Below are 72,089 nucleotides of genomic sequence, written 5' to 3' on the forward strand. Positions count from 1 at the left end.
AATACAGAAAGAGGGATCTTCGACCATTCCTCTTTGCACAACCTCTCTAAATCATCCAGAGTCTTGGGTCTTCTCCTATTCACTCTCCTCTTCAGCTCACTCCACAGGTTTTCTATTGGGTTGAGGTCTAGGGAATGAGATGGCTATGAGCTTGTGCCTTGTGAACCATTTTTGAGTAGATTTGACCACATGTTTAGGGTCATTATCTTGCTGAAAGACCCAGTGACGACCCATCTTCAGCTTTCGGGCAGACCAGATTCTGATTCAAAATGTCCTGATATTTCAAAGACTTCATGATCCTATGTATCCTTACAAGGTTCCCAGGTCCTTTGGAGGAAAAACAGGCCCACAGCATCACCGATCTTCCCCCATACTTAACAGTGGGCAAGTGAGGTGTTTTTCTGCGTCCTCATGCTTGCTGTTATGCCAGACCCACTGAGTGTTAGTTGCCAAAAAGCTCTAACTTGGTCTCATCTGACCAAAACACACTGTCCCAGTTAAAATCCCAGTACCGCTTGGCAAACTCCATCCATTTATGCTTATGAGTATAACTCAGAAAAGGCTTTCTCTGCACATGCCTGCCAAACAGCTTGTTGACATGTAGATAGCGCCTGATGGTTGTTTGAGAGACCTCGTAACCCCAAGATGCTACCATTTGATTCAATCCTCTTACAGTGAGCTTTGGATAACTTTTTAAATGACACCTTAACTCATCTCACACTCAATTTAAAGTAAGAGAAAATCTACTTAAAACACACAAAACATTTGAATTGCACGAAACATAGGCATTATATAACTAGATACTGAAATAAGTGGATTAAGGTGTTGTCTGTTGACAATTGGAAAATATAATACACTTTTCAGTCCAAATATTACGGAGGTGTACAATGCATTCTCTCAAAATGGTGTTTTCCAAAGAGAGCAAGAGGTGGGTAAACAGCCTACTTCCTACAAGGAAAGATAATATATGTCCCCAATTGACAGCTATATCTATTAAACTTATTTTATTTTTTAAAGCTCTAAAATAACCATTACTCAAAATACCTCTGCCTCTGACTGTTCTCAGTGGAATACTGTGTTATTTATTAACCTTTAATGGTTTCAAAATAAAATTCCTTAATAGTACTGTGTATCCACATGTCACTGCCACACTTACATAGGAAGTCTTCTTTACTCAAAGAGTAAAAACAGGAGAACATCACTTGTCATTTATTTGTAATTAATGAATACATTTAATAAATCCCAGCATGCCTCATTATTTTATGATTAAAGAAAAAAATATATATAATGTAATACAGTGAAACTGTGAGTACCAGGCAATACACTGTCTAATGTGAGAAGTTGCAACTCTAAAATGTGGGAAACAAAATTTTAAAATGCTGGAAATTACACAGCAAGGTACACCCTAAAATGTAGGAGGGCACAGTGTAAGCACCATGTAAGTACACTTTAAAAAATGGGCTGTATTATAAAAATTTGCCACATTTTGTTGTTCATACCAAACTACAAAACGTATGCACTGTAATGAAATGCTATTTAAACGACTTGTTTACAGCAGAAAATTTATGATCATTACAGAAACTGACATAAGTAGATATTATCTTTGATGTTTTTTTTAAGGTTACTAAAACAAACACAACATTTTATGAACCAGAAGTAGCCTAATACTTGAAAAAGGATGAGGGCATCACTGGAAACCAGATATTTATGTATAAGTACTTACGTTTGATATAAAGTCTGACTGATAAAACTGTGCTGTAGGTATGTAATTCATGGCCCCGTTCCTTGTTCTCTGATGTTCTGAATTTAATAATCCAGAGATTTCACCTGTTTTAAGTTACAGTAAAACAAAAAGCTTTGCTGATGTTATTCTCTCATCAAAAAGTCAGTAAAGGTCAGACATGTCTGTGTATTTGTGTCATTGTAGAGCAAGACGAGATTAATTTTAGACATTTTACAAAATATGGAGCAGTACACGAAATATCTGTGGGTCACAGAATTGCCCCCAAACATGAAAAAGAGATTATGATAAATTGCCTTAACAACTTTTAGCATATATCTGGGGCACAGTAAAACTGAGTAATGTAGGGTCCAGTTCGGCTGAAAATCACTGAAAGCAAACACATGAAGGCAAGCAAAGTGTGTCCCAATTCTGCGCTCATCTCTCTGTCATAAAATTGCACACTTCAAAGAAGGGAACCAAAAACTGGGGAAAGCATCCATCCATCCATTATCTGTAACCGCTTATCCAATTTTAGGGTCGCAGGGGGTCCAGAGCCTACTTGGAATCATCGGGTTCACAGGGCCTGGGGAAAGCATATAGACAGCAAAATTTTGGCAGTTAAGAAATCCAGGCTGGTTGCATTTATAAGGTCCCAAAAATGTTTAATGAAAAGAGGATGTATGGTCACCCTAGTTTATTTATTATATTTCTTTGTATATTAGTTTGTATCTAATCTCTTAGAACTTTGTATCTAATATCTATATAATCTTATATTGGGTAAATTACTTTGGGATATTTAGTATACGTTTCATTTTCTGTGGAATAATTTAATAATTGTTTGGAATAATTGATATATATTATTTTGAAGTATTTGAAATAGATGTTTTGTATATTTAATATAATTTAGTACATTATTCATTATATATATATATATATATATATATATATATATATATATATATATATATATATATATATATATATATATATATATATATATATAATTTTTTAAAGAAATATTTAAGATATATTTTAAGGTATATTTGGTGTATTTTTGTTGCAGTTAGTAGAATTAATGTTTTAATATATTTAGAAAAATATAAGTGCAAAAGAATAATGTTTATTTTGTGATTACACTAAATGATCTCATGCAAATAAAGGATATACATGTAAGAGGATAATTGTTGTTTGGATGACATATTTTCATATTTTTGCATATAATTACTGCTGGAGTGGTATGGTAGAGTGTGGTAGGAACATATGGTGCCAAAAAGTAATAAATTAACAGATGAAGGCCAAAACCTTAAAACCTCTGTCCACTCACTCATGTTCATGTTTTTGTTTGTTTTTTTTTCTCATAGATTTTTAAAATATTTTCCTGCAGCTTCCTTCTTTTGGATTTTATATGGTGGGTTTAAATTTGATTTACATGAGTTCTGCTGAAGAAAGACACAGAGTTAGTGATATCTTTGTCATGGTTTAAACTGACATGTGTAACACACTGTTTAAGGCATCCAGGTCCTTATAGCTTTAAGAATAATCCTAAGTGTAATTGGCTGACTGAATACCAAATTGGCTTCCAATAGTGTGCTTGAGATTTCCCCATCTAGCAGGGAAGTGGAGTGGAGGGTGCCTCGTTTTCCAGTGTAAACTATTGTGTTGTTACTTAAGTCAGCCACTAGATAACACATTTTATCTATTTTGTTTCATGGTTGCAATAGCAACCATGTAGAATATGATGGGGAAAATTTATAAAATATATAAAAATTTATATTTTGAAAGGACAGAGGATTGTGTAACGTTATTCAGTTATCAGTGTGCCCCTCTAAAAAGTGTTTCTAAGGCAGCCAAAATTTATAGAAGGAAAGTAGTAAGAATATGACTGAAACGTGTAAGATTATGAACATATATATATATATATATATATATATTTTTTTTTTTTTTGGTTAGTTTTTTGTTGTTAGTATTGTACAGCATTGTCTGTTTTGGAAATTCTGCCTATATACCTGTGAAGATTTTCATGCAGAAAGACAAGAAACCATGTCAGTTGACCATGTCATTTGCCTAAACGTTTGCATATGAATGTACATGCCATCAGTGGAATTTTAAACTCCCAGGTATTGTAGATTGCCTTTCATTTATTCATTCATTATTACATTTCTGTAAGCTCTTCATCCAGATCAGACTCACAGTGGGTCTAGAGTCTACCCGGACTCATCAGGCACAAGTCTAGTGAGCCTTCTGAAGGACAGGAATATTTCTTAATTCATTATCTGTAACCGCTTATCCAGTTCAGGGTTGCGGTGGGTCCAGAGCCTACCTGGAATTATTGGGCGCAAGGTGGGAATACACCCAGACCTTCGCAGGGCATTACACACACTCATGCATTCACTCCTACAGACACTTTTTGAGTCGCCAATCCACCTACCAACATGTGTTTTTGGACTTTGGGAGGAAACCGGAGCACCCAGAGAAAACCCACGCAGACACAGGGAGAACACACCAACCCCTCACAGACAGTCACTCAGAGAGGGAATCGAACCCACAACCTCCAGGTTACTGGAGCTGTGTGACTGCAACACTACCTGCTGTGCCACCATGCCGCCCGGACAGGAACATGACGGGTTTAAATTAAGTTTTAAACCCATGGATGTTTGCTGAGATTCTGCCTTCGATTAAATAGAAACAACACAGCAGACCAATTTCTGGTTGGCTAAGTCATATAATCCATACTCTCAAATGTGACTATACCATGACTAGTATCAGTACTTTATTTAAATTAAATAAATATATTAAATTAACACAAAGTTAATAAGCAGCATGTTATTTACTTTCATATGTATTTTATAGAAATTGTCTGTGTATAAACACCCAGTGTGAGGAAATTAAACCATTTGTTGTTTACAAAGATCCAGGTAAACACATTAACTGAAATGAGACACTCCTTGCCATGTATACTGTATATGTGAAGGTACCATTGATGCTGAGGCTTTTTTGAAGCTACATAAAATCATTTGCAACACATTCCCCATCAGTCCATATAACGTGTAATACAATGGAGCGTAGTTTAAGGTGGATAATGTAACATTTTGTCACCTTAAGCAAAACTCTACACAAAGGTGTCAGTCATCTGTAAACACAAACAGTGTAGATGCAAACTCCATGACCACAACATTTGACTGAGTCAGACGCCAGCCCAGAGCACCTACAGTTGAGAGGCTGGACCAAAGCAATGTTCCAAGTAGTTAAATGTACTTAATGTGCTGATAACTTCAAGACTGTTTATATTCTCTGAAATGGATGCTATTTTATATCTGTTCTCTTGTTTCACTCTGACTACCTTGAGGAAAAATGACTAGCGTCCGGCCATGTGAGTGTTCCTTTTTTTTTCATCATTTCAACATGCATGTAAAGATGCCTCACTTTGTAGATTTATTAGGGCTGGCTCAGTATGGTCAGGTTTAAGCCTGTTGCTGTCCAAAAACATCTGACCTAACTGCTGAGTGTTAGGAAATGCTTTTCTGAGAGGAGATTCGTGTGCATCCTAAACAATTCATCCATGGATTTAGATGCAGACTATGTGTCCTGTAGTTTGTAATATGGTCATCCATCATTTCTTCTGAAAGGAAGTTATCATCATAAGTTTGTTCCCATTTGCTGCAACCACAGACTCTGCTCCTGGAAAGGCTTTACCTAGGATGCTGGAACATTGCCATTAAATCCTCACAGATTTAGTCATTAATTCCTAGAAAGTTCAATAGAATTTGATGCTTTGGATCAGCTGCACATGAGCCTTATGTCATCATGCCCAGTGAGGATTAGAAGCTAGAGGCAAATAACCTCCACACAGCACAGAACTGTGTTCTCTGGAGATTTCTTTGTAAAGAGGTGGAGTGGTTGTTTGTGGACTAGACCAGTACCTGACCTCACTAATGTTAATGTGCCTGAATGCTTTCCATTTCTTCTTTTTCTGCATTTCCAGTTCACTCTCTGGGAGCTTGACCCACAACAGCTGCATCAATAACCTCTGCATTTCTTGGAAGGCTGTACAGTCCATGTTGGAATGTTTTTGATGATGATTTGTTAGCAATCAGCCACAAAAATATTTTGGTACATGAGGTCAGGTGCTGATGTTGGAGGATTTAATTCTGGATCACAAATGCCACTCTTGAAGGTGTTTGATGGAGCACCACTGGATGGATGCTCTCTCCCCTCCTTTCATTATGATATGTATATGTTAGAGTAGTGGCCCTGGGACTGAATTGTCACTGTTTTGATTCCAGTTTGTGAAACTATACACAAGTTTGAGTGACTGAGTGAGTGAGTATGAGTGTGGAACTGTCCCCAGATGAGTGTGACTGAGTGACAGGGTAACATTGTCCATAGACGTGTGAGTGGCTTGGTGATTGCAGACAGACGCCCAGTAACTGCATGAATAGACTGGCTGCTTCATTTATTAATTCTTGCATTTTCTATAAGTGTTTCATCCTGATCAGGTTGGCTGATTAGGGTGCTGATGTTGGGTGATTAATACTGGATCACAAACAAAATTGAAACTCATCCCAAAGTTCCTGAACTGTCATCAGACACTGTAAATATCTACCGCCCAATGCAGGAGGATTTTTACCACTCTAGCCCATACAAAACATGGTTGTGTTGATTCTTTTCTCTCTCTCTCTCCACTAGGGATCACTGTACTCTTAATAACTACAGTCTCCAATGGTGCTACTGCACAGAACTGTAAGTAAGTAAGTGTACTGATATTCATATTTGACCTAATAATATGGGGAAACACCTAGATACTGCACATTAGCAGTTGTCTCCAGTGACAGAAAAAAGAAGTTCACTGCAAGTATTTATGTTGTTACAAACAGAAAAGTTGGGACATTTTCTAAAATGCAATAAAACACGAATTAGACTTGAAGCTTTATTTAAATGACAAAAGTAAAAAAAAAAAAAAGATTTCAAATGCTTTTTACTGAAAACTTGATTGTGGTTTGTAAAATGATATAATATATTGTGGCTACAAAGTAATATCTAGGGAATATTTTTAAATGGTTCCTTTTCTCTGTAGGTTCAAGTCAAGTTAACAATTACAGATTTCAATTTTAATTGCATTATTAAAAATGTTCCAACTTTTCTGGAAATTGCGGGTTTGTAGAGTTCATATTAAATCACAGAAGTCAAAATTAACATCTGATTTTTCAGTTCTTCATGAATACAAAGCTTCCTTCTTGTCAGTGGGATATTACCCTTTACATGGTGTCCTGATGCCAGACATGTTCAGGCAGTTGAAAGCTTTCTGGGAGAACTTTTAAACTGTCAATCTGTGTATCAACACGTCTTTGTTTGCAGATCTCTCTGTAAAGGGTCATTTTTCCTGTTTCTTTTATTTGTTTGTACAATCCTTTATTTGATCACCACAATAGCCGTATCAGTGGGGCTGGTGTTCCAGAGCTTGGCTCTACTGAAATGTGTCTTTGGTCGCCAAAACATGACAGTGATCAACACAGCTCTAATCAACCTGTGTCTCAGTCTTTGCCTGGCTCAGCTCCTCTTTCTGCTCAGTCAGAAATTGCTACTTTACATATTGTCTCCGGTGAGTCAGGCTACCTATATTTCAAAATGTGTGTCTCCTAATTGGTAAATTGGTAAAAAAAGGCAAGGACCCAATTTCTAGACTGTACAAAATACCTGCTAATACCCCTGTAGATGCCACAGTGATAAAATGCACAAGTGCTTTGTATGATTCATTCTCTCTTTCTCTCTCTCTCTCTCTCTCTCTCTCTTTCTCTCTCTCTCTCTCTCTCTCTCTCTCTCTCTCTCTCTCTCTCTCTCTCTCTCTCCTCCACTCTCTCTTTCTCTCTCCTCCTCCTCTCTCCTCCCTCTCTCTTGCTCTCTAGACATGGTGTGCAGTGATTGCCGGTGTTCTTTAGTTCCTTTTCCTCTCTGTTTTTATGTGGATGTTTATTGAAACTCTGCTGCTCTTCATCTGTGTAAAGAACCTCACAAAGATCAGTTCCAAACAGGAGGAGGTGTTAAACTGGAAATATCTGATGATCATTGGATATGTTATTCCTCTGGTTGTGGTGGGCACTTCTGCAGGAGTGTTTCCTAAAAGATACGCCAGTGACAAGTGAATGTGGGTAGTGGGCAATTCAATTTCATTACATTTGCAAAACCACAACACAGATTTCCCGAATTTACAGCCAAAAATTCTCAGCTCAGGCACAAGTAACTCCAGTATCTTATACAGAGAAAGTTTAGAGGACAAGCCAAGTCAACTCCACCACTACAGTTAGAAAGTCCCTAGCAAAATGTGTGGTGTCACTGTAGAGATAACATTAACAGTAAAGGCCAAGTCAACTCCACCACCATGGTGAAAGAATTCCTAGCACAGGCCCAGTCACTTCTAACATTGCAGTGAGAACATACACTACATGACTGTAGTGAAGAACAGTCAACTATGTCCCTGTGGAATCATCTTAGGCTACATTCACACAGCAGGTTAAAGTGTCACAAAAATGATTTTGTGACTAAATCAGATTTTTTGTTCTGCTGTTCACACTCTCTATATATAATTGAACTATATCTGATATTCTGACAGTCTGAACAGATCACACTCCTGAACTGACCCGCATGCACTTCGCATGATGCTTCAGGTGCTGACCAGAAGGAAATGTCTGTCTGAGCATACAAAGCACTTTTGTTTTGAAATGAAGGAATGAAACCGGATGGTGGAGCACTGTATCAAAAAAACTCCCTTTTCTTTATTTCATATGAGTGCTGTGTTAAAAACAGTATTAATTAAAGACTGTAAAGAAGATTAAAACATGAATGATATTTTTTTCAGTCTAAGTACAAATTTCCCAGGTTGCTGACTAACACGTCATCCCCAGAAATAGAGGAGCGCCAACATGAGTTTAATACATCCATGATCCATATTATGCAGCTTCATACCAACTTGAACAATATGAAATTGACTTAAAATAAGAAATTTTCTCTTGTTTGTTTAAAAAAAAATACATTTATACAAATGTCCATGTGTTTTATCTTGTCGTAAATGAGAAATATTAAATGAAAGTGGCTGATTTGGAAAAAGTCAGACTCAGTGTGATTTTTGCTGTTCACACAGCCATACAAAAGACACATTTGTGTCACATATGACAAAACAGATCTTATTTGGGCCACTTTTACCTGCTGTGTGAAAGTAGCCCCCAGATTACCTACTGCAAAGACTCTTACCCACCATCTAGTCCCTGCCTCAGTCTTGGTAGATAAGAAAACACAATACAACCTAAAAGCTAAACTTACCATTCTGCTCATATGTCACTGTTAATAACATGTACATATTTATATCTTCACAGATGCTGGCTTAAGGCTACTAACGTCTTTCTGTGGAGTTTTCTGGGTCCTGTTTGCTTTATCTTTGGGGTACATGCTACATTTTATGGTTTTAATGCTGAAAAGCAAAAAATTCCACAACACTAATGTACAGTTGTGCAGAGTTATAAAGTTGCATATTGCGTCACTGTAAATCAAAAGAAACAAGAGGTACTACTTTAAAAAAATGAATTGGAACAATTGTTTTTTTCTGCCTCACCCCTGTTGACACCAGTATGTGACAATGTGAATGTGCATGAAACAACAAAGAATGAGAGTGGGTCTTTACACATGAACTTACACAGGGATTTTGCAGTAGCAGCCTGGTCCTGTTTTGCTGATTAATTTTAGCAATATCTGCTGGTAAAGTCACATCCATTTACTAATGGTGCACTCTGGTCCATATTCAACAGATGTGACCCATGTTGTTCACTAAAAATTTGAATTCAGAGTTGACCCTGGGGGATTGTATTTGTTTCACTGCTAAATTTTGCAGACTGTGGAACGGCAGTTTTCTGATTGTTCTGAGATCTCTTTTAATCCCTTCCCAGACTCATCTGCACCTACAACCTTCTTTCTGACTGCCTCAGAGAGTATATTAGACCCTTTTGTAGTGTGATATGATGAATGTGTATTAATTTCTAATAAGAAATTTGACTTTCTGAGATGTGATTTTAAATACCCAATGTTTCGCTAGTTTTCAGAGACATCTGCAAGCCACACAAGCCCAGATGGGAATTTCAGATAACACAGAGCAGGCTCGTAAACCACTCTCCAGGGACCTTTTTATGACCCAAGGTCACGCAGAGTCAAGATAAGAATCTTTTGGGAGAGACTCCCGAGGATCAGTTTATGCTCTGTATAAAACTGCTTAATGAAGAACGACTTAATGAAGCACAACTGTTTGAAATGAATTCCATTTGGACAATCAAAATGGGTGGGATTAATTTACATGTGTTTAAAGTCATTTTTGTTTTATATGAATTCATGTAGAACCAATGTAGCCACATATTATGTGTGTAGTTGGTTAATAATTATGAAACATGGTTGTCTTAATGATATTTTTTTGTGTTAACATATAATCTTTTATATTGCAAAGTATGAGTCAGAATCCTGGGACATTTATTCAAAAAGGGATGGTCTTCAAGTCTTTGTCTTGTCAAGGGTCGTACATTTTATGTGATGTCACTACCAAGGTACAGGAAGCAGCCAATCAGGAGCAAGAGAGGCTCCAATCCTATTCAATTCTCACTCTCTGACAACCAATTGGTATTCAAGGTGGATTTTCTAAACTCTGGTTAAAACCCAGTGGCACCAAATGACACACGCTTCTCTTCTTGTCTTCTTGGTTTTCTCCTTGGCTCTCTTTAATTCACATTTTACTCTCTTTTAAGCCTTTTTCAAGGCTTACAGGGAGAAATGACTCGGGTTTTGAAATGACTCTGCAGGCGTCAGACTCATGGCTTTCTTAAACAGTCTTGGGCCCCTCAAGTGTGGTCCAGATAGAACAGAAGTTCTAGTTTAATTTTATCTCTTGTAGAAAACTATAGATTAAGAAAAGCTATATTTTAACTCTAGCAAAAATTCAATGCCACACCCAGAGCATGAAGGAAACCTTAGACATCTGACCCTCAAAAGGACAACAAAACTTCTGGACCAGCAACGAAGGAGACAGCCACACGCACCCTCAGAATGACCTTCTGAGATAAGGAGAAACCTGCCAGGACAGACCGGCAGGGACGTGTCTCCCACAAGGTGGCAGATCAGCGATGACAGAGAATCCCCACAGAGAACAGAAGGGTCCCCACGACAGAGGGGTCGCTGTGTCTGAAAAGGAAGAGAAAAGGAACGCCTGCAAGTGCAACGCTATAAGGCCCACAGCGGAAAAAACGCGCCGGAAAGCACAGCACGTCAGCGACGTGATCCCAGCTATCTCCAGCCTCCAGCATCTCTCAGGATAAGTAAGGTCACATGGTTTCATTTCTTTCATTACTCAGGAGGTTGGTGCTGAATGCTTGCTGGGATAAACATAGCCTTTCTAGAATTTAAATAATTATCATAGAGAAATTCCCTCATATATTAATCTCCCTGTTCCCTCATGTATCCATTCAATTATATGTAATCCATTTAATTATATGAATTATAATCAATATTCATTATTACATATTATTATTAATAAACCAGTTGTGTGAAAAAAACAATCCTTGGTTATTTGTGTGTGCACCTTTCTTGTACAGAATTATTGCTTCTAGCTCTGATTCAATTTCAGAGTCAAGAACCTATGGCGGGTCAAAGAGCATAATTCATTAATAATAATAAATTCTAACTAATTATGCTGTATAATATGTGAAGATGGCCTACTTGTCCAAGCTAAAATTGGACAGGTAAAGACACTACATATTATTTAATGACTTGCAAACATGGAGCTTATCAAAATGAATTGAATAATTAAGTAATTAAGTAATACAGTGACATATGAAAAGCACCTTCGAAACGTTAAAAGGCCAAGAAGAATTGCAGTAAATTTTGAAAATGTTGAAAATTCATCTTTTCATTATCATTTCCTTCTAATTGATTTCAATTGGAAACTGGAGTTAGAACATCATAGTTTTGTATGATTCGACTCGACTTGCTTGAATCTTACGTTTGGTATGTCTTATCTTATGTCCTATGTCTGGTATTGGATGCTCACCACAATTTAGAAGGGTGTCTGCCTTGGCCTCTATGTCTTGCTACACACCAAGCCCGAACTGCTGCTCATTGCCTTGCTTCCTTTTGATTTATGAACTTTTAAGGGTTTAATATAGGTTGATTAAAATTTAGTAGTGGTCTGTTCTAGTTTCCCACTTGTGGTAATGTAACAATATGTTATGTTAGTTTTCTTGTTTCCTGTTGTTAATGTTTTCCAGTGTACCATTTCTCTCCCTTCAGAAAAGGAGTGGAATTAAAGTAAAATTTCTGTCTTTTTGTTGGCAAGCAAGATTTAATAATGAAGGTCAGTGTAAAGCAGAGAACCAGGAGATCAATGTCGTCTTCGCTGTCTCTGGGTACATTTCCCACTCAATACTGCAAACACAGGAGTGGAGTGCATGCTATACTCTGATTATTTTCAGTGGTTCATTACGTCTACTTCTGATGTACTGTGCAGAGATATTAGAATTGCCCCGCCTGTCCCATCACAGCGCTGGATGTGCTGTGGAATTATGTTTAGAAAGGGGAAGAACTGCTGTGGGATTTGATCCTTGTGGTAGGAACTATGTTCCCTGTGGAAAAGTGGAGGATCTATATATATTTTTTTTACATATGTTTATTTATGCTTTATCACAGAAGGAAGTGCCTCACGCCTTCTGAAATAATTTGTTTATGGAACAAAATGTAAATCATTGGCTCATAGAAAATGGCATATGATACATTTCTGCACATTAGAATATCAACACAATATGCTGGATATAAACTGAAAAATAATGTGTCTTTACATACCAATATATGGTCACACAGCTCCAGAGTTCTGGGGTTGTGGGTTCAATCCCTGCCACAGATGACTGTCTGTGAGGAGGTTGGTTTGTTCCCCCTCTGGATTCTTCACTCTAGGTACTGCAGTTTCCAGCTATTCAAAAGTGTCCATAAGTGTGAGTGACTGGGTGACTGTGTCAAGTCCTGTGATGGACTGGTGCCCTGTCCAGTGATTTGGGGTAGGTTCCAGACCCTCTGACCCTGAACCTGTTTAAACTGTTACTGAAAATGAATGAACGAACGAATTTATGTTTAACCTCTTGAAAAAAAAAAAACATGTAAATTATATTTATTATTAGGTAAAGAATAACTGTTTATAAAAAAGGATGTTCTCTGTAGCAGATCTGTCACCTATTTTCATCTAGAAATGTAATTAAATATGTTACTGATCCAGGGGTAATTAATTTTGCATAAGGCTGTATGTATTTCTAATAATTTTTCAAATATTTAAGATATTTTTAATATATATTAGTCTGTTTTACTGCTATGTAGTGATTTTTTTATGTTTAATATGCATGTGATTAAATGAATACACATGTGGCATATGTTCACATGTCTATGATATTCTAGTCCTCAATAGACATTTAATACTGGAAAGAAAGAAATTACTCTTCAGAATTTTTGTTATAGTACAGCCTGAATTTATTCTCAATTAATGATTAGAGAGGTAATCATTCATCACAGAACTATGTCCTCTGAATAAATGTGTGTCAAACCAGCAGTAAATGTATATTTTCAAAACCACATTTTTTGTTTATGGTGCACCGGATGGTTGCCTGTTAAAGATAACATCCCGAGCTTCCAGCAGAATACAATGCAATACTACAAGATTTATGAGTGGAAATAGCTGGGTTTCTTCATATTGATGCCTTTGTCTATCAGCAATTACATAAAATCCTTGATGGTTATGGTCTTGGTTCTCACACGCACAATTTTGACCTTTGTCATTAGAATGTGTGATGTTACTATCTTTAGTACAGTGGCCCTGAAGGGCTATAGAGAGAGATTAGTCTCAAAATTCTTGACAAATGTGTAAATATCAATCCACCAATTAAACATAATTAGTATATAATTAGAATAATTAGTGAAGTACCCGAGACTCCTGATAAAGAGAGTTTTCAAATGTTTTCTTTAGTGTCAAAGGACAGTTAAGGCTAGTGTGATGAACCCTGATTGATTGTTTTAATTGTTGGATGGTCAAGCTAAACATGGTTCCATTATAATTCTCAAACACACCATATGACTGATTAAATGTGAAGGTCAGTGGGACATGGTAAATTAAGGTTCACAGGACCGTTCTGTATTATATATTTCTGGAATAAGAGTTTCATTGTCTATTCAGAGCTGTATTTGTGATTACTCAGCAGTTCTTTAATCTTTCAGCCAGGGGTCCTTCTGCTCCTGCTGACTCCCATGACAAACATCAGCACTGTAAATTTAAATCAGTAAAGCTTAAGACTACCCTGAGGAATAAAAGTAAGTGATTAAAGCAATTTTATATTCACAGATAAAGAGTGAATACTTACTGTACATGCATTTGATTAATCCATTACCGAATATCAAATCAGAGAAAAGGATTTAGTCAAGAAACAGCAGCAAACAATCAGATTAATTTTATACAGCGGAGCAGGTGTTGGGTCAGCTTTTGTCATTTATTCTGTACATATTTATGTAACTGCTGTTACTGGTCTGTGTCAATTCAAGGAAACTGAACTGGACTCACAATTCAATTGCCCAGGAAAGTATTACGTCTATAAGTGTGTCAATCTGTAATGTAGCTTACTGTGCAGGTACTGTGTTTTCAATCAGCAGCCTTTAAAGATTTTTGAATGTTTCCGTTTGTTTTATATGTTTAATATTTCCCTTTCTCAGATGTGAACACCACTGCTCCAAACACTGACAACAGCACAGTTTCATTTACAAACACTGGTAGGTTTCCAATGACACTGTCTACATTGTAGTTCTCGTTATAACGATTTCCATGTTTAAAAATCTTTGTAAAGGATCATGTGATATTATAACCATTATTAACCATTAATAACTGGTTTCCATGGCATCCTTAGAGGCAAACCCCCTGCACTTCTTTCCCCAGTCAGCCTCACCATAACAGACTCCTACACTATCACCTTCAGTGTGAAGTGTGGTCAGTTCCTATGTGGCTGGTTATTGAGTGTGTCTGCTGTGTCTGTGTGTTTTATTGAACTCTGATTTTGGATCTTGCTCTTCTGAACTTTTTATTTATTTAATATTTATCTATTTATTTATTGTATTTTGCACACACACACACACACATACATAGCAGTGGCGATGCTTCGCCTAAAATGTCAAAAAAGAAGTGATCAAATATATTCTGTTGTGTGTACATGTCATTGAATAAATGTGCACTACAAACGCGGTCAACTTTTGTTCAAATTCAGCTTCTTATCACTGGTAAAGACGCGGCTTTCCTCTCAATCATTCCCTTCGCGGTGCTTTAAACAGAGTTCAATAGCGAAGCAGCGAAGTGCAGGGAAACGAGACGAGTCATTGGATAAATGCTGGGCTTTGCCCCGCCCATCGGACGCTCAGCGTCTCTGGGGGTCTATGGGGCAGTGGGCTGGCCTCGGCTGGCCCGGACGCTCAGCTTCTGCATGATGATTGGATGATCTGTCTGAGGCTGAATCTCTTTTTGATTGACAGCGAAATGAGCGAATCAGCGATCCTTTGGTGTAACAATCCGTGGGAGCTTTCTTACTTTCTAAGTTCTCTTGGCAGCATTTTCTTTGTTAAAAACGACTAGCGACAAATCGAGCTTCTATTTCTGGTGGGTTTTTTGTAGCTGCTTGTGTTTGGAGACTCACTTCTATCACTCTTTCTGACTTCACACGTTGGTAGGTGGATTGGCGACTCAAAAGTGTCCGCAGGTGTGAGTGTGTGAGTGAGTGAATGTGTGTGTGTGTGTCTGTGTGTGTTGCCCTGTGAAGAACTGGCGCCCCCTCCAGGGTGTATTCCTGCCCTGCGCCCAATGATTCCAGGTAGGCTCTGGACCCACCGCGACCCTGAACTGGATAAGTGAGAATTCTTCCACATCCAAGTGAAATTTACTGACGCTAAATCACAGCTTAGGAATTACTCTATTAAAGAAACTGGTAGGATATCACATGTAGTTCCAGCTGAAAACATTATAGAACGACTGTTTAATGCAAAGGATGGGTTGTTAACAGTACAGGGAGGGTTTTAAATGTCCAAATACTCGTTAAATACATAAAGAAATATCTTTCCTCTACTTCGTGGAAATTTGTTTTTCGTGGGTGGTCTTGGAACGCATCCCCTGCGGAAAACGAGGGGAGGGGTGGGTGGCATAACAGAGAGAAGAAACCGGATCAACCCCTCCAAGCTGAGACACTTAATGGTCACCTCTTTCTCACACTTGGTTTTCCCGAATGCCAATCTGCCTTCTAAAAAATAGTTGAAGAAAATGTTAAATCAGTTAAATGTTTGTTGACAGTTGTGGTTGTTTTAATCACTACCGTTGAATGCTGCTGTTTGGCATTTTGCAGAGTATTTGTTTATTTTATCACCCAGAAATGGATGATTATTTAATTTAATAAGCTATTTTGTAATACCTACCTTTTGGGTTCCATCCATCCATCCATCCATCCATTATCTGTAACCGCTTATCCAATTTAGGGTTGCGGGCTTTTGGGTTCCATTGGCTATATTTCAGAGTTTACAAGTGATTTTTTTTTATTAAGGTGTTTAAATAAAAATCCAGTTATTTATACAATTGAATGTGTGAGTGCAATCAGTGAGTTATTACAATGGCCATAAATACAATTAGCCATTGCAACACTATGTATTATTTTTAGTATTGAACAATAATATTTTGTCCATATAGTCATGTAAAATGTAGGTAATATTGTTCTGTGCCAGTGGAAATAAGTGGTAAAACAAAGAGCCATTTAGGAGTCGAAAGAGCCAGCTCCCCAAAAAGAGCCTTGTGCTCACTACATCACATTGTGCGTCGTTATAATTTGTTTGCCTGGAACTCTGGAGAAACTTTCCATGGTGCAAAGTGCGATTAAAATGCGTTAAATTTTTTATTTCGTTATTTTACCCGGAATTATTTAATCGAAATTAACGCGTTAAAGTCCCACCCCTAATATATATACACTGTCTACCCGACGCAAAGCTCACACAGGTTGCCAGGTTCAGGAAAACTGACTCTACACTAATGAGTGGAAGACAAGTTCGAGAATTTTGGACCTTTCACTAAAGTGTTTCACACAGTTTTTCACTAAAACAATCTGATGTTATCTTCCTTATTGATTTGTTCCCTTCCACATTTTAGGAGGCTTCTTATTCAGAAATACTGCAATTAGATTTTTTGTTCAATTTATTAGAATTAGAACCTCAATTTTCTGTTCCACCTTAATTAGGCAACTATGTGAGGCTGATTTTAGTGATTGAAACAATTTTGTTCCAATCACTAAAACAAAAAAAAATTCTTTGTTTCAAACACAGAAACCACAGAGTTTACACCTTTTAATACTGCAGTAATTCCTCACTTTCTAAATTTAAAACACACTAAGGAATTTTCTATCTTCTATACTTTTATAGTTTTTCAGAATTTATTTGCTTACATGTTCAGGAGAAAATTAGCCAGCTGGGTACCTGCATTATAGTCCTGCTTGGCTCTAAGTTGTTTCCATATTTCAAATACATCACTAGTATTTCCTCTGGTCAGAGATTTTTAGAAGGATGCCGAGGCTTTTTAGTCCAGTAAAATTTAACATTATTTCTGTTTGCTTGCCCACTTCATCTATGAGTTTGTCATTACAAGTACCTGCAATGCAGCTTACTGTGCAGGTACTGTATTTGTTCTTTTGTTTTGTGTTTCCCAGCAGCAGTGTTTAAAGATGTTTGAATTCCCAACTTTGTTTAACATGTTTAATACTTTCCTTTCACAGATGTGAACACCATCACTCCAAACACTGCTGACATCACTGTGCCATCTACAAACACCAGTAAGTTAGTAATGACTAATGTTCAAAACAGTTCTGGCTTAAAACATTGTTTTTAAAAGGATATATGATTTTATAACTTTAATTTCAAGTAATTTAATTTTAATATTATTGTAAAAAGCCCAAAAGTACAAAGGTACTCTGCCTGTGTTTCTCATTGTGGCCAACAAGAGTCTCTCCTTTGGCTGAGTAATAACTCAATTTCCATTACAATTTTACTGGTCTTACATGAATCATAAAGACGACTCCTACAGGTCATGCCAAAATAGCAGACTTGGGATTGGTTCTTGTCTGTATCACTTTAAATGGCGAAAGTCACCAGACTCCCCCTAGAGACTCTGGCCGTGTGTAGCCCATGATGTTTATTAACTAGCACTTTATCATAATATCTCTATTGTTATGTAAATTAAAGAAAGTTGCTGGCATTTTATAAAGTTGCCTAAAACTAGGTTGTGTATTTACACTTTAATATTTCACAAACAGTCATATGGGGTTCATATGGATATATAAAGAATGCTATGAAGGACTTGAGTTTGGAAAATTTTTACTGACTTTTAACTGGTTTTATGCAACTTACTGCAAGTACACAATATTATTTAGATGAACCATTTAAACCTCAAATGGTTTAATGGTCTGTTGTTTTACAGTTTCAGACTCTTAGTGCACTCTGCAGTGACATGAGATAAACAAGTGTAATTTACACGTTAGTGCACCAATGTGTCTTTGCTATGTATTTGTGCCAGTAAAGCCTGAAATGCAGATGCCACTAAAATACATTGAATGCCTATCACTGACCTTACTCCTAAACCTAAGCATAATATAACAACTCTAGATATGGCATGTATAAGCATGTTTTGGGTGTAATACTTTACTGTCGCATGAGAAAATTGCATAATACATTGTTATTGGATGCAAAATAACTCATGGAAGAGTCATGTCAACTCATTCAAATGCATTAAGGGACTGCATTTTAAAGAGGTGCTATCCATCACTTTGCATCAAAGACACTGTTTGCTTGTCTCATTTTGGCTTATATAGTAAAATTCTTAAAGTACATTCTGTTACTTGGCCATTACTTTCAGTGCGCAATATCACACTATCTACAGAATGCCAGGTTTGTAACAATTTAATTACATGCAATAACAGATACCTGAATGGCCTACAATGACCATGAGGATTAATGATCACACCACAAAAGAGATGCTTATAACTGATTTTTATTTCAGGGAAATTTCACTACAAACTGTGGAAATTACCTTTTTAAGCAGATTGGGAACATCGCTGCTCAAGTGCTCCCACCACAGGAAAGTGCCTGTTAAGTACAAGAAGGTGAATTAATGTGTCTAATGTTCAGAAATTAAGTTAATGATTGTACATTTCTCTATGGTTTTCACGGGGACACGGAGCGGACTGACTGAGGGCGGACACACTCGCTACAACACAGACTTTATTTACAACAAGTTAACAAAACAAACACAAACGAACTGGAGAGCAAACATGAAGCGGGGAAAAAACAAGACTATATGAATGGGACATGAAACGAGCAAGAGGAACGAGCAGGAGAAACAAAACAAACAATATGAAGACGAATACAGAGAACATGCACGACCCAACGAAGAACAAAGAACAATGAACAAATGAACGCCAACCAGGAAGTGAGGGAAGGGGACTTAAATACCAGAACAAACTAGACACACCTGACACAGATAACGAGGGAAAAGAAGGCGGAACATAGGCGGGACAAAGGCGGAGAAATGGACAATGACAGACAGACAGAGCCACATGGCAGGAGAAAACAACAAGAAAGGGCCAGGGTGTGACAATGGTTATTGATTAGGTTGTATCAACATTTTTGGGCATAGTCCTTACAACCCAGGGGCAGCTTCTGAAAGTTGAAGCATTAAATTCAGAAGCACTTACAACTTATGTGAACACTGTGGTTAATATCACTGAGAAACTGGTCTCTACACTGGTGAAGCCAACAGATACAACATACTCTGTTAACATCTCCCTGGATGACTTAGGTATTTACCTAAGAAATGTTTTAATTCCACCCACTCCTTTCTCCTCAGTGCATTTTTTTACTTTAAGCAGCAAGATCTAGTATGTCCAAATGTACAATTATAAGGGAAACCTTTATTCTGATTAAGTATGATCAATATTTGTTGCTAAAAAAAACACCTGGATCAATACATACAGGGATCATATTGATTTGATCCAACATTTTAAACACAGATGCAGTGAAGCAATAGGATATAGTTTATGACTGATGGTTATAATTTGTATTCCTCAGTTACTCACTGGCTGGTGGAGGCTGGTGTGATCTCCCTGTGTCTGGGTGGGTTTCCTCTGGATGATCTGGGCTTCAAAATTACACGCTGATATGTTGATTTACTATACACTAATGTTGATAGGGTCAGCACGTTGGTGCAGCAGGTAGTGTCGCAGTCACACAGCTCCAGAGACCTGGAGGTTGTGGGTTCAAGTCCTGCTTCGGGTGACTGTCTGTGAGAAGTTTGTGTTCTTCCTGTGTCTGCATGGGTTTCCTCCTGTTCTCTTGTTTCCATTCATGGCCCAGCAACCATGAATGTTTGTAGGTAGATTGGTGACTCAAAATGTGTCCATAGGTGTGAGTGAACTGGATAAGTGGTTTCAAAAAATGAATGAATTAATGAAATATAGGTGGTGGGAGTGAATGACAGGGTGAGTGTGTTTTCCTGTGTTGACTGGTGATCTGCCCAAGGTGTGATTCTGTGTAGGCTCCAAACCCACTGTGACCATGAAACTGATTAAGTGGTTACAGTAATTGAATGAATGAATGGACACCCCTCTCTACAGGAATCAATTTTAAATACAGCATTAATGTTTCTGTTTTTAGAGCATGTTAAAGTTAGTGATTTAAAGTGACAGCATGTCTAAAGTTCAATAATAATTCAGGTACACTGTGGCTTGGGGAGACTGTAAATCATATTCCATATAATCAGGAGTTGTTCTGTCCATAGGGAAGCTTTTTAATGTGGTTGGAGTCTGTGGCTGGACTCAGCGCTCATGCTGTGACTGTTGAATTTCCTGATGATTTGACATCACAGAACAGAACAGTGTTCTCTACAGAGAGGGTGCATCAAACCAGCAGAACATTTTCCAAACCATGTCATTTGTTTATGATGCAGAGGATTGGTTGTCAGTTAAATGTAAAATCCCCAGCATCCAGAGGAAGAATATAATGCAAATAAATGACATTTAATGAAACCTGTAACAGCCTGGAGGCAAATAATAAACTTACTGCATGAAGATACGACTATCTCCCGTTCCTCAAATGATAGTTGAAAATGAATAGAAATATAATGAATCTTTGGACATGTGAGTACTCTTCTGATCATTTGGTTTTGAAAAATTTAAGAAAATCCTTTACAGTAATTAATATTTTTATTTATGTTGTGAATATTTCTGATTGGAAATAGCTAATTTTCTCATTTATGTCGGTATCAATCAATGAATAGTATGAAGTCTTCTTATGGACATGGTCACTGATTTTTCACCTGGTTCATATTTGTTTTTATTTATTTTTGACACTGTCATTATAATTTTAATTGTACTGTTTTTCACAAACTAGAGTCTCACTGGAGAAAATAAAATCAGGTGCTGAAGTTGTCAGTGATGTGTAATTTTTACAAAGATGTTATTTTTAAAATGTCCACAATTTACCTCATATCTAAACAGGGTCATGGAGTTAAATGCTTCTACAGTGTGAAGTCTGCTTCTTTGGTTTGGCAGAACTCTGCTGAAATTATGAACTGTGGGTAGTGCACAAAGATATGTAACACACAGTATCCAAATAGATCCAATATGTAAAGGGTGTTAATTAATAAGGCAAGTCATAGTGTTAATTAAGAGATTGAATTAACAAGATGTTGATACTTAATATTTACCCTTGCTAATGGCAATTTATGTATGAGTAATATGGTCATTAATGTATATCCTTTGTTAGTTCCTGATATATTAAGCATTAATGTATGTATTAATATACTATGAGGAGATCATTCATGATGTATTAATATATGCTTATTTGTGCACCCGTATTGTAAAGTGTTACCCGACATTCTTACCCCATACACCTATAGAGTAGATGGAAGTGAACATTCATTGTTCAAGTGAGAGGAATATAAGTGTGTGGAGTTGTTTGTATTTACAACTTTGTTACTTCATATTCAAGAGATTATTCAAATATCACAAAATAAAAGTCAAGTCAAGAGTCTTTAGGTTAGAGTCAGAGTGAGGTCACAAGAAACTAGACTGAAGTCAGAGTGAAGTCTTCAGTCTTTAAACCGGAGTCAGAATCAAGTCATGAGTCCTGATTGGAGTCAGAGTGAAGTCACAAGTCTTTAGGCTAGAATCCATGTGAATTTTTAGGCTAGAGTCAGAGTACATTCACAAGTCTTTAGGCTAGCCCTTTCATGCATGGTGGTCACTTGAGTGGACAACTATTTAAAAGTCATTATTTTCTACGTGCTTAGATTTTACTTTTAGTCAGAGTGAAATGACGAGTCTTTAATGTAGAGTCAAAATGAATTCACCAGTCTTAAGGCTAGAGTCAGCGTCAAATCACAAGTCTTTAGGCCAGAGTCAATGTGAAGTCACAAGTCTTTTTACACTAGAGTCAATGTGAATTCATGTTTCTTTAGGCTGGAGTCAGAGTCAATTTATGAGTCTTTAGGCTGGAGTCAGAGTCAAGTTAAGAGTCTTTAGGCTGGAGTCAGAGAGAAGTCAACATGTATGTAGTAGCGGAGGAAGGACAAGGATGCTGGCCATCTTCAAGATTATGGAATATTCAAATTGTTTGATTAAGGAATCTAGGATTCTTCTTTGGCCCTCCATTTCCTAAACACAGGGCTCCTGTGTTCCTTAGCTTGGGCTGTAAGGATGGCTATAAAACTACCCCCACATAGTCTGTTTTGGAGACCCGATGGTCGTTTACACGGTGATGTGCAGGAGATGATCCCTACACTAAGAGGTCTGTATGCACGGTTTATGACCATCAGACCATCAATAGACCAACATAGCTCTTTTAAATTAGTCAGGAGCCCCTGATAACTAACTCGTAAAGTCATCTCATGATGAAGCCAAAGACTCCCCAAAAGCATTTGTCAAGCTAATGGTCAGACATAATGTAGAAAATAAAATCAACAGATGGTTAGTCTGTTTACATTTAACTCCCCTCACCCATATCACACTCATAATTTGATGCATCACATTAAAAGGGTTTGTGTTCCAAATTATTGTGTATTTCCTCCTTCAATACAGAGAGAGTGAGAGAAAGAGCGAGAGAGAGCTGTCTATATCACACGTTGCTGGGATGATGATAGAAGATTTATTTTTCATTTTGTATTTGATAAAGAGTCGAGCAAGGAATGAGTTAAAGTGAAGTCTGAAATCTAACTGTATCTAAGTGTGACTCAAACTCATTTACCCATGTGTGTGTGAATGTGTGAGTGTGTGTCTGTGAAAGACTGACACCCCATCCAAGATGTGTCCCTGCCTTGTGCCCAGTCATTCTGGGTAGGATCCAGACCCACAGTGACCCTGAACTGTATAAGCACTTAAATATGTCAAAAAAGGGTCAAACATGTTTGTTTGTAAAACAATACTCACAAATGTAACAGAATTTGAGCAACTACATACACGTAATATTAAAATCCACAAATGTATTGGAATGCACAAATTTAAAACAACACATTAAAACAACTCTTTTCTAAACATTTAAAAATTATATTTATTACAAATGTTTTTTTTTTCACATTTGTGTATTTAAATAATAATAATTGTTGTTGTTTTAAGTTTGTGTATTCCAATACATTTGTGGATTTTAATATTACATGTATGTAGTTGCTCAAATTCTGTTACATTTGTAAGTATTGTTTTACAAACAAAGATGTTTGACCCTTTTTTGTCTCCATACTTACAGACAATGAATAAATGAAGGAATAATATATTGTGAGTATTTTAAACACAGCTGTATTAGTCATTGCTCAGCAGTTCTTAAATCTCTCCACTAGGGGTCACCCTGCTCCTGCTAACTACCATCACAAACAGCATGGCTGCAGATTTAAGTAAGTGAGACCTAAAGCAAACCAAACTAATAAACAAGTTTATGTTCACAGTTAAAGAGGGAATTCATTGTTTGTTAAGAGTGATCTGTACTAATATTAAGGTTCATAAATGGTTTACAATCTGTTATTAAAAGTTATTAATTAGGTTGGAAATACATTAAAAATCATTAATTATCATTTATAAAACATAGATAGATAAGTGACATGTTGTTTGCCAGAACTCACATCCATCTGCATTGTTAAACCTCAGAACTTGCCAAATACTGACCTCCATCAGTCAACATTAAACCTGTCAGCTTCATCAGATGTTTTTTTAATGTGTTTAACCATTTAACAACCAACATTTCACTGATGGATTGTCTTTTTTAGACATTGATGAAAACTATATGAAATGACTAAATTCACATTCCTTACCTTGAAACATTTATTACCTGACACTTTCACTATTAGACTGTTAAAATGATCATTAATTATATTTATTTGTTTATTACATGGTTATAATTAGGTTTCAAACTGATTTTTTAAACCATTTATAAACCTTTATAATTGTAGTCTTATTTTAAAATGGTACCGAGTTATTTTGTGCAGTTCACATTGTGTAAGCACTAGTATAGAAAAAGTGTAGCTTATTCATGCATATTTAGTTTCACCAACAGCTGATCCCTGTAACAACTACACTTCTCTGGATCAACCCTGGAGAGGCACCAATTCGACTGGACTCTACATCTGTGATGAATTCTTCAACTGGAGTGGCTGGTACCGGCTGTTGTATAACGGGATGAGTGTCCGTATGCCAGAGATCTGTGTTGATAGATCCAGATGTGGCACTGATGCCTCTCTGTGGCTGAATGGCACTCACCCTCAGATCACAAATGAAATAGTCACTCGTAGGGTCTGTGGGACAAATGGAGCTTACTGCTGTTACTGGTCTCTGTCAATTCAAGTCAAAGCCTGCCCAGGAAACTATTACGTCTATGAGTTTGTCAGTCCAATTACTTTTTGTGGAGCTTACTGTGCAGGTACTGTGCTTGTCATTTGGGTTTGTGCTTTTTTGTTGTTTTTAAGATGTTTGGATTACATCTTTCTATAAAGTATTTAATATTTTCTTCCTCAGATGTGAACACCATCGCTCCAAACATCTCCAACAGCACAGTTTCATCCACAAACACCAGTAAGTTACTAATGACATGTGCAACACTTTTCTCTGTATAAAGACTGTGTAAATTGATGTATAATTTTAGAACACCACATGCACTTCACCTTCCCCTATCATCCTCATTATAACACACTCCTCCACTCTCACCTTCAGTGTGAAATGACTCTGACTGAACTTGCCCTATATGTTCTGCTGATTTTAGAACCACAGTTTTGCTTTTGATGCCTTTGCTCAAATTTTTAACAAAGATGTAGTCTTTGCTCTTTGTTTAAATTGTTCAGCAAATAGATCCTTCCCAACTCAACACCAGCTGATCATAAAAGTACCCTTATGAACTAAAATGAAATGCATTTTAAAGAAACAAATTGTGACAACAGGAAATTGTCATTAAAATAAAATGTGTGTAATTTTTGCTCCAGCAATTTGAGGCAGTTTTTATAATTCACTTTGGACCAGTACCAGAGCCAGTACACAACATTAAACAGACAGTCAATCAGAATGCAACTGGCAGAATCCTGACATTGGGGCCAGGTTTGTGCACTGAAAGTATCAGACTCTTCGTCAGTTTGTGGGTTGAACACCTGTATCTGACACTGGTCCCACTCTAACTGGCTATGTACTCTGGTAAAAGACTAGCTGCAACCTCTAGTTTAAGCATAACATATTTATTCTGATTGCAATTTCAGCAGGTTTATAAAGAGCACTGTAGACTTGCCTAAATATATCCGAGTGTGTATAGGTGCTTTTCTGTAAAAATAAGAAATACAGAACATGTAATGGCAATCTGTAATTCAGCAATACAAACAATTGTCATGAAATAATATGTAATGTAGGAAAATACTAGATATTTCAAATTTTTATATGTTTTACCGTGAGATGGTGCTCTGAGACCACAAGTAGAGCATATGTACAGACAGCTAATCAAATATGTCCAATGGTCATGTGACTGGTCAATGACGGGAACACATGGCAGACATGCTGTGGTAATTTAGCTGGCACCATTACTACAAGTCCAGTGCCTGGAGGAATTCTACAGAAGCCACAATCGAACAACATGAGAACATACATCCTGAAATACAATATGAACTTCTCTATGTGAACGCTTTATACAGAGGTTTCCAGCATTTCAGTAGGTTATGACTAATGTGTACTTATACATTTATGAAATGACCAACACTTTATTAGAATAAACATGGGCAAATGCAACAAGATCCTGAAGAAACAACACTGCACTCACGTTGTCATTAATGCATGCAGCAACCCAACAGACAATTATCTTTATATTCACAATTGGACCAGTTCTACTCGCCACGGCATGTGCAAGTGTCACAGTTCAATGCATGAGTTAGGCTCCCCAGTCCAGCAGGGAGTTTTAGACAGTTTGTTTACAATAATTCATATTTGCAAACCTATCCGTTTGTCTTATGGTGTTCCTTTTTGAACAGCTGTTGTGTTATGTTGGCAGAGTAGAGGTAAATATTTTTCACAGAAATACTTTTTTTCGTAGCAGACACTTCTGACCCCTGCAGTGTCTACACTGTTCTCAGTGATGACTGGAGAAAACCAGGCAGTTTCTATTACACCCACTACAGTGGCTATGATGACACTCTTGTTGAATGGAGTGGCTGGTATCGACTGTATGTTCAGGGAAGCAGTGCTCAGATCGCTGAATCTGCTTGGTGTTCGAGTGACATGACCTGTGGAGGTTACACACCACTTTTTCTCGGAGGAACTCATCCACTGCCACAGGACGGCATCGTCACCAGAAAAATCTATGGGTCCTATGGCTATGTGACTGATGGCTCACAGTGTGGTTCACTAAAATCAAACCCAATCCAAGTCAAAGCCTGTCCAGGAAATTACTCGGTCTACAGACTTGTCAAACCAACTGTATCAATCCCAATGCCAACGTACTGTGCAGGTAAAACTGCTGTTGCCTTTATAATATTTATTTTATTAAATCATTTTTAAAAATCATTATGTTGAGGGTTACATAAAAACTACATTAATTAACTACAGAGCAGACTGAACTGATGTTTATTTTCTTTCCTTGCATCTAAATTTGTATCTTGGCACATACCTGCCTTGTATAACTACACCAAACTATGACACACTGTGGCTAGATTAGCTTTGATATGACTCAGATCTTTAGCTATATGTTTCTCTCAGCTGAACAGGGAGAACAAATCACCCAGATTTTCTGGTGTTCTTTACTTAAACAGGCCCTAAGTATGTGTCTGATATCTGTATAAACAAATAAAAATATTTTTCAGTCCAGATGCAGCTTGACATTTGAAGTTAAACGTATCTGCTTTAAATATATTTTCACTGTTATTGTTGCCATGATATGATTAAAAATGATAGGTAATGTGTGTTTATTCAACGTTAATTAGAAATTATTCTTAATGAAGATGGCAGAAGAACTCATTTAATGATGCTAGCCGAAGGGCTCTGAGCCATTTCAGGTTCCTGTGTCAGGTCCAAATCTGTCTGCATCAGTGTTATTTTGTTGTAGCCAGAGCCTGATAAATGATTCAGAGAATTATGAAATTCAGGAAAAATTCTGCACAACGTCCAACAGGGAGCACATCCACAGCCTGTTAAACTGAAACACTGCTGATGAACTCTGGGAGATGTAGAAAAATACTTTGTTCTGTAATAAAACAGCTCAATATTTGTTTTGACATCAAATGTATGTAGTGTGTAGAAGACTGAAATGATCAAGTCTGAATAAAAATGATATATATATTGTATTATTACTCTCACCTGTTTAACACTTCATATTTTCATGTTTATTTATGACAGTTATTTATAATACTTCCAGTTATGATCCATGTAACAACTACACTCCTCTGGATCAACCCTGGAGAGGCACCAATGCGACTGGACTCTACATCTGTGATCAATACTTCACCTGGAACGGCTGGTACCGGCTGCTGTATTATGGGATGAGTGTCCGTATGCCAGAGAGCTGTGTTAATAGATCCAGATGTGGCACTAATATCCCTCTGTGGTTGAATGGAACACACCCTCAGATCACAGATGGAATAGTCACTCGTGTGGTCTGTGGGAATTCAGGAAGTAGCTGCTGTTCTTACAGATCCACACCAGTTCGAGTCAAAGCCTGTCAAGGAAACTATTACGTCTATGAGTTTGTCAAGACAACTCTCTGCAATGCAGCGTACTGTGCAGGTACTGTGTGTGTTCTCTAAACTTTGATCTGTGTTTTCAAACAGCAGTTATTGCAGATTATTTAATTATCTTGTTTTTCTCCTTCCTCAGATGTGAACACCATCGCTCCAAACATCGCCAACAGCACTGTCTCATCTACAAACACCAGTAAGTCACCAATGATACACTCAACTTTTTAGTTCTCATTATAAAGGGGTATTTATTTTATTAATTCATTCATTCATTATATGTAACCGCTTATCCAGTTCAGGGTCGCGGTGGGTCCAGAGCCTACCTGGAATCATTGGAAGCAAGGTGGGAATGCACCCTGGAGGGGGCACCAGTCCTTCACAGAGCAACACGCACACTCACACATTCACACACACACACACATACCTACGAACACTTTTGAGTCTCCAGTCCACCTACCAACGTGTGTTTTTGGACCGTGGGAGGAAACCGGAGCACCCAGAGGAAACCCACGCTTACACAGGGAGAACACACCAACTCCTCACAGTCACCCAGTTCTTGTTTGTTTTATTTAAACAATTTGGATCTTGCCTTGTTGCTTTTGTTGATTTCTTTGATCTTTCTTTAAGTCCATTTTGCTTTGCTCCTTGTTAAAATCCTTCTGCAAATGGATCTTTGTTGAGTCCCATTCATTACAACAGCTTGGTGTTCAGTCACTGTATGTATAGTCAGAGTACAACAAACAGAAACCCATGTTGTGTATTCACTTCCACTTTTTCCATATTATTAAATGAAATTAATATATAGCTTTCTGCTATATATTTCTAGTATTTTATTATATATTAAAGTGTGTGTGTGATGATATTATTTCTAAGATATCTTCATAAGGTTTATTGAAGTGGCCATAAAAAAACCCTTATATTCTCATATATACATTTTTTTTTTTTCAATTATGGCCTATAACAGAAATATTTATTTCCACAGCAAACACCACCTCTGACCCCTGCAGTGTCTACACTGTTCTGGATAATTATTGGAGATCAGTCTACGTCCGATACAATCATCATGACGACCAGAGAAAACCAGTCTACTTCTATTACAACCTCTACAGTGAACATGACGACACTCTTGTTGAATGGAGTGGCTGGTATCGACTGTATCTTAAGGGAAGCAGTGCTCAGATCGCTGAATCTCGCTGGTGTTCGAGATACATGACCTGTGGAGGTTACACACCACTTTTTCTCAGAGGAACTCATCCCCTGCCACAGGACGGCATCGTCACCAGAGAAATCTATGGGTCCTATGGCTATGTGACTGATGGCTCACAGTGTGGTTCACTAAAATCAAACCCAATCCAAGTCAAAGCCTGTCCAGGAAATTACTCCGTCTACAGACTCGTCAAACCAGCTTTATCAATCCCAATGCCAACGTACTGTGCAGGTAAAACTGCTGTTTCCTTTATTATATTTATTTGCAAATTATTATGTTGAGAGTTAAATGCAAAAACCTTTAGGGAAAATAAAACTTTATTTTTGGCTGGTAAACAACGGCTGGTATCCTCAAAGTATTCCTTCCACCACCTAATGACCTCCCCAGTCGAGGTAAAAAATTCCCCACCAACTGTTCCTGTCTGTAAAAGTCTTCTACTTGGTTAATCAAACAGTAAACCTGATTTAAAAAGGGGACACAATATTTAATATTAATGAACTTCAGTAGATGAATTAATAAATCAGCATTCAGATTAAAATGTATGTTTATTCATTAACATTCACGGTAAGTACACTAATGAATATGTGGATTATTTTCAAATTCAGAAACAGCAGTAATGTACTTATCATGATTTGATTTTTTTCTTCAGATATGCAAAGTGGCACTTCTGTCACCACGACGGTGGCATCCATTAGCACAGTAATGGTCACGACTCCAGGTAGGTTTCCATAAAGACATTTTAACCTTCAAATAACGTACAGATTACACCAGAGCACCTACATCTCTCACTACAGATTCAGCAGGAGCTTCATTATCATAATCCCCTTAGTGTAAATGAGGAACTGCCAATTTTGAAGGATACTTTACGTTCACAAAACTACATCAGAGTAGATGTGTATAATGATCAGGTTCACAGTTACTGCTTATAGCTAAATGCTGCTGTTTTTGAATGTCCTTCCCATTTGCTAAGTTAATTTTTTAAAAATATTTACAACTGCAAGTATAGTCTCTATGTTATATTTTACTGTTCCATTTTTAAACTTACAATAATGATATATGAAATAAACTATTATAATATTTAATTGGCGACATGTAAACAGGAGCTTTAAAACTGCTGTAAACAACCGTTACAGTTTTATACACATTTACTAATGTGAATATTATTTAAATAACTAAATAAATAATTCTGTGGTAAATAAACATAATGGAAAACTGTAGGTACAGTTTAACTATGTGTCTTCTGTAGCTTTTAATAGAGGATATTTAAATGTAAAATAAAATAATCAAAATTAATAATAATAATTAATGTGTATTGATTAAACAAGGTAATCACAAAGATAAAACATCTTTGAAATTTTTTGGAGGACATAAATATGTAGTGTGATAATTGTTTAGTTTATTATAATATCTCAGTGTATGGTTTTGATATGTGAATTAAAATATCTTAATTTGCTGAGTGAAAATGTAGCATCAGACACAGAAAATTTAACAGAACAAAATTAACACTTTATCACAGTTGGTGTCTCAAACAGCTAAACAGGAGCTTTGTTTGAGTGTGTGTGTGTGTGTGTGTGTGTGTGTGTGTGTGTGTGTGTGTGTGTGTGTGTGTTTGTGTATGTGTGAGCAGCATGAGAGAGAGAGAGAGAGAATGAGAGAAGGAGTAAGGGTCAGAGAGAGTGTTATGACCCATTCTAGAGTTGAGTCATAACAGAATGAGGTGTTTGCCCACTTATTATTTCTACCAACTAACCCTAATATAGCAGGCTACAACTGGCCCTGAGCATATCCTTATAGGCGTTACCAGTTTGACAGTTTCCTTGTCTCGTTTTGGTTTAAGCAGTGAAATACTTTTAAAATACCTTCTCCTGCCATTTTTTTTCCAGTGCCAAATATCACAGTATCTACAGAATGCCAGGTTTGTAACAGTTTAATTATTAATGTTATACCAGATACCTGAACTTACTACAGTGACCTTCACAAGTATTACATCTAACAAAACATATGCTCTTAACCGAATCCGTGTTTTAGGCAAATTTTACTTCAGGCTGCGGAGAAGACGTGTTTAACCAGATTGGGAACATCACTGCTGAAGTTCTCCCTCCACAAGTAAGTAGATTATTTTTACAAAAAAATGAGCTAATGTCTCTAATATTCAGTGGATATTAAGTTAATGACTGTACATTTCTCTCTTCTTGTTGTTCAGGTTGTAAAATCGTATTTGAGCGTAGTCCTTAAAGCCCAGGGGCAGCTTCTGAATGTTTCAACACTAAATACACAAAAACTTGCAACTTATGGGAACTCTGTGCTGAATTCCACTGAGAAACTGGTGTCTACACTGGTGAAGCCAACAGATACAACTGACTTTGTTAACATGTCCCTGGATGGCTTAGGTAAATGATTACAGAAATAAATCTTTTGATCCCAGCCACTGCTTCCATCTCAGTACATTTTATTTTAAGCAGCAGTAATCATTTTGTCCATATATACACATATAAAGGAATATTATATTGCAACTGATCAAGCATTAAACAGTTAATATACATGGCTAAGAAAACACTTGCAACTATACATACAGGGATCCTATTTATTTGATCCAACACTGAAAACACACTGCAGCACTATGATATAATTCATGACTGAATGTTGTATAATTTGTTTCTCTCAGATATTCAAGCATTTACAGTCGGACCAAAAGCCAACTTGACAGAAATAGCTCAGCTCAGTGTAAAAAACACCCAGATGGACATTGACCTTATCCAGATTTCAGACAATAATAATGGTATAGTAGTGGCCTGTTTATGCTTTTATTGTGTGATTACTTGAATTCTTTGTCTATTAGTAAAATGATGAGTGGAGTACAAACAAAAAATGACATTTTCTTATTTTGTGATTATGCTGACAGTGAAAGGCCAGAGCAAGTTCAGCAAAAGGTCATTAAAAACCATGTAAGCCAAAAGAGAGGGAGCTTTATTTATAACAGGGCTCTATTTACAGTGCAGTAAAATCGCAAGTAATCATTGAAAAACCATGACTCCAAGAATAAGGTGTATCAAGGTACAGAAGGTTCCAGAAAGTCCCAGGGTAATTTTTAAGCAAATTAAGTCTTTTCTCACATTGATGAGAACAGCGAAGAGCAATGTGTGCATGGCAGGGCTGCACTGAGAAAGCCACTGCTCACCAGTAAGAACAATGCTGCCCATCTGCAGTTTGATAAAAATCATGTGGACAAACCACTGGAAATATGACATACAGGAAACTGATAGAAGACAGACAATAGACAGAACACAGCCTGGAGTGTGGATCGAACCATTCTACCAAAGAATGTTTAAACATGAACAAATCTAATGTTATTAAATGTCCAAGACCTTAATCCAGTAGAAATGTTGTGGATGCAACTGAAGTGAGAAGTTCATGTGAAGAAATATCTGAGAGCTGAAGCTGTTTTTACAGAAGAATGTCAGAGTGCAGACTGATTAACAGTTACCAGAAATGTTTAGCGGCAGTTATTGCTGCACACCAGGGATCACAATGTACACTGTGAGCAAACATTCATGTACATTTACCACTCATTTTCTGTAACATTAGATAATTTTCCTCAGTAATAAATAACCAAGTATAATTTTTCAGTCCACATGTAATTATTTGGGTTCCCTTTATTTACTTCTAGGACATTTTAGCTCAGATTTATGCAGCAATAGAAGGGTATATTCTTTCAATACCTTTAATAATAAAACATTACATGATATCATATAACACAGTGTAGTAAGTAAACATTAGATTGCAGACATCTAGTAGACGAGTAGCTGTTGCAGAACATGGGAATATCTGAATTTAACATTACCAGATTTCCTTTGCAATATGTGGCATGTGAAAGGAAGATGATGATGTCATTGTTTTATCATTTATCAGTTTGTATCATTTTTATTAATTTTACAGTTTGAACAGGACACAACATGCTTTGTAAATGTAAATAACATGATTATCATTATAGTAAAAGTTAAGCATTTTGTTTATGTTCTTCAGGATCAGCTGCTGTGGCCTTCATGAGCTACAGCAACATGGAGAACATGCTGAAACCCAGCCTTTTCAACCCAACCAACAACACAGTGAAAACCATGATGTCCACTGTGGTGTCGGCCACGCTGCCCAAAACCCCCAACACACAGCTCAGCACACCAGTCAACTTCACCCTGCATCACATTACAGTGAGTGTTTCTCATGCCATTTTGTTTAAGTACAGATTTAGAGCTCCATTCATGACAGCTAACAAGCTTTTGATATGAATAGCAACAAATATAGTATTGGACTTGACTTTTGAAACTGCATGTTATTAACATTACACTCTCAAAGTCCCCCCTCTTCTTTCTGCTGTAGGACGTTGCTTCTGATAGTACACTGTCCTGCGTGTACTGGAATAACACTGAGTGGATCATAGATGGTTGTGAACTCCTCCAGTCCAACAGCAGTTACAGTGTGTGCTCCTGTGTTCACCTCTCAACCTTCGCTCTCATCATGGAGATCAACCCACCCCCAGGCGACAATGTAAGACACCTATATATTTAAAAATGTGCTTGTGTTTTAGGGCAGTCTGAGCTTTAGAGACTTTAACCCTGACAGCTTCAAATCCTTAGACCAGGCAGGAGTTAGGAATTCAGGAAAGGACCTGGGTTAAGCAAAGTTTTGCACAAGACTCCTAACACTTCCATTGTATTCTGTTGTATAGTGTTTAGAATTGAACAGGTATTCAGATCAGATATTGGGATTCATTCTAGTCCTTCACAGGACGACACACACTCTCACATTCACTCACACCAATGGACACTTTTCAGCTGCAAATTCACATACCAGCATATGTTTTTGAAGCATTAGATGAAACCAAAGCCCCTGGAGGAAACCCACATGGACACAGGGAGAACACACCAAACTCACAATCACACACCAGGAGCTGTGTGACTGAGACACTACCTGCTGCACAAGAATGCTGCAGATAATGAGATATTACCAGCAATTACAATAAAGTATTGATTGTTGCTTTACAGAGTGACCCTCTCATGGAGCTGTTGAACACAGTGGCTGTGGCAGTGGGGCTGTTCTTCCTAAACTTAACCCTGTTGACCTTTGCTCTTTGTCGTCAAAACCTGAGAAGGAATCTCACCCCTCTCACAAACCTCTGCCTCAGCCTGTTTCTGGCTCACCTCCTCTTCCTGTTCACACAGAAATTACTGCAGTACATCCGGGCCAATCAGGTGAGAATAGTTTAAACTCTGTTACATTATATCATCAGCTGAGGATGAATTGTGGTGATAATCATGCAGTGAAATTCAGTGAATGCCACAATGTTAACAGTGAAATAACATCACCTAGAATATCAAAGATAATGTTTTGATTCTAATATTGTCTGTCCTCTCTCTCTCTCTCTCTCTCTCTCTCTCTCTCTCTCTCCACAGACGTGGTGTGCAGTGATGGCAGGTGTTCTACACTTCCTCTTCCTCTCTGCTTTTGTGTGGATGTTCATTGAAGCTGTGATGCTCTTCATTTCTGTGAAGAACATCATGAAGATCAGATCAAAGCAGGAGGAGGTGCTTGGCTGGAGATGCTTGACTGTGATTGGATACGTTATTCCTCTGGTTGTGGTGGGCGTTTCTGTTGGGCTGTATCCTGATGGATATGGCAGTGACCAGTGAGTGGCATTAGATGTTTAATTAGAAATCACTTTATATTCATAACTAGACATTTTTAACACAAAAAGTCTATACCAAGTTCATGTACACTAAATTATATTTACGTAAACATAGATGCTGGATAAAGACAGACAGAGACTTTGTGTGGAGCTTCCTTGGTCCTGTGTGTTTAATTCTTACAGTAAGTACTGACATATTCATTACATAATGTTTTATGAAGTCAGACAGAGACAGAGACTCCCAGACACACAGCTGTGTAGATTGTTAACATTAGAAGAGTACATTGCTGTAACTATGTAAAAATTAAGAGGGCTGTTTCAGTGAATATTTTATATATTATTATTTGTTCACCACACTTACAGCTGAACTTCATTATCTTCATCACCGTCATCATCATCCTCAGAACTGCCTTGTCTAAACTCAGCAGTGAACGCTCACAGATCAAACAAATGAGGTACCAACCAGCACATTTTCCCCCCACTTTCTGACATTCAGACACTTTAAACATTCCTGTGTAAAACACTGACTGAAGAACAAGTCCAGATAATTTAATAAACAAAATAAACAAAAAACACACAATTTCAAATTTCATTTACCAGTCTGTGTGTTTAGCCTTGTTTATATCCAGAAAATCATACTCCATGACACCTGCATCATTACCTGGATACACAACTCTTACAAAATGCAACTCTCTCTCTCTCTCTCTCTCTCTCTCTCTCTCTCTCTCTCTCTCTCTCTCTCTCTCTCTCTCTCTCTCTCTCTCTCTCTTGCTGTAGGGTTCTTGTCTTTAAAACCTTGATTCAGATCATCATCCTCGGGGGCCCCTGGATTCTGGGTTTCTTTGTAGATGGCAGTAATGTGTTAGCCATTGTCTTTCTGTTTCTCAACTCCCAGCAGGGCACCTTCATCTTCCTGGTCCACTGCGCCCTCAACTATGAGGTCAGGAAATTTCTTTCTGGTCCCAATAGTCACACTTCTTATTCAAATTTTGGGAGCCTTTTTAATTATTTTTTGTGTGTGTGAGTTATTCATAAGTGTATGAGATCTAGCCGGGGCAGGGCTGTCTGCTAAGCCACCCCCAGCCACCATAGGGAGACATAGAACCACTACTACTTAATTTGAGGCAATTAACTCCACCTGGGCCTCTCTTAATTAAGGGAAACCAACACTACTTTCAGTGTTCAGTCTTGGGGTTCTACTTCCAGAAAGCCTTGCCTGTAATCTGTCGAAGCTCCTCATTTTTTTCTCTGGGTTTGTCCTCTCTCCAGCTGATATTCTTTGCCAAACCCTTCCCTTTGAGTTTTCCTCTCAGGGTACCTCTGGCTTCCCTCCGTGGGATTTACTATTTTTTTACTACTACTTCTTTTTTCCTATATTCTATATAAAACAAAATGTTGTGAAATAAATAATCATGTAAATTCTCTGCCCTTCTTGTCCTTTCTTCCCCACTTTGTTTTTTTTTTTTTTGTTTTGTTTTGTTTATTAATTTTGTATTAATTCCTCACTCTCTCTTTGCTTTCAGAGGGGTTATTTGTGTATTCTGTGTTTTGGTTCTCAACTCTTGGGTCCTGTTCCCCACTAACTCAGTTGGTAGCTCACTCTTTTTGCATTAGTTCTCACACAAAGATTTTGGGTTTCAAATTCACCACTGGGTGAGCTGCTACATTACCTATAAGCACATCTGATGTGCTTTCTATTAATCAGTCATTTTTCTTTTTTATTTAGTCATAAGTATAATCAGTTGCAATATATTTTGCCCCTGCCAGGGTGTGTTCCTGCTTTGTACCAAGTGATTAGTACCCAGTGATTTGTATCCAGTAGGCTCCAGACCCACTATGACCCTGAACTGGATAAGCTCTTACAGACAATGAATGAATTTATTAATATATTTCATTTTCTAGGTTTGTTAACATGCATTCTGTATTCCTCTTACAAAGAGTCGCTCTTACAGATGCCCCCAAATCAATGTTAGGTAACACAAGTAAGATGGGAAATTTTGCTGCCTCCACTGACCTTATGACTTTCTTTTTCAGGTGAGACAGCAGTACAGGAAGTGGCTGAAAACCTTTTGTTGCTACTTCAGGCTCCAGCATAAGACAGAAAAATAGAAGGAAATGTGCTGTGTTTACACCTTATATAATATTGGGGGATGTATTTTTAATTGAAATAAAAGTTTGTAAGTTACTTAATTGTGATTTATATGTGCATTTAAATTTTTTATATTATTTAAATATTTATATTTATTTAATGCGTCTTGCAGCCTTGTACCATGAAATAATTAAATCTGTCAGCATCATACACGATCCATCAGGTCTAACACCAGTCCAATCAGATTGATTGTCTAGATTGCACATTAAGGCAAGATAGATTGATCACGTACCTTAGATTCATATTTCTGCCTACTATTGATAGTTTTACGAGGGCAAAATATCAGATTGATAGGCTGTTGGTGGCCAGATAGTGCTTACTACAGGCTGTCTATGGGGTGCTGGGGTGGAACCTGATGGAGTGGAAGATAAAGGAGCAACAGGGATGTTTCCTAATGCCCCTTCATTTAAATTTTCAGTGTCCCTTAAAAGTTCACGACAGCTTAGCCCTGAATGCTTACTTTAAATGTACATGATCAATCTTTCATGCCTTTACTGTGCAATCTAGCCAATCAATCTAACTGGATTGGAGTTAGGTCCACTCTCAGTTTTTAAATGTATCACATGCAGCAGAAAAGATGGAGGTCTAGCTGTTCTGTTCCATGGTCCTTTTCAATGGAAGCAGTTATCATTTGGTGATTTCACATCCTTTGAGTACCTCTGCGCAGTTCTGAAAGGGACACCACAGATATTACTAGTAACTCTCTACAGGCCTCTGAAATACAATGCTGATTTTATTTATACATTTACAGAGATGTTATTTTATTTCTACTGACTTTGACCATTTTGTTATTGCTGGTGATTTTAACATATTGACAGATTTGTCAAGGAACTATATGCAATACATTTTTGATAGATTACATACATATTATCCCCACATTAAAACCATAAATATGTGCTTATTGGGCCTCACCTATGGCCCTGACTCTTCCCCACTGACTGCACTAGTAACTGAAAGGTTTGCTACTGATTAAATTACACACTGATGCATGCTTTACAAAAAGTGTGACATGTCAATTAAAAATGTTGGTCAAATATACACTAATCACTTTACATTATCAGCCTAAAATTTGTCATGATGCTAATTACTAGTAATCTATAGCACCAAACCAACATTCAGATTCACATGTGACCTTGACTCTTCGCCTCTGTCTGAGCTACAACATGGCTGAGCTGCCTCTGTCACCTGTTAAATAATGGTGAGACATTACATATATTCCATATGAGTAGTCACAAATACAGTAATGATACAGTGTCTGAGCTACAGCATAGTGTGACAGAATGAACGACCAACACATGGACGCAGCTAGCACGGACTATTTTCTCAACGAGGTGTTCAGGAGAGTACAGGAGTTTCTAGCGGCAAAGGTGGGTGATCAACCTGCTGCCCTGCAATCCCATATGGGAGTTCCCCCCCGACTTTGAGGGGACTTCAAACGTTGAGGGTTTTCTGCTTCAGTGCCAACTGTACCTTAACTACCTGACTGTTCCAGCGCCACATGAATTTATCCAAGTGATGTTTATGAGATCCCGACTCAAAGGGAGAGCATTGGAGTGGGCTGATCGTGTGCTGGGAGAGAGAGCTCTGCATATCACAGTGGAGACATTTAGCGAACTATTGAGAGCTAGATTCTCCCGATCGACTCCCGAGGACTACCCCCTCAGGTCCGGGGAAATTTTTTTGGGGGGGTTAAGGGTAGGGGCTGTTTGCCTTCAGCCTCAGGACGACGGAGGTGAGGCTAACAGGGGCACACCTCTAGGGGATCCCATGAGTGTGCCCGTTAAACCCCCTAAACCCTTTAAAGCTCCAGCGCGAGCCCGGCGAGCAGCACAAACTCCTGTCTTCATGAACGCGGCGCGCGCCTCTCCTGTCTTTGTGAGCGCGACGTCCGCCTCTCCTGTCTCCGTGGACGACGTCGCAGATTCCTCTGCCTCCGTGGACATCGTCACAGTTTCTCCTGTCTCCGTGGATGACGTCGCAGATTCCTCTGCCTCCGTGGACGTCGTCACAGTTTCTCTTGTCTCCGTGGACGACGTCGCAGATTCCTCTGCCTCTGTGGACGTCGTCACAGTTTCTCCTGTCTCCGTGGACGACGTCGCAGACTCCTCTGCCTCCGTGGACGTCGTCACAGTTTCTCTTGTCTCCGTGGACGACGTGGCAAACTCCCCTGCCTCCGTGGACGTCGTCACTGCAGGTTCCCCTGCCTCCGTGGACATCGTCGCTGCAGGTTCCCCTGCCTCCGTGGACGTCGTCGCTGCAGGTTCCCCTGCCTCCGTGGACGTCGTCGCTGCAGGTTCCCCTGCCTCCGTGGACGTCGTCGCTGCAGGTTCCCCTGTCTCCGTGGATGTCGTCGCTGCAGGTTCCCCTGTCTCCGTGGACATCACCGCAGGTTCCCGTCTCCGTGGACATCACTGCAGGTTCCCCTGTCTCCGTGGACGTCGCTGCAGGTTCCTCTGTCTCCGTGGACGTCGCTGCAGGGTCTCCAGTCTCCATGAGTGTGGCTCCCTCAGCCGCTCCTCTCCTCGTGAGCGCGGCCCAGCCAGCCGCTCCTCTGCTCGGGAAAGCGGCCCAGCCAGCCGCTCCTCTGCTCGGGAAAGCGGCCCAGCCAGCCGCTCTTCTGCTCGGGAAAGCGGCCCAGCCAGCCTCTCCTCTGCTCGGGAGGGCGACTTCAACGGCCGTTTCTGCCCCCGAGACTGTTGCTACGGCCGTGTCTGCCCCGGGGACTGTAGATACGGCCACTTCCGGTCGTACCCGTCCTTGGGGCCGATCCCCAGAACTGTGCCCAGGCTGGTTCCTCGGACTGCCCCGCAGACATTTGCCAGTCCTGGGCACCCCCATGTTATTTTGATTCCCCTGTCTGTCCCTGTCCTAGTTCCTGTCTCTGTGCTTGTCCCTGTACCTGTGTCTGCTTTCATTTCGATTCCTGTCCCTGTTACCGTGTTCGTGTCTGTTCCTGTGAGTGTCTTGGTCCCTGTTCCCCTGCTTAGTCCGGTCCAGTCCCCTGTTAGTCCTGTCCAGGCCCCTTTTCAAGCCCATGTCCAGTCCCAGTTCCCCATTCCGTTACCTGTCCCGTCTCCTGTTCTATCTAAGTCCCCGTGTCTGTCCAGTGTTCAATCACCTGTCTTGCCTCCAGTTCAGTCCCCGTTCAGTCTAAGGTCCAGCACCCTGTTGTCACAAGTCTCGTCTCCTATCCATTTCCAGCACTCAGTCCCATCATCTGTTCTGTCTCCCTTCCAGTCCCTGTTCCCCTCCAGTGTCGTGTCCAATGTTAAGCACCCCGTCCAGTCACATTTGTCCACTCCTGTCCAGTCCCATGTAAACACTCCCGTTCAGTGTAGTCCTTTCCAGTCCCAGTCCAGTTTCAGTGCTTTGCCACCCGTCTTTAGTTCTTTCGTGTCTCTGTTTCTAGGTTCTTCACGGGTTTCTCCCCTTTGTCAGTCTTCTGTTTTGTCCATAGTCTAGTTTCTTGTCTCCTGCCCCACGGTTCCTTGTCTTAGTCTCTTGTTCTCTGTGCTCCCTCTTGCGCGTTCAGGAGGGGGCGTCTGTCACACTCACGTCCTGTCTGGTCCGTTTTCTTAGCACATGGCTTTGTTTTGTTTACTTTCATGCCCCGCCTTTGTTCCGCCTCCTCATCTTTTCCCTTGTTATCCGTTTCAGGTGTTTCTTGTTTGTTGTATTATTTAAGTCCCCTTCCCTCACTTCCTGTTGTCGTTCATTGTACCTTGCTCCTTGTTTAGCGTTCATTGTTCTTTGGATTGTTCTTTATATGTTCGCCTTGTTCTTTGTGTTATTCGTCTCTCTTGTTCGTTTCTCTTGCTCGTTTCACGCTCGTTTCATGCCCCAGTCCTCTTGTGTTTGTTTCATTGAGTTTTGTTAAATAAAGTCTGTGTTCTTAGCGTTTGCGTCCGCCCTCCATCAGTCCGCACCCCTCATCCCTTATCGACCCTAACACATAGTTGTGCTGGTTCTGTAATTTACCTGACAAAAGAGGACATTCATGGCAGTAAAGAAAAAACAAATGGCTACTTCAGTCTCTCTTAATCACTTTGATTCATTGCAGATCTTGAATCATCATTAATGTTAGTACAGTGACTGCATTTTTAAAACCAAGTGCCAAATGCACTGCAAAGTTGGAATACTTGCAAATGCACATTTCCTCCTGATACTTGATGTCTCAAAAATAATTGGGGCTGGTTTCATCATTGAAATGCGTTGAAATATATGCTTACAAGTGGACTTGTGATTTCCGTTGTGTTGAACTGCCTGCTTGTTTTTGTAATGAAATATATTCAACACTATATTGTACTAGTCCTATTGTTATTTTAATAGAAGTGAAAACTGAGTTTCAAAAAGTGAAACTCACATAGATTCATTCCAGGTGAGTATACTGGCCAATCAATCACAGTGATACTGTGTTTATTAAACCAGGTACTTTTGGCAGTGTGGACAGGTGCTTCTGTAAAAGTCCATACAAATCCATATCTCCATACAGCTTGTCAGCAGAGGGAAGCATGGAGAGACCACCAACACCAGCAGATGACACGGCCCCCCAAACCATCACTGATTGTGGAAACGTCACACTAGACTCCAGCAGCTTGGACTGTGTGCCTCTCCAATCTTCCTCTAGACTCTGGGACCTTGACTTCTAAATGAAATGCAAAATTTACTTTCATATGAAAACACAGACCACTGAGCAGCTGTCAGTTCTTTTCCTCCTTGGCCCAGGTAAGACACTTCCTGCATTGTCTCTGGATCATGAGTGGGGTCATGAGTGGCTTGACACAAGGACTGCACCAGTTGTGGCCCATGTCCTGGATATGTTTGGGTGTGGTGGCTCTTGAAGCGCTTACTCCAGCAGCAGTCTACTCCTTGTAATATAAAGTTGCTTAAGTACAGTAGAAGCTTCCAGGAAAGGTCAAACGACTCAGAAAATGTGTGTGTATGTGTGTGTGTGTGATGGAGGTGGGGATGTGGTGTTGTCCGGACAATGGATGGCAGAAGAGAGAGGGAGACTGGGGAGAAATTACATGAGTGAAAGGCATAAAGCAATGCACCCATCAGGCATACTGAGCACTGCAGGAGCCTCTAGCAACAGTGTTATGATCTTAAACTCATAATTGAATGCAACTTGTCTTTTTAATATTGTACCCTTGTGTCTTAATTTTTAATTTACGTCCTCACTCAGGGACAGGAAATGGCTTGAGTGAATTTTCTCATAGAATTTATCAACTCATGGAGGTCTGGAAATCTTACACATTTCCAGGGCCTGACCTGAATATGAGGAATGGGCTGTGTAGCATGACGTTAAAGACCAGAAAAGTGGCATCAGGGACAACTCATGACCTCACAACTTAAAGTCTAGCATGATGGGAAACAAAACATTACCTAGTCTGACATCCCCTGTAACATGTACCAATGGGAGAAGAGAGCACTCTGTGGTGTACATTACCTCAAGTTCTTGCTTATCCATAGACCGCCCACAGTGTCTTCCCTGTGACAAATGAGTCCAAAATCTTTTCTCCTTCTTCTTTTTCTTCTTCTTCTGTTTGCAACACATTATCTTGTGCTGCACATGCCTTTAATTGCAGTCACAGTTTTTACATTTACCTGTTATAATTGTTTGTTTTAAATATGTCCTGTAAAGCACTCTAAGCTGCAATTATGCATAAAATGTTTTATACACATAAGTATAGAAAGAAGTGTTTCTTTCTTTTTTTCTATACCTATGTGTATAAAATATTTTATTTGTATAAATTATATTTGTTAATGATTTCAAAACCAAATTTCAAAACCAGAATGTCATTCATAAACATTAAGTTTATAATTGATTTTAAAACTGATTTTATAAACTCATTTATTTATTTATTTATTTTAAAGATGTGATTTACAGAGACCATTTTAAGGAAATAATTACTCTAAGTAATGATTGATCATAGAACATTTTTTTGAAGGAAGTATCTCAAGCCTCCTGAAATCAACACATATTCAAATGTCACATCATTTGTTTATGGAACAAAATGTAAATGATTGGTGCGTAAGAGCCAATGTTATGTGGTTCATTTTTGAGCTCTATCTTTGCACATTAAATCATTAACACATTATACTATAAATACACTGTAATATTTGTATGAGTACATTCTCTTATACACATATATATGTGGCTGCACAGTTGTCACAGCCCCAGGGATCTGGGGTGGCATGTTCAAACCCGGCCTCTGTTCACTCTCTGGAGGAGGCTGGTGTGATTTCCCTGTGTCTGAGTGGGTTTTCTCTGGGCTCCAAAAATACATTGTGATATGCTGATTTGCTATACACAAACGCTGATAGGATCAGTGCGGTGATGCAGCAGGTAGTGTTGCAGTCACACAGCTCCAGGGACCTGGAGGTCGTGGGTTCAATCCCACTCTGGGTGACTGTCTGTGAGGAGTTTGGTGTATCCTGTGTCCATGTGGGTTTCCTCCTGTTCTCTGGTTTCATTTCATGGTCCAAAAACACACGTTGGTAGGTAGATTGATGACTCAAAAAATATCTGTAGGTGTGAGTGAATGTGTGTCATCTGTGAAGGACTAGCACCCCTCCCAAGGTGTGCTTGTGCCTAGTGCTCAATGATTCCAGATGGGCTCCGAGCCCACCGTGACCCTGAACAGGATAAGTGGTTACAGAATATGAATGAAGGAATGAATGAAATGTAGGTAGGTGTGAGTGTGTTGCCCTGTGATAGATTGGTGATCTGCCCAAGTTGTGATTCTGTGTAGGCTCCAAACCCACTGTGACCATGAAACTGATTAATTGGTTACAGTAAATGAATGAACGAATGGACACTCTTCTCTACAGGCATTACAGCATTTGTTTTTACAAACCGGATTCCAAAAAAGTTGGGACACTAAACAAACTGTGAATAAAAACTGAATGCAATGATGTGGAGATGCCAACATCTAATATTTTATTCAGAATTGAACACAAATCACAGATCAAAAGTTTAAACTGAGATAATGTATCATTTTAAGGGAAAAATATGTTGTTTCAAAATTTCATGGCTTCAACAAAAAGTTGGGACAAGGCCATTTTTTACCACTGTGTGGCATCCCCCATTCTTCTTACAACACTCAACAGACGTCTGGGGACAGAGGAGACCAGTTTCTCAAGTTTAGAAATAGGAATGCTCTCCCATTCATGTCTAATACAGGCCTCTAACTGTTCAATTGTCTTGGGCCTTCTTTGTTGCACCTTCCTCTGTATGATGTACCAAATGTTCTCCACAGGTGAAAGATCTGGACTGCAGGCTGGCCATTTCAGTACCCGGATCCTTCTCTTATGCATCCATGATGTTGTGGTTGCTGCAGAATGTGGTCTGGCATTATCTTGTTGAAAAATGCAAGGTCTTCCCTGAAAGAGATGACGTCTAGATGGGATCATATGTTGTTCTAGAACCTGAACATAATTCTCTGCATTAATGGTGCCTTTCCAGACATGCAAGCTGCCCATGCCACAAGCACTCATGTAACCCCATACCATCAGTGATGCAGGCTTCTGAACGGAGCGTTGATAACAACTTGGGTTATCCTTGTCCTCTCTGGTCCGGATGACATGGCGTCCCAGTGTTTCATAAAGAACTTCAAATCATGACTCATTTGACCACAGAACAGTCTTCCATTTTGCCACACTCCATTTTAAAAGACCCCTGGCCCAGTGCAAATGTCTGAGCTTGTGGAGCTTGATTAGAAATGGCTTCCTCTTTGCACTGTAGAGTTTCAGCTGGCAACGGCGGATGGCACGGTGGATTGTGTTCACTGACAATGCTTTCTGGAAGTATTCCTGAGCCCATTCTGTTATTTCCTTGACAGTGGCATTTCTGTTTGTGGTGCAGTGAAGTTTAAGGGCCCGGAGATCACAAGCATCCATTAGAGTTATGGCCTTGACCCTTACGCACAGCAATTGTTCCAGATTATCTGAATCTTTTGATGATGTTATGCACGGTTGATGATGATAACTTAAAAGTCTTTGCTATTTTACACTGGGTAACACCATTCTGGTATTGCTGCACTATCTTTCTGTGCAACTATGGTGGAATTGGTGATCCTCTTACCATCTTGGCTTCAGAGAGACACTGACACTGTGAGAAGCACTTTTTATACCCAATCATGTTGTCAATTGACCTATTTAGTGTTAATTGGTCATCCATCTGTTCGTTATATGCTAAATTCCCCTTTTCCAGCCACTTATTGCTACTTGTCCCAACTTTTTTGGGATTTGTTGACACTGTGAAATTTTAAATCAACATATTTTCTCTTTAAAATGTTACATTTACTCAGACTAAACTTTTGATCTGTCATCTATGTTCTATTACGAATAAAATATTGACATTTGCCATCTCCACATCATTGCATTCAGTTTTTATTCACAATTTGTTTAGTGTCCCAACTTTTTTGGAATCCGGTTTGTATTTTTAGAGCATGTTAACAAAATGTTAGTGATTTAAAGTGAATTAGTGAAAACAGGAAAGTGAAGAAATCATGCATCTGTTATTTTTAGATTTTAGAGCATATTTTAGAGCTTTGCTTTGTCTCAAAAAGTAAAATGTATTTAACAATAATAATAATAAATTAAGATAGACATTGTGCTCATTTCACTGCTATTAACTTTACTGTTATCTGGGTCTCACTGGGTCTGGAGCCTACACAGAACCACAGGGTGCAAGGTAGGAGCACACCCTGGACAGGACACCAGGCCATCACACACTCACGCCTGTGAACACATTTGCACAGACAATCCACCCACCAACAAATGTTTATGTGAATTATGGGAGTTTCCTTACACAAACAGAGGGAGAACACACCGTACCACTCTTCTGACAGCAGTGACACTGAGAGGTATTAAAACTCCAGGAGCACTGCTGTGTCTGATCCACTCATACCAGCACAACACACACTAACACACCTTCAACACCTCAGTGTCACTGCAGCGCTGAGAATGATCCACCGCTCAAACCATACCTGCTCTGAAGGGGTCCTGATCATTGAAGAACAGGTTGAAAGAGGGTGAATCAAGTATGCAGAGCAACAATCCATCACTATCACTATCTGTATTTGTAGAATTACACAGTACTACTGTATGGTCTGTGGAGCTGATGGCTATGGCTGATAAGTGTGTTTGTGTGTGTGTGTGTGTGTGTGTGTGTGTGTGAGGGGGGGTGATAGAACGTCTTAAGTTCAATAATTCACGTTCACTGGGGCTGGGAGAGACAGTAAATCACATTCTGTATAATCAGGAGTTGTTCTGTCCATAGGGAAACTTTGTACTGATGTTGGAGTCTGTGACTGCTCTCAGCGCTGTTTAATTTCATGATGATTTGACAAACATCACAGAACAGTGTCCTCTATAGAGTCCTGTTTTCAAAACCATGTCATTTGTTTATGATGCAGAGGATTGGTTGTCCGTTAAATGTAAAATCCCCAGCATCCAGAGGAAGAATGTTATGCAAATAAATGGCATTTAATGAAAACCTGTAACAGCCTGGAAGCAAATAATAAATTTACTGCCTGAAGATACGAATATCTCTCTTTCCTCAAATGGTTGTTGAAAATGAATAGAAATATAATGAATCTTTGGACACGTGAGTACTCTTTTGATCATTTGGTATTGAAAAATGTAAAAAAAAAAAACATACACAGTGATATTTTTATTTCTGTAATGGATATTCCTGAATGGATATAGCTCACATCAAAGCAATCAAATCAAATTTATTTGTATAGTGCTTTTTACAACTGATGTTGTCACAAAGCAGGATCACAGCAAATTTTCTCATTTATGTTGGTATCAATCAGTGAATAGTATGAAGTCTTCTTATGGACATGGTCACTGATTTTCACCTTTCTTTTCGTATTTGCTTTATTTATTTTTGACACTGTCAATATAAATGTAAAACTAGAGACTCACCGGAGAAATTAAAACCAGGTGCTAAAGTTGTCAGCGATGTGTAATTTTAACAAAAATGTGTTTTTTATAATGTCCACAGTTTACCTAGTACTTTAAACAGGGTCATGGAGCTAAACACTTATGCAGTATTTATACTGTATTTATATAATATAGTTTTTTGTATTTACAACTTTGTTACTTCATATCAGAGATATTCAATTGTCACAAAATAAAAGTTTGAGTCAAGTCAAGAGTCTTTAGGTTAGAGTCATAGTGAGGTCATGAGACACTAGACTGAACTCAGAGTGAAGTCTTCAGTCTTTAGACTGGAGTCAGAGTCAAGTCAAGTTTTTAGACTGGAGTCAGAGTAGATTTACAAGTCTTTAGGCTAGAGTCAGAGTAGATTCACAAGTCTTTAAGCTAGATTGAGAGTAGATTCACAAGTCTTTAGGCTAGAGTGAATATGAATTCATGAGTCTTTAGGCTAGAGTCTGTAATGGTTGGCTCTGGCACTTGGCCAGTATCAGAATGAATTTACTAGTCATTAAACTAGAGTTAGAGTCAAGCCACAAGTTTGTAGGCTAGAGTCAGTGTGAATTTGTGAGTGTATAGGCTAGGGTCAATGTGAATTCTTGAGTCTATAGGCTAGGGTCAATGTGAATTTGTGAGTCTATAGGCTAGGGTCAATGTGAATTTGTGAGTCTATAGGCTAGGGTCAATGTGAATTCTTGAGTCTATAGGCTAGGGTCAATGTGAATTTGTGAGTCTATAGGCTAGGGTCAATGTGAATTTGTGAGTCTATAGGCTAGGGTCAATGTGAATTCTTGAGTCTATAGGCTAGGGTCAATGTGAATTTGTGAGTCTATAGGCTAGGGTCAATGTGAATTTGTAAGTCTATAGGCTAGGGTCAATGTGAATTTGTGAGTCTATAGGCTAGGGTCAATGTGAATTTGTAAGTCTATTGTCAGGGTGGTGTGATGAGTAGATTCAGGGAGGCGGACACACTCGCTACAACACAGACTTTAATAATGAAATAACAAAACAAACGAACTATACGAGAAACACGAAATAACATTAACGAGCAGGAACGAGAAACCACAAACGAGAAACACTACGAAGAAACGTGAGCGTGAAACAAACACAATGAAATCATGAACCAAACAAAGAAACAAACCAAGCAACGAGAACGAACAAACAAACTCAAACTCAAACTCAAAATGACCGATCCCAAGAAGTGAGGGAAGAGGGCTTAAATACATGAACTAACTAGACACAGCTGAAACGGATAACAAGGGAAACGATGAGGAGGCGGAACAAAGGTGGAGCTAAAGTGAACATAAAGAAAGCCATGTGAGGAGAAGGAAAACAACGAACAGAGCCACATAGAAAGGGGAAAACAAACCAGAAAGTGTCAAGGTGTGACATCTATAGGCTAGGGTCAATGTGAATTTGTGAGTCTATAGGCTAAGGTCAATGTGAATTCATGAGTCTATAGGCTAGAGTCAGTGTGAATTCACCAGTCATTAAACTAGAGTCAGAGTCAAGTCATGAATCTTCAGGCTGGAATCAGAGAAAAGTCAAAATGTAGGTTGATATGGTCTGTCTTTATTTGTTTTCCAACTTCTTTGCTCATTTGCCACAGTGCTCCCTCTGAAGCCATGTTACTCTGTTTACATTTAATGCCCCTCTCCCATATCACAGTCATATTATGATGCATCACATTAAAAGGGTTTATGTTCCAAATTAACAACATATTGTGTACTGCCCCCTTCAATAGACAGAGAGACAGAGAAAGACCCTGAACTGTATAAGTGCCTACAGACAATGAATAAATGAATGACTAATATATTGTGAGTATTTTACGCACAGCTGTATTAGTGATTACTCAGCAGTTCTTAAATCTATCCACTAGGGGTCACCCTGCTCCTGCTCACTACCATCACAAACAGCATGGCTGCAGATTTAAGTAAGTGAGACCTAAAGCAAACCTGACTAATAAACAAGTTTATGTTCATGGTTAAAGAGGGAATTCATTGTATGTTAAGAGTGATCTGTACTAATTTACAATAATACCACACATATTAAGGTTCATAAATGGTTTACAATCTGTTATTAAAAGTTATTAATTAGGTTGGAAATACATTAAAAATCATTAATTATCATTTATAAAACATAGATAGATAAGTGGCATGTTGTTTGCCAGACCTCACATCCATCTGCATTGTTAAACCTCAGAACTTGCCAAATACTGACCTCCATCAGTCAACATTAAACCTGTCAGCTTCATCAGACATTTTTTAATGTGTTTAACCATTTAACAACTAGCTTTTCACTGATGGATTGTCTTTTTTAGACATTGATGAAAATTATATGAAATGACTAAATTCACATTCCTTACCTTGAAACATTTATTACCTGACACTTTCACTATTAGACTGTTAAAATAATCATTAATTATATTTATTTGTTTATTACATGGTTATAATTAGGTTTTAAACAGATTTTTAAACCATTTATAAACCTTTATAATTGTAGTCTTATTTTAAAATGGTACAGAGTTATCTTGTGCAGTTCACATTGTGTAAGCACTAGTATAGAAAAAGTGTAGCTTATTCATGCATATTTAGTTTCACCAACAGCTGATCCCTGCAACAAGTACACTTCTCTGGATCAACCCTGGAGAGGCACCAATTCGACTGGACTCTACATCTGTGACACAGCCTTCACCTGGAACGGCTGGTACCGGCTGCTGTATTACGGGATGAGTATCCGAATGCCAGAGAGCTGTGTAAATTGGGACACATGTGGCACTTATTACCCTCTGTGGCTGAATGGCCCTCACCCTCAGATCACAGATGGAATAGTCACTCGTGGGGTCTGTGGGAGTTGGATTAACTGCTGTTACTGGTCTCTGTCAATTCAAGTCAAAGCCTGCCCAGGAAACTATTACGTCTATAAGTTTGTCAGTCCATACTTCTGTAATGCGGCTTACTGTGCAGGTACTGTGCTTGTCATTTGGGTTTGTGCTTTTTTTGTTGTTATTAAGATGATTGGATTACATCTTTCTATAAAGTATTTAATATTTTCTTCCTCAGATGTGAACACCATCGCTCCAAACATCTTCAACAGCACAGTTTCATCCACAAACAACAGTAAGTTACTAATGACATGTGCATTTTAAAGAAACAAATTGTGACAACAGGGCAGCACGGTGGCGCAGCAGGTAGTGTAGCAGTCACACAGCTCCAGGGGCCTGGAGGTTGTGGGTTCCCGCTCCGGGTGACTGTCTGTGAGGAGTTGGTGTGTTCTCCCCATGTCCGCGTGGGTTTCCTCCGGGTGCTCCGGTTTCCTCCCAAGTCCAAAAACACATGTTGGTAGGTGGATTGGCGAAGTCTGTGTTGCCCTGTGAAGGACTGGCGCCCCCTCCAGGGTGTATTCCCACCTTGCGCCCAGTGATTACAGGTAGGCTCTGGACCCCCGCGACCCTGAACTGGATAAGCGATTACAGATAATGAATGAATGAATGAAAATTGTGACAACAAGAAATTGTCATTAAAGTAAAATCTGTGTAATTTTTGCTCCAGCAATTTGAGGCAGTATTTATAATTCACTTTGAACCAGTACCAGAGACAGTACACAACATTAAACAGACAGCAAATCAGAATGCAACTGGCAGAATCCTGACATTGAGGCCAGGTTTGTGCACTGAATGTATCAGACTCTTTGTCAACTTGTGGGTTGAACACCTGTATCTGACACTGGTCCCACTCTAACTGGCTATGTACTCTGGTAAAAGACTAGCTGCAACCCAGGAGGTTTCCCAGTAAACAAGGAATGTCCCTGGACGTTCAAAATAGGTCTAAAAGTAGTCTGTCCGTCAAGGACATAATTTAAATGGCAATGGATGTCCAAAATCCATCTTAATAAGTTAGTTAAGTGGTGACCAATCGATAATTTCAGTGGACGTCCAAAATGCGTTTTATACAAGTCATTTATTTCGGGACCAATTAATAACGTCAATGAACGTCCAAAATACGTCTAATAGTCGTCGTCTTATCAATGTCTGTGTTTGGACGTCTTTTCAACTTTCATTTTCAACCTTAAGAGAACGTTGATTAGACGGCAGTCATTACGTTATTTCAACGTTGAATCAACGGCTAAATGTTTATTGGGTTATAAAGAGCATTGTAGATTTGCCTAAATATATCCGAGTGTGTATAGGTGCTTTTCTGTAAAAATAAGGAATACAGAACATGTAATGGCAATCTGTAATTCAGCAATACAAACAATTGTCATGAAATAATATGTAATGTAGGAAAATACTAGATATTTCAAATTGTTATATGTTTTACCATGAGATGGTGCTCCACAAGTAGAGACCACAAGTGAGACCACAAGTAGAGCATATGTACAGACTGCTAATCAAATATGTCCATGGTTATGTGACTGGTCAATGACGGGAACACATGGCAGACACGCTGTGGTAATTTAGCTGGCACCATTTCTACAAGTCCAGTGCCTGGAGGAATTCTACAGAGGCCACAATCGAACAACATGAGAACATACATCCTGAAATACAATATGAACTGCTCTATGTGAACGCTTTATACAGAGGTTTACATTTATGAAATGACCAACACGTTATTAGAATAAACATGGGCAAATGCAACAAGATCCTGAAGAAACTACACTGCACTCACATTGTCATTAATGCATGCAGCCATCCAACAGACAATTATCTTTATATTCACAATTGGAGCAGCTCTACTGGCCGCAGCATGTGCAGGTCTCTCAGTCCAATGCATGAGTATGGCTCCTCAGTCCAGCAGGAGTTTTCCACTGTTTTTTTTATAATAATTCATATTTGGACGACCCTGGAGAGGCACCAATTCGACTGGACTCTACATCTGTGATGCAGCCTTCACCTGAAACAGCCGGTACCGGCGGCTGTATTACGGGATGAGTATCCGAATGCCAGAGAGCTGTGTAAATTGGTACACATGTGGCACTTATTACCCTCTGTGGCTGAACTGCCCTCACCCTCAGATCACAGATGAAATAGTCACTCGTGTGGTTTATGGGTCAAATGGAGTTTACTGCTACTACTACTGGTGTGTGTCAATTCAAGTCAAAGCCTGTCCAGGAAACTATTACGTCTATAAGTTTGTCAGTCCATACTTCTGTAATGCGGCTTACTGTGCAGGTACTGTGCTTGTCATTTGGGTTTGTGCTTTTTTTGTTGTTATTAAGATGATTGGATTACATCTTTCTATAAAGTATTTAATATTTTCTTCCTCAGATGTGAACACCATCGCTCCAAACATCGCCAACAGCACTGTCTCATCCACAAACAACAGTAAGTTACTAATGACATGTGAAACACTTTTCTCTGTATAAACACTGTGTAAATTGATATATCATTTTAGAGCACCACATGCACCTCATCCTCCCCAATCACCCTCATTATAACACACTCCTCCACTCTCACCTTCAGTGTGAAGTGTGTTCATTTCCTGTGTGGCTGTTTACTGAGTGTGTTTCTGCTCTGTTGAGCTTGTTTTCCCTTGTTTTATTGGACTCTGATTTTGGAACTTGCTCTATTTCTTCTGCTGATACTGGAATCAGAATTTTGCTTTGGATGCCTTTTCTCAGCTTTTAACAAAGATGTCTTCTTTGCTCTTTGATTAAATTGTTCAGCAAATAGATGTTTCCCAACTCAACACCAACTGACCATAAATGTATCCTTGTGAACCAAAATGAAATGCATTTTAAAGAAACAAATTATGATCTTGCCCACTAGCTTTTGATGTTGTACAAATATCCTGTGACTTTAAAATCACAGTAATTATATAATTAATAACAAAATCAAAACATGTATCTAGTACAGTACCTTAATAAATGTCTATGGATTCCTAGGATGACGTTATTTCTAAGAAATCTCTAGTCATTAAAATAAAATTATTCTAATTTTGCTCCAGCAATTTGAGAGTTTATCAGTTTGTGTGATATCTGTGTGCCTCTACAGTTGGTGTTGCTCTAGTCTCACACTGCCAGACTCTATAAGGACAATCACATGCCCTTCCTCATGTAACATGGCCAAGAACCATCTACTATTGCAGGAAAAGAAATTTGAATGAGACACCAAAGAAACAATCACATGTTTGTTATTTAGGTACGACTTGTAGAAGAAGGCAGTTTTTATAATTCACTTCGGACCAGTACCAGAGCCAGTACACAAAATTAAACAGACAACCAATCAGAATGCAACTGGCAGGATCCTGACATTAGGGCCAGGTTTGTGCACTGAATGTATCAGACTCTTCGTCAACTTGTGGGTACTGTGCTGTGCCTGACACTGGTGCCTCTCTCACTGGCTTTGTACTCTGGTAAAAGATTAGCTGCAACGTCTAGTTTAAGCACAAGAGATTTACTCTGATTGCAATTTCAGCAGGTTTATAAAGAGCATTGCAGCCTTTTCCTAAATGTAGGAAAGTACAAGAAGTAGGAATAATATTAATGCACAATGCATTGGGAAATACATGTACATGTACATGTACACGTGGTTATATATTGGTACCATGAGATGGCGCTCTAAGATTAAAAATAGAGCACAAGTGCACAGACTGCTAATCAAAAATGTCCAATGGTCATGAGACTGGCCAATGAAGAGAACACATGGCAGACACACTGTGGGAATTTAGCTGGCAACATTACTACAAGTCCAATGACTGGAGGAACGCTATAGAGACCACAATCACACAACATGAGAACATTCATTCATTCATTCATTATCTGTAACCCTTATCCAGTTCAGGGTGGCAGTGGGTCCAGAGCCTACCTGGAATCATTGGGCGCAAGGCAGGAACACACCCTGGAGGGGGCGCCAGTCCTTCACAGGGCAACACAAACACTCGCACACACTATGGACACTTTTTGAGTCGCCACATACAACGTGTTTTTTTGGAGCCAGTCCAGCAGGGAGTTTTCCAGTTTCTTTACAATAATTCATATTTGCAAAACTGTCCATTTGTCTTATGGTGTTCCTCTTTGAACATCTGTTGTGTTATTTTGGGAGAGCAGACGTAAAGATTCCTCACATAAATATTTTGTTTTGTTTTTTTCACAGCAAACATCACCTCTGACCCCTGCAGTGTCCACACTGTTCTCAGTGACAACTGGAGGGCATTCTCCACCGGCTACAGTGGACATGACGACACTCTTGTTGAATGGAGTGGCTGGTATCGACTGTATGTTCAGGGAAGCAGTGCTCAGATCGCTGAATCTGCTTGGTGTTCGAGTGGCATGACCTGTGGAGGTTACACACCACTTTTACTGGGAGGAGGTCATCCACTGCCACAGGACGGCATCGTCACCAGAGAAATCTATGGGTCCTATGGCTATGTGACTGATCTCTCACAGTGTGGTTCACTAAAATCAAACCCAATCCAAGTCAAAACCTGTCCAGGAAATTACTCCGTCTACAGACTCGTCAAACCAGCTGTATCAATCCCAATACCAACGTACTGTGCAGGTGAAGATTTCTGTTTAGTTATTAAATCATTAACTTGTTTTCAAAGACATGCTGAAGAGAGTTACAAAATAATAACCACAAAATGTAGAAGGAAATAACAAATAGAAATAGAACATGTAATAACTTTAAATTCCTGATCAGTTTGCTGTCAGTTATGTGTCATTGTACAATGTACAACAAAATGTGACTTCTGAATTTAACCCATCCATAGGAATGAAAACACACACACACACACACACACACACACACACAAACACACTAGTGCACCACTGTAAAAAAAAATTACAGTGAAAAACTGGTAGTTTTGGTTGCCAAACTTTTACTATAAAATATACGGTCAAAACCTATATGATATTACAGTATTATTTTTGGCAATCGTACATTTTTCTTTAAATAACAGCTTTGTATACAGTATTTTTCTGTTAAAAAACAGATATATACCTTAAAAACACCTAAAATTCACATAAAAATAACAACAAAACATTGTTTTTCCATAACGTTAACATGTAAATAGTGTGAGAAATGAGAGAATGGAGACTGCGATATAGTTATATTTGGATACAGCCGAACCGCATCTAAATTCTGTGCTTAAAAGGACTCATTGCCAAAAGGAGCAAAGATACGTGCAGTACCTGGGCGCCACAGTCCAGTACTCAGAACACAGATTAATGGTGAACTTTCCTGACCAACACACATCTCATCACAACATGCACAGAAACACACACACACACAAATAAATATATAAAACAATTGCTCCAATTTAACCCAAAAACTAAAACTGTCAAAGACAGAGAAAAAAAATGAAACTCGGAAAATCACCAAAAATATGGAGCAGCAAGGCATGCTGCGAGCTCCCTAATGAGTCTCTTCTCCTCTCAGCCATTGTACACTTGTACCACCCCCTTAATGTTTGGAGCATTTAACAGTAAAATAATGTATAAAAAATTTTTTTTAGAGTAAAGAGATGTAAGAATTTGTGTTTTGCCTGATAACTATTTACGGTGTTTCTCTCCTGACATTATAACTATGTACTTTACAGATACTGGTAAATAATCAGTTAATAGTTGTTCACAACTCAATTTTGTTTTTCTACCTGTAGATGGATATTCTCATTTTTTATTGTAAGGCAGCAGCTCATTGTGGCTTTCCTTAGTCCCCCTGGGTAAAGCTTAACCCTAACCCTAATCATTCATCTCTAGTGACAGCAGCTGGCTTTGTATATTAAGTTTATTTGGCTCCTAATAAACATCCAGGTTTAGACATAAGAACAGAGTCAGTGGAGTTGTTGATAGGCAGCTGTGTGTAATGTCCTGTTCCTTTTCTCTTGCTTTGGTCGCGCTTTCTCCTTGTTCTCTGGCGTCTTGTTTGCTTTGGTTTTCTCTGCCTCAATTTCAGGTAGCCACCCCCATTTCCTCATTTGTCAGGTGACTCTCACTGGTTTATATAAGCTTTGTTTCTGAGCAGAGAGAACAAATCACCCAGATTTTCTGGTGTTCTTTATTTAAACATTCACTAAGTTTCTGTCTGATATCTGTACAAACAAATAAAATTATTTTTTAGTCCAGGATAAGTTAAACTTATCTGATTAAAAATGATAGGTAATGTGTGTTTATTCAACATTGATTAGAAATTATTCTTAATGAAGATGGCAGAAGAACTCATTTAATGATGCAAGCCGAAGGGCTCTGAGCCATTTCAGGTTCCTGTGTCAGGTCCAAATCTGTCTGCATCAGTGTTATTTTGTTGTTGCCAGAGCCTGATAAATAATTCAGAGAATTATGAAATTCAGGAAAAATTCTGCACAACGTTCAACAGGGAGTACATCCACAGCCCTTTAAACTGAAACACTGCTGATGAACTCTGGGAGATGTAGAAAAATACTTTGTTCTGTAATAAAACAGCTCAATATTTGTTTTGACATCATATGTATGTAGTGTGTAGAAGACTGAAAATATCAAGTCTGAATAAGAATGATATATAAATTGTATTATTACTCTCATCTGTTTAACACTTCATATTTTCATGTCTATTTATGACAGTTATTTATAATACTCCCAGTTATGATCCATGTAACAACTACATTCCTCTGGATCAACCCTGGAGAGGCACCAATGCGACCGGACTCTACATCTGTGATCGGTCCTTCACCTGGAACGGCTGGTACCGGCTGCTGTATAATGGGATGAGTGTCCTTATGCCAGAGAGCTGTGTTAATACATGGACATGTGGCACTAGTATCCCTCTGTGGCTGAATGGAACACACCCTCAGATCACAGATGGAATAGTCACTCGTGTGGTCTGTGGGAATTCAGGAAGTAACTGCTGTTATTTCAGATCCACACCAGTTCGAGTCAGAGCCTGTCCAGGAAACTATTACGTCTATGAGTTTGTCAGTCCAATCTACTACAATGCAGCGTACTGTGCAGGTACTGTGTGTGTTCTCTAAACTTTGATCTGTGTTTTCAAACAGCAGTTATTGCAGATTATTTAATTAACTTGTTTTTCTCCTTCCTCAGATGTGAACACCATTGCTCCAAACATCGCCAACAGCACTGTTTCATCCACAAACACCAGTAAGTTACTAATGACATGTGCAACACTTTTCTCTGCATAAACACTGTGTAAATTGATATATCATTTTAGAACACCACATGTACCTCATCCTCCCCAATCATCCTCATTATAACACACTCCTCCACTCTCACCTTCAGTGTGAAGTGTGTTCAGTTCGTGTGTTGCTGTTTACTGAGTGTGTTTCTGCTCTGTTGAGCTTGTTTTCCCTTGTTTTATTGGACTCTGAATTTGGAACTTGCTCTATTTCTTCTGCTGATACTGGAATCAGAATTTTGCTTTGGATGCCTTTTCTCAGCTTTTAACAAATATGTCTTCTTTGTTCTTTGATTAAATTGTTCAGCAAATAGATGTTTCCCAACTCAGCACCAACTGACCATAAATGTATCCTTGTGAACCAAAATGAAATCCATTTTAAAGAAAAAAATTATGATCTTGCCCACCAGCTTTTGATGTTGTACAAATATCCTGTGACCTTAAAATCACAGTAATTATATAAATAATAACAAAATCAAAACATGTATCTAGTACAGTACCTTAATAAATGTCTATGGATTCCTAGGATGACGTTATTTCTAAAAAATCTCTAGTCATTAAAATAAAATTATTCTAATTTTGCTCCAGCAATTTGAGAGTTTATCAGTTTGTGTGATATCTGTGTGCCTCTACAGTTGGTGTTGCTCTAGTCTCACACTGCCAGACTCTATAAGGACAATCACATGCCTTTCCTCATGTAACATGGCCAAGAACCACCTACTATTGCAGGAAAAGAAATTTGAATGAGACGCCAAAGAACCAATCACACATTTGTTATTTAGGTACGACTTGTAGAAGAAGGCAGTTTTTATAATTCACTTCGGACCAGTACCAGAGCCAGTACACAAAATTAAACAGACAACCAATCAGAATGCAACTGGCAGAATCCTGACATTAGGGCCAGGTTTGTGCACTGAATGTATCAGACTCTTCGTCAACTTGTGGGTACTGTGCTGTGCCTGACACTGGTGCCTCTCTGACTGGCTTTGTACTCTGGTAAATGATTAGCTGCAACCTCTAGTTTAAGCATAAGAGATTTATTCTGATTGCAATTTCAGCAGGTTTATAAAGAGCATTGCAGCCTTTTCCTAAATGTATCAGAGTGTGTATAGGTGCTTTTCTGTAAAAATAAGAAATACAAAACATTTAATTGCAATCTGTAATTCAGCAATACAAACAATTGTCGTGAAATAATACGTAGCCACTGAACTATTTATTAATGAGGAGAAGTAGGAATAATATTAATGCACGTTGCATTGGGAAATACATGTACATGTACACGTGGTTATATATTGGTACCATGACATGGCACTCTAAGATTAAAAATAGAGCACACATGCACAGCCTGCTAATCAAATATGTCCAATGGTCATGTGACTGGTCAATGAAGAGAACACATGGCAGACACACTGTGGGAATTTAGCTGGCAACATTACGACAAGTCCAATGACTGGAGGAACACTACAGAGGCCACAATCACACAACATGAGAACATACATTCATTATCTGTAACCCTTATCCAGTTCAGGGTGGCGGTGGGTCCAGAGCCTACATGGAATCATTGGGCGCAAGGTGGGAATACACCCTGGAGGGGGCGCCGGTCCTTCACAGGGCAACACAGACACACACACACACTATGGACACTTTTTGAGTCGCCAATCCACCTACAACATGTTTTTTTTGGAGCCAGTCCAGCAGGGAGTTTTCCAGTTTCTTTACAATAATTCATATTTGCAAAACTGTCCATTTGTCTTATGGTGTTCCTCTTTGAACATCTGTTGTGTTATTTTGGTAGAGTGGAGGTAAAGATTCCTCACAGAAATATTTTGGGTTTTTTTTCACAGCAAACATCACCTCTGACCCCTGCAGTGTCCACATTGTTCTCAGTGACAACAGGAGGGCATTCTCCACCGGCTACAGTGGACATGACGACACTCTTGTTGAATGGAGTGGCTGGTATCGACTGTATCTTAAGGGAAGCAGTGCTCAGATCGCTGAATCTGCTTGGTGTTCGAGTGGCATGACCTGTGGAGGTTACACACCACTTTTACTGGGAGGAGGTCATCCACTGCCACAGGACGGCATCGTCACCAGAGAAATCTATGGGTCCTATGGCTATGTGACTGATCTCTCACAGTGTGGTTCACTAAAATCAAACCCAATCCAAGTCAAAACCTGTCCAGGAAATTACTCCGTCTACAGACTCGTCAAACCAGCTGTATCAATCCCAATACCAACGTACTGTGCAGGTGAAGATTTCTGTTTAGTTATTTAATCATTAACTTGTTTTCAAAGACATGCTGAAGAGAGTTACAAAATAATAACCACAAAATGTAGAAGGAAATAACAAATAGAAATAGAACATGTAATAACTTTAAATTCCTGATCAGTTTGCTGTCAGTTATGTGTCATTGTACAATGTACAACAAAATGTGACTTCTGAATTTAACCCATCCATAGGAATGAAAACACACACACACACACACAAACACACTAGTGCACCACTGTAAAAAAAATTACAGTGAAAAACTGGTAGTTTTGGTTGCCAAACTTTTACTATAAAATATACGGTCAAAACCTATATGATATTACAGTATTATTTTTGGCAATCGTACATTTTTCTTTAAATAACAGCTTTGTATACAGTATTTTTCTGTTAAAAAACAGATATATACCTTAAAAATACCTAAAATTCACATAAAAATAACAACAAAACATTGTTTTTCCATAACGTTAACATGTAAATAGTGTGAGAAATGAGAGAATGGAGACTGCGATATAGTTATATTTGGATACAGCGGAACCTCATCTAAATTCTGTGCTTAAAAGGACTCATTGCCAAAAGGAGCAAAGATACGTGCAGTACCTGGGCGCCACAGTCCAGTACTCAGAACACAGGTTAATGGTGAACTTTCCTGACCAACACACATCTCATCACAACATGCACAGAAACACACACACACACAAATAAATATATAAAACAATTGCTCCAATTTAACCCAAAAACTAAAACTCTCAAAGACAGAGAAAAAAAAAGAAACTCGGAAAATCACCAAAAATATGGAGCAGCAAGGCATGCTGCGAGCTCCCTAATGAGTCTCTGCTCCTCTCAGCCATTGTACACTTGTACCACCCCCTTAATGTTTGGAGCATTTAACAGTAAAATAATGTATAAAAAATTTTTTTAGAGTAAAGAGATGTAAGAATTTGTGTTTTGCCTGATAACTATTTACGGTGTTTCTCTCCTGACATTATAACTATGTACTTTACAGATACCGGTATATAATCAGTTAATAGTTGTTCACAACTCAATTTTGTTTTTCTACCTGTAGATGGATATTCTCATTTTTTATTGTAAGGCAGCAGCTCATTGTGGCTTTCCTTAGTCCCCCTGGGTAAAGCTTAACCCTAACCCTAATCATTCATCTCTAGTGACAGCAGCTGGCTTTGTATATTAAGTTTATTTGGCTCCTAATAAACATCCAGGTTTAGACATAAGAACAGAGTCAGTGGAGTTGTTGATAGGCAGCTGTGTGTTATGTCCTGTTCCTTTTCTCTTGCTTTGGTCGCACTTTCTCCTTGTTCTCTGGTGTCTTGTTTGCTTTGGTTTTCTCTGCCTCAATTTCAGGTAGCCACCCCCATTTCCTCATTTGTCAGGTGACCCTCACTGGTTTATATAAGCTTTGTATCTGAGCAGAAAGAACAAATCACCCAGATTTTCTGGTGTTCTTTATTTTAACAATCACTAAGTTTCTGTCTGATATCTGTACAAACAAATAAAAATATTTTTTAGTCCGAGTTAATTTAAATGTATCTGCTTTAAATATATTTTCACTGTTATTGCTGCCATGATATGATAAAAAATGATAGGTAATGTGTGTTTATTCAACGCAAATCAGAAATTATTCTTAATGAAGATGGCAGAAGAACTCATTAAATGATGCTAGCCGAAGGGATCTGAGCCATTTCAGGTTCCTGTGTCAGGTCCAAATCTGTCTGTATCAGTGTTATTTTGTTGTAGCCAGAGCCTGATAAATGATTCAGAGAATTATGAAATTCAGGAAAAATTCTGCACAACGTCCAACAGGGAGCACGTCCACAGCCCTTTAAACTAAAACACTGCTGATGAACTCTGGAAGATGTAGAAAAATACTTTGTTCTGTAATAAAACAGCTCAATATTTGTTTTGACATCATATGTATGTAGTGTGTAGAAGACTGAAAATATCAAGTCTAAATAAGAATGATATATAAATTGTATTATTACTCTCACCTGTTTAACACTTCATATTTTCATGTCTATTTATGACAGTTATTTATAATACTCTCAGTTATGATCCATGTAACAACTACATTCCTCTGGATCAACCCTGGAGAGGCACCAATGCGACCGGACTCTACATCTGTGATCGGTCCTTCACCTGGAACGGCTGGTACCGGCTGCTGTATAATGGGATGAGTGTCCGTATGCCAGAGAGCTGTGTTAATACATGGACATGTGGCACTAGTATCCCTCTGTGGCTGAATGGATCACACCCTCAGATCACAGATGGAATAGTCACTCGTGTGGTCTGTGGGAATTCAGGAAGTAGCTGCTGTGCTTACAGATCCACACCAGTTCGAGTCAGAGCCTGTGCAGGAAACTATTACGTCTATGAGTTTGTCAGTCCAATCTACTGCAATGCAGCGTACTGTGCAGGTACTGTGTGTGTTCTCTAAACTTTGATCTGTGTTTTCAAACAGCAGTTATTGCAGATTATTTAATTAACTTGTTTTTCTCCTTCCTCAGATGTGAACACCATTGCTCCAAACATCGCCAACAGCACTGTTTCATCCACAAACACCAGTAAGTTACTAATGACATGTGCAACACTTTTCTCTGCATAAACACTGTGTAAATTGATATATCATTTTAGAACACCACATGTACCTCATCCTCCCCAATCATCCTCATTATAACACACTCCTCCACTCTCACCTTCAGTGTGAAGTGTGTTCAGTTCCTGTGTGGCTGTTTACTGAGTGTGTTTCTGCTCTGTTGAGCTTGTTTTCCCTTGTTTTATTGGACTCTGAATTTGGAACTTGCTCTATTTCTTCTGCTGATACTGGAATCAGAATTTTGCTTTGGATGCCTTTTCTCAGCTTTTAACAAATATGTCTTCTTTGCTCTTTGATTAAATTGTTCAGCAAATAGATGTTTCCCAACTCAGCACTAACTGACCATAAATGTATCCTTGTGAACCAAAATGAAATCCATTTTAAAGAAAAAAATTATGATCTTGCCCACCAGCTTTTGATGTTGTACAAATATCCTGTGACCTTAAAATCACAGTAATTATATAAATAATAACAAAATCAAAACATGTATCTAGTACAGTACCTTAATAAATGTCTATGGATTCCTAGGATGACGTTATTTCTAAGAAATCTCTAGTCATTAAAATACAATTATTCTAATTTTGCTCCAGCAATTTGAGAGTTTATCAGTTTGTGTGATATCTGTGTGCCTCTACAGTTGGTGTTGCTCTAGTCTCACACTGCCAGACTCTATAAGGACAATCAAGTGCCATTCCTCATGTAACATGACCAAGAACCACCTACTATTGCAGGAAAAGAAATTTGAATGAGACACCAAAGAACCAATCATACGTTTGTTATTTAGGTACGACTTGTAGAAGAAGGCAGTTTTTATAATTCACTTCGGACCAATACCAGAGCCAGTACACAAAATTAAACAGACAACCAATCAGAATGCAACTGGCAGAATCCTGACATTAGGGCCAGGTTTGTGCACTGAATGTATCAGACTCTTCGTCAACTTGTGGGTACTGTGCTGTGCCTGACACTGGTGCCTCTCTGACTGGCTTTGTACTCTGGTAAATGATTAGCTGCAACCTCTAGTTTAAGCATAAGAGATTTATTCTGATTGCAATTTCAGCAGGTTTATAAAGAGCATTGCAGCCTTTTCCTAAATGTATCAGAGTGTGTATAGGTGCTTTTCTGTAAAAATAAGAAATACAAAACATTTAATTGCAATCTGTAATTCAGCAATACAAACAATTGTCGTGAAATAATATGTAGCCACTGAACTATTTATTAATGAGGAGAAGTAGGAATAATATTAATGCACAATGCATTGGGAAATACATGTACATTTACGCGTTGTTATATATTGGTACTGTAGGCAGTAGTTCCGCTCCAAGCCGCTAGGTGGCGCTTTGCCCCAGCGGGTAGTAATTGGCTGCTCAGGTAGCAGAGTCTCATTCTTGCTATGCTGTGTGAAGGCGACCGAGTGCTGCGATGCTGTGCTGAGAATCAACTGGATTCTGTTGGGTTACTAAATAAACCGCTGCTGAGCTGCGAACAGAACGAACATTGTTGGCGTCCAGTCTCCCTTTTTTCCCTAAATCAAAAAAATACACAACACAGAGGAAAGAAAGGTACCATCAGAGGTGGACTGAGTGCGTAGAAGGTAAATCGCATGACGCCCCGGGTTACATCTTTGGTGCCGTGACCCGGATCGCAGTTAACAGCCACATATCTGGTTTCTATATCCATTGGACTAATATTTCTGTTTATTGTTGGTGAAAAAAAATAAAAAATCTCAATTGATGACATGTGAAAAGCTGATAAACTTTCATGTTTTGAGTGTAAATAGATTGGTAAAAGCTACACTTATATTCAGATGTGTGTTACAACAGTGTGGGTGGTTTAGCTGAGTTATCTGTAACTAATAAATTTTTTTAGCACTTCTATACTATACTTATAGGCTAATAGTCTACATATTTGTGTGGTATTCTGTTTTGTTTTGTTTTTTTTTTTTGTTTGTGAAACACAGACACAGCGTCATTGTTTTATATCGAAAATTTATTTTATATTTTATTTTATTATTTTTGTAAACTCAAGCCACTCTTGGCACACATTAGCACATTGCTGCACACATTTAACTCTACTTCCTGTGTCATAATCTCAAGTAAAAAATGGCTAGTGGTGACACCCCTCACAGGTCAACCTTAGTGAGACAGCGGCTTTTGTCTGAAACCCCATGGCTCTCTGTCAGACATGGACGTGTCCAGCCACACTTAGGGAACCCCAAGCATGACACAGCAGTGTGCATTATAGAGGATGATGCACCCCAGTCTTTAGAGGGTTCACTCATAGTTAACCAGCCTAGCCAGCTGAACTCATTGCCACACACCAGCCCAAACCCAGTGTCCAACCTAGTCAATCAAAGCTTACTGAACACTCCTGTACATCCCGCAGCACCACTGATTCAGCTTCACTACAGTCCACAAACCCAAGCTGCCCATTACAGCCATCAAAATGGGTTTACCCCAACAGAGTACCCAGTCCAATCGGCTACCAAACAGACCTATTCCTCTCAACCCATCCCAGCCAAACCCCATTCCTCTCAAGTACCAGCCGCAAGTGAGCACCAGGCCTATGCCATAACTCCACAGCAGCAGGCTTATGGCACACCCCCTCAGCAGCAAGCCTACCTAACACCATCACAGTACCATAACCAGCCTCAACCCCTATTCAGTTTCCCTGCTAATCACTTACCTACCTCAGTTGTTTCTGCAGCTCCTGGTTTAGGTGTCCAAAGCCCTGATAGGCCCACCCAAGCATGTGGATTCACCCAAACACACCAAATCAGAAATGTCCAGGTGTTCAGTGGAAGTTCAGAGTGCAAGCTATTGGTGGATGACTGGATAAGGGACATGCAGTACCTATTGAATGCTGGAGGCCTCACACCTGCCCTTGGCTTTGCTACAGTGGTGCAACATTTGAGTGGAGAGGCCAGAAAGCTGGTTCTGAACATGCCCATCAATGAGCAGACCCCAAGCAGAGCATTTGATGAACTGAGAGCAGAATATGGTGATATGCAGTCGTCTCTTGACACACTTGCTGACTTCTATGAAAGAACCCAAAAGCCAGGTGAGACTGCATGTTCATATGCCATAGCGTTAGAGTCCATTCTTCGCACTGTGGAAGAAACACAAAATGGTGGTAACCCCTTTGCAGACAGAGATGGAAAGTTAACTCGACAATTCCTGAGAGGTTTACATGATGAAGAGGTGTACATGCATATTGCCCCCATGAAACCAAGGCTTATGAGTTTTCGTGAACTCCAATCAGAACTTCGTCATCTAGCCAAAGAATAAAAAAAAAAAAACCTTACACAGCCCAGAGCAAAAAGACCAATCAACCAAGTCCAATTGACATCCACAGGAAACATGCAGACACCTAAACCAGAGTTTGTGAGAAAACGTGACTCTGAACTGGCTGAATTAACAGCTTTGGTAAAAAAATTGGCCCTGACACAGGAAGAACAAGTAGCCAGAATATTAGCATTAGAGGCAAGAATTGCTGCAACACCCTACCCAATTCGAGCAGTGCCACAACAGAAAATTGACAAAGCCACTTTAGTGTGTTTCCGTTGTGGCAAAACAGGGCACATGGCTAGAGTATGTAGAGCTCTTCTGACCAGTGATGACCAGCCTCAAGAAGAAAGTCAAGTTGGACAGCATTTAAATGCCTAGAGCCCGTGGTCATAGGGGCAACTGCGGGCATGCTTCAAGAGTCCCCCAAAGACAATAAACATTCATATTATACTCCACTGATTGGGCCAACAAACGAAGGCAATGTTACAGTAAATGGAATGACGTGCAGAGCCCTTATTGATTCTGGATCCCAAGTGACCACAATTACGGATGAGTTCTGGCGGCGACACCCTGAACTGCACTCTCAGCCACTCCAGCATACGGATATTCCCATAGAGGGTGCTGGGGGCCAACAGGATGCCGCATCTGGGCATTCTGTACATCAATCTTTCATTTCTGGAGAAGTCCTATCACGAGCGTTCGTTGTCCCAGTCTGCAACTATCGGGCCTCTGTTCCATTGCTGATAGGCACAAACGTGATACGTGCTTCACAAGAACACCTGAAGTCTGTATTTGGTATACAGTACCTGTCCATCGTAAAGCAGTCTCACACTGAATGGTACTCTGCCCTTGTGAAAATGGAAGGAGCTGAGTTTTAAGATGAAACTGGTAAAGTGGCACCTGTGAAATATATTGGGCAGAGAGCAAAGGTCATTCCGGCTGGGCAGGAGGTTAGTGTGATTGGAAGAGTCTTTGGAGGCCCTAGATGGCGAGAGTACACTGCCCTTGTTGAGGGCTTAGCTTCCCATAAACTCCCTGAAGATCTAGCTGTCGCTCGGGTCCTAGCAAATGTGAAAAAAAGCTGTGTTCCTGTTCGGATAATGAATATGTCTGGGCGACCTATGAAGATAAGGCCACAAACCTCCATTGCTGAAGTCTTCCTAGTAAAGCAAATTTATGAAAGGGGGGGGGTAGGTGGGTGCAGAGAAAATTAAGCTTCCACCCCGTAGCCTCAACCCACAAACCCACACACTTCAAGCAAGTCTAGCCCAAGACAAGCCCCACGGTCACCCTGAACAAGATATCGTGTCCTTATTAGACCTCAGCAATGCCTGTTTTGAGACAGAGAATCAGTATCTGAAGATGATGGAGGTAATCAAGCAGAACAGTGATGTATTCTCCAAACATCATTTGGACTATGGGCACACTACGGTGGTTAAGCATGAGATTCCACTGGTCGACCCCAGGCCTTTCCGGCTACCGTATAGGAAGATACCACCATCCCAGTACCAGGCAGTGAGGAAGGCAATCACAGAAATGGAAGAAGCGGGGGTGATACGTCCAAGTAAGAGCCCGTATGCATCACCTATTGTGGTCGTTACCAAAAAAGATGGCTCCCTGAGAATATGCATGGACTATAGGAAACTGAATTCCTGCAGCACCCGTGATGCGTTCCCTCTTCCTAGAGTGGAGGAAGCTCTGGAGGCCTTGGGGCAAGCTAAGTTCTTTTCCACACTAGATATAACTTCGGGATACTGGCAGGTGGAGGTCGAAGAGGCTGATAAACACAAGACGGCATTCAGCACACCAATGGTTCTTTTCGAGGCGAATCGGATGCCGTTCGGATTACAGAACAGCCCAACAACATTCCAAAAGTTAATGACCTGCTGCTTTGGTGACCTCAACTTTGAAAGTTTGCTTATTTACCTGGATGACATAGTCATTTTCTCCAGAACCTTCGAAGACCATATAGAAAGACTGCAGATTGTCTTTAACAGACTGAGGAAGTACGGACTGAAGTTGAAGCCTCAAAAGTGCCACCTGCTAAGACAAGAAGTGCGCTATTTGGGCCACGTTGTGTCCAGCAAAGGCATTAAAACTGACCCAGACAAGATCAGTAAAGTGGCGGAATGGAAAAGGCCAGAAAACCGACAAGAGATCCTGCAGTTCTTGGGCTTTGCGGGTTATTACCGCAGATTCATTGAAGGCTATGCGTCAATAGCAGCACCACTGTATCGACTGACCTCAGGTGACCCAAGAAAGAAAAAAAAAGGCAGGAAGGTGCTGCCATCAACTGTGCTGCCATTTGTCTGGTCAGAGGAGTGTGAGAGTGCCTTTCAGACCTTAAAGATTAAGCTCACTACAGCTCACTTTGGTGTGGAACGCACATTTGCTCTGGTCAGAGAAAGATTTTACTGGCCCCGGATGTTCAACGATGTCAAAACATGGTGTGACCAATGTGAAAGGTGCTGTCTAAGAAAGACTCCGACTGCCGGTCTCCGAGCCCCACTTGTCTGCATCCACACCAATGCACCTCTGGAACTCATCTGTATTGATTTCTTGACGGTAGAGAAATCCAAAGGAGGCTTTGAAAATATCCTGGTTGTAACAGACCATTTCTCTCGCTGGGCTCAGTCTTACCCTACCAAGGACCAAAAGGCAGAAACGGTGGCAAAGGTGTTGTGGAGGAACTTTTTCTGCAAGTTTGGGTTCCCAGCAAAGCTCCATGCGGACCAAGGGCGAAATTTCGAGAGTACAGTGGTCAAAGAGTTGTGCAGGCTGACGGGTACCCTAAAGACTCACACCTCCCCGTACCACCCCCAGGGCAACGGGACAACAGAGAGGTTCAACCGTACCCTGATGAACCTGTTGGGTACACTGCCACCTCAGTCCAAGGCACGCTGGCATGAGTACTTTGATGCGCTAACCCATGCTTATAATTGTACACGCCATGACTCCACAGGCTACACACCTTAACCCTAACCCTGCTGCCCAATGACTTTGTGTTTGGTTTGGCTCCAACTACTGATTTTTGTGAACACTCAGAGTATGCCAAGACCCTTCATGACAGTCTCAAATATGCTTATGAGCAGGCCAACCTCTCGTCTAGACACTCCAAGGAAACACAAAAGAAGCACTATGACGTAAAGGCAAAGGTCAGACAATTTACACCAGGTGACCGAGTATTGATCAAGGTCTGTCACACCGAAACCAGACAGAAGCTGGGTGATAGGTGGGAGCGGAAGCCCTACTTGGTCATAAAGAAACAGCCAGGGATACCTGTGTATGTGGTTCAGTCTGAAGATGGTTCTGTAGAAAGAGTGGTTCATCAGAATCTCATGACCCAATGCATGTTCTTTCCCTTGGAGAATGAGCAGGCTCCAGAAAATGAGGATGAGGAGCAAGCTTTGAGCGACAGTGAATACATAGAAGCAAGTGGCAGCGATGTGGACAACCATGGGGTGGCCTGTGGACGTGGAGAACAGAGTAGTGACGTCACTGGCTCAATAGATGGCATGGGACTTGGCTTAAATGGCCAGGATTGCTCGGGCCTGGAACAAAGTCAGAGTGATTACTCCACTACAAGAGAGTCAGAGGTAACCACAAACTAAGGTGCTCAGACCTCACAAGCAGCCAAAGGGTGCAACAATACTAGAGATGCCCCACGCCGCAATCCTTCGAGAAAGAGACAAGCTCCAAATAGACTGTCATATCAGCTGCATGTCCCTGAAGTAGAGACCATGGAGGACAAGATAAAGAGAGGAAGAAAAATATGGCAGCTAGCAAGAATGGGGAATGGCAGAGACACTACATTGTTGGCGTCCAGTCTCCCTTTTTTCCCTAAATCAAAAAAATACACAACACAGAGGAAAGAAAGGTACCATCAGAGGTGGACTGAGTGCGTAGAAGGTAAATCGCATGACGCCCCGGGTTACAGTACCAGGAGATGGTGCTCTAAGATTACAAATAGAGCACACATGCACAGCCTGCTAATCAAATATGTCCAATGGTCATGTGACTGGCCAATGAAGAGAACACATGGCAGACACACTGTGGGAATTTAACTGGCAACATTACTACAAGTCCAATGACTGGAGGAACACTACAGAGGCCACAATCACACAACATGAGAACATACATTCATTATCTGTAACCCTTATCCAGTTCAGGGTGGCGTTGGGTCCAGAGCCTACATGGAATCATTGGGCGCAAGGTGAGAATACACCCTGGAGGGGGCGCCAGTTCTTCACAGGGCAACACAGACACACACACACACACTATGGACACTTTTTGAGTCGCCAATCCACCTACAACATGTTTTTTTTGGAGCCAGTCCAGCAGGGAGTTTTCCAATTTCTTTACAATAATTCATATTTGCAAAACTGTCCATTTGTCTTATGGTGTTCCTCTTTGAACATCTGTTGTGTTATTTTGGGAGAGTAGAGGTAAAGATTCCTCACAGAAATATTTTGGGTTTTTTTTTACAGCAAACATCACCTCTGACCCCTGCAGTGTCCACACTGTTCTCAGTGACAACTGGAGGGCATTCTCCACCGGCTACAGTGGACATGACGACACTCTTGTTGAATGGAGTGGCTGGTATCGACTGTATGTTCAGGGAAGCAGTGCTCAGATCGCTGAATCTGCTTGGTGTTCGAGTTACATGACCTGTGGAGGTTACACACCGCTTTTACTGGGAGGAGGTCATCCACTGCCACAGGACGGCATCGTCACCAGAGAAATCTATGGGTCCTATGGCTATGTGACTGATCTCTCACAGTGTGGTTCACTAAAATCAAACCCAATCCAAGTCAAAACCTGTCCAGGAAATTACTACGTCTACAGACTCGTCAAACCAGCTGTATCAATCCCAATGCCAACGTACTGTGCAGGTGAAGACTTCTGTTTATTTATGTAATCATTAATTTGTTTTCAAAGACATGCTGAAGAGAGTTACAAAATAATATCCACAAAATGTAGAAGGAAATAACAAATAGAAATAGAACATGTAATAACTTTAAATTCCTGATCAGTTTGCTGTCAGTTATTTGTCATTGTACAATGTACAACAAAATGTGACTTCTGAATTTAACCCATCCATCGGAATGAACACACACACACACATTAGTGCATTACTGTAAAAAAAAAACGGTTAATGGTGAACTTTTCTGACCAACACGCATCTCATCACAACATGCGCACACACACACACACAAATAAATATACAAAACAATCGCCCCAATTTAACCCCAAATCTAAAAGTCTCAAAGACAGAGAGAAAAAAGAAACTTGGAAACTCACCGAAATTACGGAGCAGCAGGGCATGCTGCGAGCTCCCTAATGAGTCTCTGCTCCTCTCAGCCATTGTATACTTGTACCGCCCCCTAATGTTTGGAGCAATTAACAGTGAAATTATATATAATTTTTTTTTTACAATAAAGAGATGTAAAATTTGTGTTTTTGGCTGATAAAAGGGTTCTGGGTGTTTCTCTCCTGACATTATAACTATGTACTTTACAGATACCGGTAAATAATCAGTTAATAGTTGTTCACAACTCTTGTTTTTCTACCTGTAGATGGATATTCTCATTTTTTCTTGTAAGGCAGCAGCTCATTGTGGCTTTCCTTAGTCCCCCTGGGTAAAGCTTAACCCTAACCCTAATCATTTATCTCTAGTGACAGCAGCTGGCTTTGTATATTAAGTTTATTTGGCTCCTAATAAACATCCAGGTTTAGACATAAGAACAGAGTCAGTGGAGTTGTTGATATTAGTAAATGCCTAAATATGATGCATTCAAAAATGATATGGTCCAAAATCTATTAACGAACATCAATTACAGGATATTTTAAATAGATCAGTGAATAGATCAGCCCAGAGGGCAGGGTAACCTTTGGTTCTGAATGAAGTCCAGTGGGAAGAGGACTGCATGATTCTCGGTTAAATGTGGATCATGGTTGGGCTTTGTTTGTTTGTTTGATTTTTTTGGGTTTTTTTCAGCATATTTACTGAACTATTGGAAAGTAAAACATGTAATTTGCAACATGTAAAATATATTCTCAGACTACAGAGTAAACAGCTATTACGGGTTTATAAACTAATAGTTTATGGTTTTAAAGGCTAAGCACCAGCTTTATGAAAGTGTCAAACAAATAAATACAGTGGAATTTGAGTTCCTAAATTTATTGATAGTCACAAAACATGTTATTTCTTAATAATTCAAGGAATAAGGTTTAAAAAAAAGTGTCTTGCCTGTGACGTAGATGGTGGACAACAACTCTAGAAGATGCACATAATTTAATGCAAAATGACGAAAAAGGTGTGTTGTTTTTTGCTGCAATAATTCAATGTACAGTGGGACATCTGTGCACAAATGGCCCAAAGATCCCAAAATATCCAGAAAATGGACAAAATTTGTCAACTTTAAACGGGAACTTTGGAAAGGACCATCCGCTTCCTCCGTTATCTGTAGTGCTCATTTCACTGGTGCTTTTCCAACAATATGGGCATGTAAGGAAACTAACAAAAGGGGTTCAAGAGCCTACGTATACATGGAGGTAAACACTTACTTCGCCTGTTTTACTTGGTGTTAGTTAATGTTAGCTTGACTTGCTAAACTCGGTGGCTCAGATTATACTCAGCTACATAGTTGCATTACGGAGGTTTATAGTGTCGGATGAATTTTGAGTTCGACATCGATCACATTTACAAGAATAACGGTACCTCTAAATTTGAGTTTAGCTTATTGCTGGGCTATTGTCATGAATAGTGTTTGTTATTTAGCTAGCTAGATACTGTCATAAGTGTCAG

At 39.3% G+C, this 72,089-nt stretch overlaps 2 protein-coding genes across 2 annotated transcripts; both read left to right on the forward strand.

Moving 5' to 3' along the window:
* Positions 1 to 24,507: 24,507 nt before the first annotated feature.
* On the forward strand, positions 24,508 to 50,571 carry LOC136677589 (uncharacterized). Its single transcript, XM_066655152.1, has 9 exons — positions 24,508 to 24,748; positions 24,844 to 24,900; positions 26,393 to 26,806; positions 27,691 to 28,077; positions 28,168 to 28,224; positions 29,011 to 29,466; positions 49,607 to 49,978; positions 50,075 to 50,131; positions 50,564 to 50,571. The coding sequence occupies exons 1-9, from the start codon at positions 24,508 to 24,510 to the stop codon at positions 50,569 to 50,571; spliced, it is 2,049 nt and encodes a 682-aa protein (XP_066511249.1).
* On the forward strand, positions 29,610 to 37,052 carry LOC136687603 (adhesion G protein-coupled receptor E3-like). The gene is made up of 12 exons (XM_066662108.1): positions 29,610 to 29,627; positions 31,264 to 31,341; positions 31,439 to 31,625; positions 31,901 to 32,014; positions 33,259 to 33,440; positions 33,610 to 33,777; positions 34,275 to 34,481; positions 34,683 to 34,915; positions 35,031 to 35,097; positions 35,279 to 35,370; positions 35,693 to 35,855; positions 36,950 to 37,052. Exons 1-12 carry the CDS (start codon positions 29,610 to 29,612, stop codon positions 37,022 to 37,024), a joined length of 1,584 nt encoding a protein of 527 aa, XP_066518205.1. The 3' UTR covers positions 37,025 to 37,052.
* Positions 50,572 to 72,089: the final 21,518 nt, after the last annotated feature.

This window comes from Hoplias malabaricus, chromosome 2 (genome assembly GCF_029633855.1).
Source record: "Hoplias malabaricus isolate fHopMal1 chromosome 2, fHopMal1.hap1, whole genome shotgun sequence".
Taxonomy (NCBI): Eukaryota; Metazoa; Chordata; class Actinopteri; order Characiformes; family Erythrinidae; genus Hoplias; species Hoplias malabaricus.

Bases quoted from the DNA above. Each gene is read 5' to 3' on its own strand.
- LOC136677589 (XM_066655152.1), top strand. From the start codon at position 24,508: ATGAGTGTCCGTATGCCAGAGATCTGTGTTGATAGATCCAGATGTGGC. The intron at 28,078-28,167 runs GTACTGTGTGTG...CTCCTTCCTCAG, and splicing joins CAATGCAGCGTACTGTGCAG to ATGTGAACACCATCGCTCCA. The intron at 29,467-49,606 runs GTAAAACTGCTG...ATGCATATTTAG, and splicing joins AATGCCAACGTACTGTGCAG to TTTCACCAACAGCTGATCCC.
- LOC136687603 (XM_066662108.1), top strand. The intron at 31,626-31,900 runs GTAAATGATTAC...TGTTTCTCTCAG, and splicing joins CATGTCCCTGGATGGCTTAG to ATATTCAAGCATTTACAGTC. The intron at 33,441-33,609 runs GTGAGTGTTTCT...TTTCTGCTGTAG, and splicing joins TCACCCTGCATCACATTACA to GACGTTGCTTCTGATAGTAC.